This window comes from Molossus molossus, unplaced genomic scaffold (genome assembly GCF_014108415.1).
Source record: "Molossus molossus isolate mMolMol1 unplaced genomic scaffold, mMolMol1.p scaffold_m16_p_22, whole genome shotgun sequence".
Classification (NCBI taxonomy): Eukaryota; Metazoa; Chordata; class Mammalia; order Chiroptera; family Molossidae; genus Molossus; species Molossus molossus.
Window position 1 is genome coordinate 26,434,295 of NW_023425358.1, and position 60,778 is coordinate 26,495,072.

At 54.6% G+C, this 60,778-nt stretch overlaps 1 protein-coding gene across 2 annotated transcripts; it reads left to right on the forward strand.

The window, feature by feature from the left end:
• Positions 1-276: 276 nt before the first annotated feature.
• FAM222A (family with sequence similarity 222 member A) lies at positions 277-49,970 on the forward strand. 2 transcript variants are annotated; one of them, XM_036276778.1, is made up of 3 exons: positions 277-575; positions 30,309-30,436; positions 47,577-49,970. In XM_036276778.1, exons 2-3 carry the CDS (start codon positions 30,355-30,357, stop codon positions 48,851-48,853), a joined length of 1,359 nt encoding a protein of 452 aa, XP_036132671.1. In that variant the 5' UTR covers positions 277-575; positions 30,309-30,354; the 3' UTR covers positions 48,854-49,970. The 2 variants fall into 2 exon arrangements, with proteins under 2 accessions (XP_036132671.1, XP_036132672.1); XM_036276779.1 differs by lacking the exon at positions 277-575 and adding an exon at positions 31,560-31,617 and having other exon boundaries at positions 30,373-30,436.
• Positions 49,971-60,778: the final 10,808 nt, after the last annotated feature.

The window sequence follows — 60,778 nt, forward strand, 5'->3', positions numbered from 1 at the left end:
GCTCTTTGCAACCTGCGGAGGCCGGTGCATGCCCGCGGAGGCGCCCGGACCGCTGCAGGTGCGTGCAACCCCAAAGGAGAAGACCACTCCCACCCCCGGACGAATCCGGGGGCTGTAAGCCGCCGGCGGGCGGTCGAGCGAGAGGAAGCAACAAAGACAGGCTGCAGCTGGGGCCGGCGAGAGGGGCCGCGGCCGCCGGGCTCCCGGTGAGGGCCGGAGAGGGCGCCCCGGGGAGCTGCGCGGACTGAGCTGCATCCCTGAGCAGGACCCAGAGGGGAGCCGCAGCGCCGCCCGCGGGACACGGTGAGCACGAGTCCTGGCGAGGATGCGCTGCTTGAGCGTCCGTGCGGCCCGGGTCCTGGGCGGGCGCGACCCCCACTGAGCCGAGAGATCCTCCAGCCCACGACTTCGGAAGGCGTGGGCCGGCGCGTACATCGCCTCACCGACAGCATCCCTTTCCGCCTGGAGAGAGGTATCGGCCCCCAAGGGGGGCTCTATCAGGCAGCCTCTGTCACCTCTGCATGGCTGCAACCCTGCGAGCGGAGAGTCGTCGCGGTTGAGACCTGGCTGATCCGGTGAGTTCCGCGAGGCAGGGTTGCGGGTTGGAGCTGGGGACACCTCCTGGCATCAGGGCAGCCCGGATTGGAAATAAAGGGACCCTGGACTGTTGGGGATCCTGAAGCAGCGGTGCCTCTTGACCTCCCTTCTCCTTTCCACACACAACTTGTCTGGACTCCCTAGCCGGCCGGAGTGGAGGTTGGGGACCCGTTGTGGGCACTCTCCTGGGCCGGATATATGCCAGGGGTCACCCCATCCCTAAAACCAACAGACAAAAGTAGCAAGGGTAGCGGCTCTGTCTTCCGAAAATTCCCGGGAACTCTCCGTCCTTGGAGTGTCTGAGGAGTGGGGCACCCAGGATGGGACAGTTTGGGGTTCTCCCAAGTAGCCTCTAAGATCTTCAGGGGACATCAGCTCAGAATGGTATGTGGAGTCCCGGTTACATGCAGGTGGCTGCTTTCGCGGATTGTGCTCTCTTAGGCTAGACTGTAACAAGGTCCCCTTACAGCCAGTATTCCTACAAAAAACTCCCAAGTATGGCTGGTGCCCAATGCATGGCGGTGTGATGTCACTACCAGGCCTCTGACGTCACTGGGGTTGTGATAGAGACACGACTTATCTTGATCCAAGGCCAGAGGGGGCAGGAGTTCGTAACCAGGGGCCCAGCTGGATGCCTTTGGGTGGTGGAGGGGTGAAGACAGACTCCCCACCCTAACTGCAGTCCAATGACCTAAATCCCCAGTGCGCTGATAAGGTGGGGGAGGGAGGCAGCACCAGCTGTCTCTGATGATGCTCCTCCCCCCAAGGACAGGTGTTCAGCTTTGGTCATATAGCCTGGCAGTGCCTGGGGGCTTAGGACTCCCAAACAGCAACTTCCTGCTTTCAGAAAAGATGTTAGAGAGACCACCTTCCTGAACCACACACCCAGCCAGCAGGCTGAAGTTCCCTGGAGTCCCCAGAGAGCTATGGGCCCCCTGCCTTAAAAAGGGCGACTTCAGGAAAACATAGGTGCCTCACCCCCAGCAAGGGAAGGTGCAGAGGAGTTGCTGCCTGCTGCCTCTGAAGTCCGGGGAGTCCCCCTGCTGTTCTCTGCCAAGATGAGGGGCCTTGGCCAAGCCTAAACTGACTGCCCCACTCCTTTGGTCTTCAAGATGATTTTGACAAGCTCCATGTGGAGCTCATTAAGTGAATGGAGGGCAAATCAGGCCCATCAGTGCCAAGGTCTGAATAAAGCATGTTTCTGCCAAGGGGCCAGCTTTGATGGGGGTCAGGCACCAGGTCTCTCCTCCCCACCACATTCTAGAACTGGCCCTATTCCTTGTGAAGGCCCAGAGAACCCCCAGGCAGCATCCTGCTACTGCCTCTGATTCCTCTTCTAAGTTCCTTCCAGCAATTGCTGCCAGTGTCGGATGTGGGTGAAGCTGCTGTGATCACATTTCTAGGAAAAGGTTAGAGAACTGTGTCATTGCTTCAGTGGCGTGGGGTGGGGTGAGAGCAGAGGGAAGTGTATGTGAGGTCATTATGAGAAGCCAGGCCCCATTTCTATGCAGCGAACATTTATTTCTGTTCTCCTACCCGGCTCTCTAGCTAGATGAACAGGTCAATAAATATCAGTGGAGCTGCTTTTGGGGACTTTACAGAGAGATGATATTTCCAGCTGAAATGGTGTCGTTAAACACACAGGCTTCCAAGGACAGAGGAGCAATAGCAGATGTGGGGAGAAGTGGGAGAGGTGGGCAGGAGGGCTGTTTATGCTGCCTCTCGAAGCTTCCCAGTTTAGAAACAAACTCGGAGCGTGCCAGAGAGCCACAAACACAGGCAGTTGGAGGTCCTCCATGGAGTATTTACACTTCCACAGCCAAGGCGGAGGGAAAGGCTGTCAGAATTGGGCGATTCCTTCTGTTCGCTTCCCTGGGCTTGGCAGTAACACCAGGTGACGTGCAGGAGGGAGTGCCAGCTTACCCAGCATCTTCCTTTGTGCCAGGCATTTTATAGGATCTCAGTTATTCCTTAAAGTGACTCGTGTGCTGTGACCCATTATGCAGATGAGGGAACCTGAGGCTCAGACAGAGGAAGTGATGAGCTATAGTTGCCTGAGCAGCTGCAGAGGTTCGGCTCTCAACTGTGCTGGTTTCAGAGTTCCTAGGTCTTCCCACTCTCTTCCATGGGTGGACGGGAGGCATTCACACTTGTTGTACAGGGTCCCTGCAAGAGTCAGGGACTATTGGCTATAGAGGAAGTCTGGCCTCATCAAGATGTCTTGCCACCCTGAAACCCAGGTTGGGATCCTGCTTCCCCCCCCTACATACAGGACTTCTGCCCTGGCCTTTTGCCACTTCTGCCCTGGCCTTGTGGGCAGCCTGCTCCCCTCACCCCTGGCACCTCTTTCTCCAGCACTGGGGAAAAGAAGGTAGGGCATAAAACCTGCCTGCCAGGAAGGCATGAGAGAGCTGGCCCTAGGCTCCTTGTCATTTGCCCCTGTGGGCTTCCCTGGGGGTGGGGTGTGAGACTGCCCCTAGCCATCCCAGGGACCCTCAGAGGCACCCAGCTGGTGGGGAAGGCAAGAGCATCGTTGGTAGATGTGGCTTCCTGACCCAGCCTGAGGGTGGAGCAGGGCCCTATAGGAAGGGTGCCATGTGACTCTCAAAAAGAACAAATAAGGATATGCCAGGCAGAAGAATGTAAAGAGTGTTCTGGGCTGTGGGAGTGGCCATGTAGTGGGCCTATGATGTCTGCGGTGTGCTGAAAGAGGTTGAGGGGTGTCCCCGGGGTGGCTGTGTCCTGGAGGCTTAGGTGGATGGGGAGGTTTAAGCAGGGGAGAGGGTCCAGTTAGGGTTCCCTTGCTAGAGATGGGACCCTGGACATCCCTTCCAGTCAGGGTGGGGAGGGCCTTCTCAGCCCTCTGGACAGTCCTCTTTCTCAAGGTTAGCTGTCCACCCTCCACCTCCAGTAATCCTTATCACTTACCTAATTCCATATAAGCTCACCCATCCCCTCTCCCTTCTGAGCCTCACAGTTGCGCTGGACCTGGGCTGGGTTACTTAAACCCCCAACAGTAAAGAGCCAAGCTGTTGAGTGAGTCCACCCCTAGTTGGCTGTGTGACCTTGAGTGAGTAGCTTTGCCTATCTGAGCCTCAGTTTCCTCATCTGTGAGAAGGAGCTGATAATAGCCCCCACTCCCCAGGGTGTGGTAAGGGTTCAGTGAGGACATAGCACAGGTGGTGGCATACAGTAAGCAACCCATAAATGCACATTCTCGTGGCCACTGTTAGCCTCAACCTCAGAATCGGGCCTTGAAAGGCTTTCCCAGTCCCTCTTGTAGCCAAACATCAAAGACCCCCCAGGGCAGGTCCGGTACTTTCACCCCTCCAGTTGCCTCTGCTGGGTCTCCCACCCACCTACCCCGGGCACCCTACATATGTGGCTCCCCATCTGAGCTCCTGGGGTGGGCGCTGGGGCCTCGCCAGGGGGCCTCCTCCCCAACCCCCCCTCCCCCCACCCCCCTCCACCTTCGAATCCCTCACAAACCGGAGGAAGCAAGCGGAGCAGCTTATATTCATGAACCGTAATTCAATCAGGCGGCGATTCCTCTGGGCTTGGGGCGGGGGTGAGAACGAGGAGGCGCGCACAAAAGGGCCGCTTTATTACCTCCCGCGGGCCGGGAATTGCTGCTCTCCCCCAGCAGCGGCCGGAGCCGCCTTTATTGTGTTAACCCATTTGCGTGTCAAGAGCTATTGTGCGCTTTCTCTGCCTCTGCCGGGCGGGCTGCGGGAGGAGGGCTGCGCGGGCCGGTCACCTCCGCGGGCGCCGCCCACCGCCCTGATTGGTTGCTAAGTGATTTGCATCCAAGGTAATCACTTTTATCTCAGAAGGATGTCGACTATAATTATAAGCTACTGACATCTTTTGAAATCTGCCTAATGACTATTTTAGTCTGCACAGGGTGGGGAGGAGGGAATTCTGGAGGCTAGAGGGGTGGGGGTGGGGGAGAGAGGAGGCTGGAAGGTGGTTGGATTCCTTCTACCTGGACCATTGATTCGTTAGTTGAGAAATATCTGAGTGCCTACTGCGTGCCTGTGCCTTGAACAAAAGATGATGCGGAGATAGGAGTGTTGCATTCCTGTGGGCGGAGCTAGTGCCATTTCAGAGATGGGGAAATAGAGGCGCTAGGGAATGAGCCACCTGCCCAGAGTCACACATCCAATAAGTGGCTGGAAGCTGAGTATCTCTAACCGCTCAAATTCCTGTGTCAGCTACAGGACTGGGGTATAGACAGAAATAATAATGGTAATTATTCCTGAGTAGAGGTCACCTGTCTGGCACCTTCCAGAGCTTATGTCATAGCCCTAAGAAGTGCTGGTGCTACCCCATTTTACCAGGGAGGAAGTGGGGCACAGAGAAATTATGTCACTACCCAAGGTCACACAGCCAGAGAGTGGCAGAAATATGAGGTCTGTTTGTGGCCAGAAGTGGGGTTCCAGCTACCCCCTCCTCTACCCCTTGTGGTTCCATTCCGCAAACACCTGGCATCAGCCTGGGCCAGGGCACCCTGCTGGCCATCCCTGGGTGGCAAAGCTGTACGGAATCAGATGGCCCACAGCCTCCATGGGGCGTAAGATGAGTCTGCAACTAACTCAAATTCTGGACAGAGCCAGAGCAGGGCTGGAGGAGAGACCTCAAGGAGGGGGAAACTACAGCTGATCATGGAGGGCTTCCTGACAGAGGGGGCTTTTGCTCTGGACCCTGAAGACTGGGTGGGCCAGCATGGAGTGAATGGAGATGTCACTGGCAGAGGGCGGTTGAGAACCTGGGGGCATGACCAGGAAGAGCAGGGGAAGCTTATAAGAGGGTGGAGGTAAAAGGGAGATAATCGAGGATGGTGTGCCGGGGCTCGAGTGTGATTGAGGTGGAACCCCAGCTCTGTGTGTTCAGACAAATCACTTTACCTCACTGGGCCTCACTTTCCTCTTCTGTTCAAGGGAGTCATAGAAGTTTTCTCACAGGCCTGTCGATGGAACAAGCTTGAGTGTGTGGAGTGCTCGTGTGAGCTTGACTGAACCCTTCAGAGCTGGGTGGGCAGGGCTCAGGCCCCAGCCAGTCATCGGCCCCACAGCAAATCAGCATCCCAGCCACAGCAGCTGTTTGGGGCCCTGGGAGCCCCTGCCATTGTGCAGAGGGCATAGGGGACAAAGGCCTGAGAGGTCAGGGGGTAAGGCTGAGGCTGGCTGTGAACAAGCGCCTGGGGATGGGGACTTAATGACGCAAAACTTAATGACCCAGAGTCTGTGGGGAAGGGGCCTCCCTTGGAGGAGGAGAGAGGTCCAGCCACCAGCTGTCTGTTCCAAATATTTGCTGCCAAGGCAGGGTCAGCGCCCCATAGGGTCCAGGTCGAGCTTGGCACTGGGGAAGCAGAGGTGGCAGGGCCTCCAAGCCAAATTCAGCCCCCAGGCCTGAATTTGGGGCTTGTCCCCTGCCCCTAGCATCTGAGTAACCTCAGTCTCATCATCTGTCAGATGAGCCAAGGGTCCACTTTGGAGAGCAGCTGGGAGGCTTGGCAGTAACCCATAGCAAGTGGGCAGTAAACAGGAACTGCTATTTTTGCCCTTTATTCATCCAGTCATTCAGAGAGATTCAGTGTTCTGTGCCAGGTGCTGGGGACGCAAAGATGAACAAGCCTAGTTGCCTTGAAAGCTGGTGAGGCCTCCAACACATCAGTACAGTGGGTGAGTCGCCTGCATACAGGAATACAGGAATTCACAGTCTGCCGGCACTGTGCCAGGAGCTGGGGGACAGCAGTGAACAAGCCAGACATGGCCCTTTGGGGCCCCTGACTCTCAGAGTATGCTAGAAAATCAGCGGTGGAAATTATTACTTCCAGCTGAGGAAGCCAGGGAGGGCTCCCTGGAGGTGGAGGCATTTTCAGTTGCTGGCTCTGGGGTCTTCTGTCTAAACACCTTTGCCTATTATGGGAAACACAGGACACTGGTGGCATCGGCTATGTGCCAGGCTGAGCTTCTGGCTTTGGCATTTTGTTCTCTCATTTAATTCTTATATGGTTCCGGGAAGGGTGTTTTCATCCTTGTTGTATAAATGAAGAAACTGAGGCTCAGGAAGTGAAGCGACAGCTCAGGGCTATGTGGCAGGTCAACACTATTCCCTTCCTTATCCATGCAAGCTTTGCCTGTCCTTTGTCTGTGAGGACACTGGGCTGGGTGGGGCTGTCACTCAGGAATCCTTGGGCAGTGGCTGAGAGGATCCAGTTCTGGGCTAGCTGTTGCCTTTATAAGATACACAACCTTGAACAGGTCACCCCCCCCCCCCATGCCAGCCAGTTCTCAGCTGCATCCTCTGTAAAATGTCAAGGATGGCAAATCCGTGGCAGGCCTGGCTTACTTTACACTGCTGTGCCCTTGGCAGACATCGCCAATCAATTGCTGCCCTCTTCCCCTGCTGAGTTCTTCTCCTGACCTTGGGTTCTTTCCAGGGCTTTGGGCAGACAGCATGAATCAATCAGCAGGGTTCTTTCCAGGGCTCTGGCCAGGCAGCACCAATCAATGAGCTGAAGCCTGCTTGCCTGCATGGCCTTGAAGAGCTCAGGGGTCCCTCTGGTCCTTCTTCGCGTGATTTAGAGGACCAGGGTACCAGAGTGAGGGCAATTGGAGAATCTTCTCTGAGGATATGGGTTGTTCTGCAGGCACGAGAGCTGTGGAGGTGTGAGAGTCTGTGACCTTCTTCTCCCACAGGGACCTGTGTCCCCATCCATGCAGCCCAGCTCACGCTCAATGTGAGTGCTCTGGGCAGATTCCAGTTGCTTTCAGTCTGGATGATAATAGCATTCATTGAGCTCTTCCTGAGAGCTAGATCCTCCATGGGCAGCCTCTCATTCATCATTCTGCAGAATACCTGCAGCATGCCTCTCAGCCCTTCTCGGAAGAATCCTTAGCCCACTTTAGAGACGAGGAAACCGAGGCTCAGAGTGGTTGAGAAGAATAAGGTCATGTACTTGCTGAGTGGCTGAGTTGGCATTCACACTCAGGTCCACAATCTGGAGCAGGGCTGAGAATGGCAGACAGGGCAGCCTTCCTGGAGGAGGTTTCATTAAAGACTGGTTCACTTCTGACGGGCAGAGCTGGGCCTTCTAGGAGAAGTAGGGGGGACCTTCTAGGTGGAGAAAACAGCATAAGAAGCAGCTCAGAGGCAGGCAGGCAAGAGTGTTTAGGTTGAGGGACTAGTGTGTGGCTGGATTTGGCTGGAATGTGGAGAAAAAGAAAACCACAGAGGGGGCCAGGGCTGGTGGTGGCATTTGAACTTTGCCCTCCCATAGTATGGAATTCTGGCAGCTCTTTGAGTGGATGGACAAACCAATCCTGTTGCTAAGTGTATTTATTCAACATCTCCATCAACCCAGGGTGAGGTCAGCTGGTGCTTGGGGTTACCTCTGGTCTACGGGAATCTTTAGCCTAGAACAGTGTCTGGTACACAGTAGGTAGGCGTCCAAGAAATGTTTGTTGAATGAATAAATGAATGTTTGTTGGACTAAAATGCTCCTGACCTCCTCATGGGTCCAGCTGCAAGGAAGAGAGGCCAGAGTCCTTCTTTCCAGGAAAAGTTGAACATCAGAGTGGGGTTGGGGCTGGGGGAGGGAGCCAGGCAGGTACCTGGGGCAGGGACTTCCCTCTCAGCACTCCTGTTTCTGCTGCCTGTCCCCAAAACCCCTCTCACACTTTCCAAGGGATGTCCCGCCTCTCTGCCATGCTTGGCGGGCAGCCTGGACCCAGCGCTTTGGGGGATAAAAGATGAAGGTTCATGACCATTTTTTAACTCAATAAAGGGAGAGACAAGCTGCAGGCTGCAGGCCGGAGATATAATTAGTTCGCAGCAGTGGCGCTTTCTTGATTTAGCTTCTGAGAGAACAAGACAAGGATGTTATACCCAATTAGCAGTAACATCCAGGCGGAGCCTCAATAGGTGAGATAACAAGCTATTTTTATGACTTTTCTTTCCCAGCTTGGAGAGGTGGGGGGAAGGGGATATCATCAGGGCCTTATTTCTTTTCATCAGGGAATAATTATTAGCGATCTCAGGATTTCCCAAAGGCCAATGATGCATTTGTGAACCCAAACAAGCAAGCATCTTGAGTAGCAGGCTGGCTTTTCGAGTCCAGGACGAGTGGAAGGGGTGCAGGCCCCTCAGCCCCATTTTGGAAGCCTTCTGGAAACAGTCCCAATGCAGAGAGCCCATGGGTTTGGCACAGGGGAAGCCTAGGCCCTTGCGATGTTCTCATGAACAGCCTTGATCTCCCTACCTGCTTCAAGGAGGCATGAGGGCCAATTCCCCTAGGGATGAGGAAGGAGCCGATTCTGGCCCTTGGCAGCTCTTCTTGGCACCACCCTAGATCCCTTTGCCAACTGGGCCAGAGGTTCTGGTTCCTCGGCCTTGGACCTGCCATTTGCACTCTGTCTGCTGGATCCCCATTGTAGCTCACACTGCCTGACCACCCTCCCGTCTGTCCTGGGTCCCGGAACCAGTCTCTGGCAGGGACTGAGTGCTGATTAGCTCTGTGCTATCCACCCTCATTACTCCCCTCCCCATCCAGGGCACCTGGCACTGGCCAAGTCTCTGCTGGGCAGGGAAGCCCTGCCAAGCTCCACCCCAGCTGCCTGGCCACACTCCGACTCCTGGCGAGGGCTAGGGATGCCCAGAGAGGTCGCTGGCATGGCTGTCGTGACACCCCATCAGCCGCGCCCCAAGCCCAGAGCAGGTTCCTGGGCCTCTGCCCACCCTGTAGCATCTGGCCCCACCCTGCCTCGAGTTCCATCTCCCTGTCAGTGTGGAGCCCCATACTTGTGGTTCAGACAACTGACAAATCCAGCCATGCAAAGTGGGAGTTTAATTGCAAACAGTTTTTATGGATCATGGGCCCATCTGTGCCACCATATGCAAAAGGGAAAAAAAAATCCCCATTAAAAAAAATTTTCTCCCTGCCCTACCCCCAAAACTGACTCCAAAAGAAACAGTTGCCAAGGTTTTTCTGACTGTAGCCAAGCACAGAGCTGGGACCTGTCCCAAGGGCTTCCTGTTGGGTGAACCTGGCAAAGTCAGGGGGCCAGGTGGAGCAGGGGTGAGAGGCCCCATGGAGCCTGACAGCTGAGAGGAGGCAGTGGCCTCAGCAAACTGCTAGCAGTTCCTGTACCCACTGGGTTCTCTCTCGGCTGCGGGCCTTTGCACATGCCGTGCAGCTGTTCGAGTACCTGCCGTTCTTTCCTCTCCACCTTACTGATGCTGTTTGTATGGCCTCCAGCGCAGGACTTGGCATGAAGTGGGCATTACACAACAGTGATGGAAATGTGAGAATGAGTGTATAGTGGGGCCCGCAGATGAAACATTTTCTCTCCCATTTCTAGCCCAGGAAATGGACCCCGGAGAGATATTTGAGATATTCAGTGCCTGCCTTGATTTCCCGTCCTGCTTCAAAGAGGCTTAAGGAGGCTGGGCCAATTCCCCATGGGGCTGACCAGGCTCACAGAGTCCCTATTCCTAGTAGTCCCTCCTGCCATGGTGCCTGGCCCCGAAGATGAGCTCCACCCAAGGATCAGTCTTCTCAGGCCCTCAGAAAGGGCTTCCATCTGGGACCCGAGGGTTCTAAAAGGGCTCACCTCCTAGGCGGGCTTCCGGGGTTCAATTGCCACCTCGTCCCAACCACTTCAGACTGTCGTTTCTCCCTCTCTGTGCCTCAGTTTCTTCCTCTGTAAAATGGGGATACGTTGATGGGATACTGCGGGTGAAGGTCTGTCATTTCTCTTCCCCAGGGGAGGGTCTTGGCTTTGTTCACTGATGTCTTCTCAGCATCCTAATCAGGACATTTGATATTTACTGAATGAATGAATGAATGCATGCATGCGTGAGGTATTTGGAGGACTCCAGGGAGGGAATGAGACATCGGCTCTTGGCTTGCCAGAAATTCAGGGGTTTTACACCCTTTCTATTGAAGTCTAGAAACCACTGGGCAACCTGTGGGGATTATGAACGCCATTCTCCTGATGAGGAAAACTGAGGTCATGCAGCTGGAAAGTGGCCAGAGCTGGGACTGGAACCTGATCCTGTGACTCCAGCTGACGAAGTTCCTGCCCCTCACATTATAGGTGAGGAAGTTTAGGCCCAGAGTGGGGAAGGGATTTGGCCAGGGTCACACAGCAAGGAACTAGCAGCCAGCATTTGTGAGGTCCTTCCTACCCCCATTATAAGATGAGGAAACAGGCCCTCCAGTCTCAGAGACAGGCCAGCCAAGTCCACTGTTCTCCCTCCATCCCTCCCTCCCTCTTTCCCAGCTCTGTGCTTGGGATCACTGTGCCTGTGGGTTTCCCCATCAACTTTGTAAGCCAGTAGCTCAGTGTGTGCCAGCAGCCAGGCCCCATGCTGGGGGTCCCATGCCCAAGGTCCCAAGGCCTGGTACTTGGTGCAGCTCTCCCACAACAGGTAGCAGGGGAAAGTGGGACCCCTGGGACCTGGGCAAGCACAGGCTGGCCAGGCCCCTGGCAGGATCCCAGGCCAGGCACCAGGCAGCCCCATTCCCCGCCTGGCGGTGATCACCAGCTCCCGTTGTAATCATTAAAACTATTAGAAGGAAACGTTCGCTTGAAGCAAATGTCAGGCGCCGAGCTGTGCTTTGTAAACGCTCACAATTAATGCCAATCAGGCCCGGAAAAAAGCCGGCCTGGAATCCTGTCTGTTTCGTCTCGTTTGTCAGCTGGTGCCGCTTCATGTTGCACATTTTCATACAATTGCTATAAACATAAAAGGGAAACTCCACAGTGTTCCCGGGCGCCCGGATGGTGTGCGCCGACTTAATTACTTGGTATTCCGCTGTTCACTTGGCTGCCCTGAGCGGGTGGGAGGGAGAGAGGGAGACTTTGTGTGGCAGGATACGGTTCTCCTGGGGGTCAGCCAGGGAGAGGGGTCAGGCTCCAGGCCTGAGTGTCCTGCCTCGCCCACCCTGGGCCATGGAGCCCACGGAGCCAAGGATGTCTGTGAAATAAGAACTGCTAAAATGTTTGCAAAATCCTTGAGGAGAAAAGGGGATCACAGTCCATTAGACTTGGCTTCAGATTCCTAGTCCATCTCCTAGAACGATCCACCAGGCTTATTGCACACCAGGCACCATGCCACTTGCCAGCTGGGCCTCAGTTTCCCTATCTGTGAGTTGGGAATAATAGCCCAGTGGTCAGGATTTCAAGCTGGCTGGGGCTGGGCTCTGGGCTGAGGGCACCAAGCAGGCCTTTTCTCCTTTGGCTGTTGCACAGACTTCGAGGATCGACAGGGAGGTTGAGGCCTGGAGTCCCGCTGCTGCAGGTGGGAGAGCTGGGATTCGACCTGGGTTCCTGGACTCCAGAGCCCACAACCACTGTGCCACCCTGCTGTGCCCTCCCTTCCAGGTGGGGTAGCCACAGGGTTGGAAGGAGGTGAGGGAGCTAAAAGTCACAGCACACAGTAGGTATTCCATGGACAGTAGCTGCTGTCATTCTGCTGCCAGCAGACAGACCGGGGCACTGGGGGGCTCAGGCCGTGGCCTGGGGGCAGCACCAACACACATGGACTTTGCCAGATGGAATGTGGAGGGGTCTCCAAGGGGTGCCATTCCCCCTCCCTCCCCAGGGGGCTGAGCCCCCCAGGTTTCAGGGTAGGGCTAAGGAGGGGGAGGCTGAGAGCATGCCTGGCCAAACCCTCGGGCATTCCTGCCTGCCACCCCTCCCCCAGGTGCCTCTAATCTGGCTCCTAGGTGCTGGGTGCTGACTGTATGTCAAGCCTCACGTCACTTAACCCTCAACATCCCAGAAAGTTGGGCATGTTATCATTGTCTCCATTGTACAGATGAGAAAACCAAGGTCCAAACTGACCTGAGGTTGCACAGCTAGGAGGAGGGGAAGCTGAAGTCAGATTTATGGCCAGGTCATCCCCCTGAAGTCTTTCTCATGCCTTCCCAGCCCCTTCCCCATCGTGACCTGGGTGTGGCCTTGCCATACACCACGAACCCTCCCCAGGACCCTTGTGAGCTCGGGCTCTCCGGGGACTGGTCTTCTAAGGCCAGGCTGGCTCTGCAGGGACACACCAGTCTTTGTGTAGGCCTGGGCCAGGCGGGGCAGCCATCAGGGTGGGGAGAGGGCGGGGCAGCCAAGCAGCCTGGGATAAATGCTCAGAGCCTAGAATAGAGGCCCCTTTGTGTGGGGCTCAGTGGGGGAAGGGGTGCTGCCAGCTGCCACCCTGTGTGACCAGGGAGGTCTGAGCCCTCCACAGAGGTCTGCTGCCACCTCCAGGGGACTGGCCAGGAGCTTGTCATCTCCCCTGTCGCTTCCTTTCACTATTATTTGTCTTCCTCCCATTTCCTGGGGACCGCGGGCTCCTATGGAGCCATTGGCAGCCATTCTCCGGGTTTGTTGTGGGCCTACTGTGTGCTGCCACTGGGCTGGACACTCCCCAGTCCTGCAGGTAAAGGGCAGTAGTCCCATGTGACAAATGAAGACCTGAAGCTCAGAGAGGACAGGTGACTCACATACTCCCACAGCTGGGCGTGGGTCCAAGATCTGTGCCTTGCTGGTCTGGGGGTCCCAGGACCCAGGCTGCAACCTGAGATGCCCACCTCATTGCCTGGATGGCCACAAGAAGGCTGCTGGCTGTCTCTGCTCCCTGGCTGGGCCCCAGGTGTCCATTCCATCCCTCTGTCCGGGTCAGGCTCTGGGCTGGTGGCTGCAGCTTTAGTGGGGGCCAAGCACAGGACCCTGTTGTGGGCTGCCCTACCCATGAAACCTTCTCTGAACCTCGATCTTCTTGGCTTCAAAATGGGAATGAAAAAGAATCCAGCACTGGGGGACGGGCCGGGGCGCAGACGGAGCCCTGAGCTCAGTGTCTGCTATGCACGTTCAGGCTGCACAAGCATGGCCTGGGTTTCCAGCGTCCCTACTGTGTCCTGCGAGAACTAAGAGGACAAGCTGAGGCAGTAGGTGGGTGACAGGTGCGGGGGTAACTCTTAGAAGCATAGGCATGTGGCAGGGGTTGTTTCATTGGCTCCCTGCTGCAGCCCCATTTTACAGGTCAGCAGACTGAGGCTCAGGTAACTGAAGTGACTGGTCAAGGGTCTCCAGGGTCCCAAGGAGCCAGGAACAAGGAGAGGTAGCTTCCCAGAAGGCCCTACCCCTAGCCCACTGGGCAGCTGTCTACTACAGACACTGACCAAGTCCCTTTGTGAGCCCAGCTCTGTGGGAGGCCCAGAACCACCCCAGGAAGCCCCCAAAGCTGCTTGGTTCCCACAGCATTTTCCACCCACCTGGGACCAGCTCACACTCAGCAGGCCGTTCCCTCCTCTGCGCATTTGCTCGGGCTGGGGCTTTCCCCGCTGTGCCTCCGCTGTCCCCTCCCCAGGTCACCCATGCATGCACACATGCACCTTCTCTGCGGGGTGACTCCAACTTGCCTCTTCCCCAAATACCCTGAAGAGTGGAGGCTTGGAGTCCCCTCTCTTGGTCTGGGACCCTGCTCACCTCCACCAGAGCCCAAGCCTTTTCATCTCCCTCCCAGCTCTGTGTGTGGCGCATAGTAGGCCTTCCGTGAGGTCTGAAACAGACACAGGCACCTAGACCCCACCTAGCGGGAGAAGCAGGTACAAACAGATCGTTGACAAGGCTGCATGTTTAGGAATGGGGTCAAGTGCAGGACACCCGAGGAGCAGGAAGCCCCACCCTGGTCACCCTGGTCTCCCTGCTCTGCAGAAGGGAATGAACACTCAAGCCCTGCTCTGCTCCTGAAGACAGCGCGGCAAGGCGGGTGGACCGATGGGACAAGAGGCTCAGGAAGGCAGGTGCCGACTGGCTGAGGCCACACAGCTTCTGAGGGCGGAGGCTGTGCCCTTCTCCGGTGCCCCTGGGGCCAACCAGGCGGCTCAGTGAGCAGAGCGGCTGCCACAGCCTCGGCGGTTCCAGAGCTGCCACTTTTAGTTTGTTTTCCGGAGAAACCCGACAATGGGAATTTAGGATTTTGTTTTTCTGGTCGTTTTAGTATTGGCAACCATGTCGCAATTAATTATTTATTTATTTATTTTCATTTACTGCAGCAAACGGGGCAAAGAAAAGACATTTGTGGGCGGGATTTGCACCCTTCACTGATGCGGTACCGTCTGGGTGGAGGGCCCGATGGGAGTCCTGGGATGTCTCACCTTCTGCCTCCCAGGCCAGCAAGAGCCCCCAGAACCCAGAGGCAGCTCCACACACCCCTCAAGACACCCCCAGATGCCGCCTTCACCGCCAGAGGCAGGAGGCAGGGCCCGAGCCCCACGAGGGCACCACCCAAATAGCTATAATCAGCAGCCTCGCCAAGACTTCAAACTCACCCAATTATCCTGTGAGGGGAAAAAAAACACAAAATGAAAACAAATTAACATGTTTGCATAGAAGCTGCTGCAGCAACACACAGCCGTGCGCACGCACATGCTGGCACGTGCCCCGAGAGGCTCAAGATATCACTGCCACCCTCTGCAGGCCTGGCACCCACCTGCAGGACTGGGCTAGGTGTGCCAGGTTGTGCCCGCTGCCCTGAGCCCAGTGTACACTAGGCCCTCCAACTAGATTGTCCGCAAACTTGACTGGGCCTTGTCTTAGTCCACCCACTTTCAGGGTTTTTTGTTTGTTTGTTTGTTTAATTTAACAAACATAAAATTCATTATGTGCCAAAATTCAGCCTCATTAATCTGAACCCCTTTCTTTAGATGGGAAACTGAAGCACAGAGAGGTTAGTTGACCTGCTCAAGGCCGCACAGCTGACAAGTGGAAGAGCTGGGGTTTGAACCCAGATGGGCCAACTTGAGTCCTGCAACTACACTGTGTCTGTGGCTCCCTCCTGTCTAGACGATGTGCCAAGACCTCAGCCTGGCCTTCAAGGCCCCTCCCAACCCTGGCTCCTCCAGCCTGTGTCCATTCTTCTCTTGCACACCTCCACCCTGCCCTGTATGCTCTCTCGCGCTGAGGGGCTATGATAGGTGGGTGGTCATGATCACGGAGTCAAATGGATGTGTGTTCAAATGCTTGATATACCAGTCTCTCACTGGATTGCCTTGGCAAGTGGCTGCCCCTCTGTGCCTCAGTTTCCCCTCCTAGAAGATTGGGATAATAATAGTCCCTACCTCTGGGAGTTTAGAAGTCAGCGCGTGAACCACGGTGAGGCACTACCTCTGGTGGCTGTGCCTGGGGTGAGGTCCCTCCTATGGGATGCCCTCACCCTCTGCACACGCTGTTCATTGGCCCTGAAAGACCTGATCCACCAGACTCCCTGAGCCCCTGTTGGGTGCCCTTGGGTGCTATGTCAGGTGCTGCCTTTGCTCCGAGGAACATGTAGCCAAGGGGCTGATTCTACCTCCTCCAAAAAGCTGCTCCTCCTGGGAGTGACCCCTCTTCTCTGGGCTTGTCCTTGGGAGTTGAAGCATAAACTGCTAGAAGGAGTTGGGTTTTAGTCCTTGGAACTCAAGGGTCCTCAGGCCAGGGCTGCAGATGACTCCCCAGTCCCTTCCCCCTATTCTGTGTGACCAACTGACAGATCCCTTCACCTCTCTGAGCCCCTTGCTGTCATCTCTGGCCCATGATGGTGGCTGAGGGTGGCCATTGCTGACACAGTGGGCATCCAGTGGGCAGTGGATTTTAAGGAGCTAAGAGGGCAACAATGAGAGTAGCCACTGCCACCGAGTGACTGTACTCAATGTGAACATCCTCCGGCATAGTCCTCACCATGGCTGGGGAAGGTGTGGTTTCTAGTCCTGTTTTTCAGATGGAGAAACTGAGGCCCCAAAGGACTCAGTGACTTACTTAAGAGAGTCTTGCGGTTAAGTGGCAGAGCCAGGGTTGGAACACAGCAGTTCTGGGTGCTTAGCCATGGTGCTGTTTGGCCCTTTCTGGATGCTGCAGGTCAAAGGCTGAGGCAGGCAGTGTCGAGGACCTGGAGAGTAAGGACCAGTAGCAGGATGCCATCCTGATGGTGGTGGTAGAGGGCTAACTTCATTGGCCTCAGGTCATCCCCTTTGGCATCCGCCTCTTGGTCTATGATCTGACTACTCAGGGCCAGGGTGGTCCCAATGCCCACCCCAGGAGTGGCCAGTCCTGTAGGATATTAGGTGCCCACTTGGCATCCCAGCCTTCCCTTGGCTTGGCCCTGCCCCAGGCTTGAGAGGCCCACAGACCTGGCTCCACATCCAGACCCCAGCATGTGGCCTTGGACAAACCCTTGTCCTCTCTCAGCCTCTGGCCCCCTGCAGAACGGAAGCAGAGGAAAAACCCACACCTCTCAGGATGAGATCAAGGCTGAGATGTGGCGCCCCGCATGTGGTCGCTGCTAGATGGAGCAGCCTCCTGCGCAGACCTCCTAAGGGACCCTCCCTCCTCCAGAAGCTTCCCAGCCCTTGAGCTTCCAGGGCTCGGGGTGGGCTTGCCTTGCCTCTCAGACCCTACCCCACTGGCATGTGAGCCTAAGAGGAGGCTTTTTCCTACTTACTGCCAGCCCTGTCCTTCTGCCCCCTCACTACTGTGTTGACGAACAGTCGATTGGTTCTCTGGGGCCCAGATGTTCCAGATGTGTGGAGAGGGTGTTCAGGTTGAGGTGGTAAACTGCAGTGAAAGGAGGGGAAGAGACCCCAAGGCTGATGACCAGTGAGCCCCGGGCCGTGCAAGGAGCGGGTAAGAAAGAAAGGCCCCAGTGCACCCCTCTGTTCAGTGGGGTTTACGGAACATATGCTCTGTGCCTGGCCTTGGAGTAGAAAGAGACTAGAGATGGGTCTGTGAGAACCCAGCTGGGCCACCTTACTGCTGTGCCCCCCTCGGCAAGCTGCACAGCCTCTCTGGACCTAATCTCCCCAAACAGGGCTGTGGAGAGGGTCACAGTAAGATGACATTCAGTAGTAGTTGGTTGAGGGCCTGGGAATTGCACTCAGAGGTTCAAACCCCGCCCCACACCCCACTCTTAGGGGTAAGGTAGGAACCAGTTCCAGTGACTGTCTTGGAGCTGTGAATGGCAGGGGGCATGGCTCCCTCCTGCCCACCATTCTGAGGCTCAGAGAGCAAAAGGTAGGGGCTGGTGGTATGCAAGAAGGAGGGAGACGTTTCCTTTTCCTCCCCCATTACAAAAGTAATATTCATCTTTTAGTATTTAGAAATGACAAGACTGACGCAGAAAAATTCAACCGTCACCCAACTACCCAGAGCTGAGTCCTTGTTCTCATGATGGGGGCATTCTTCCCAGGTGTCGGGCATTCAGGGAGTGTCTGATTTTGCCTTGCATAAATGACCACCCTGGTCAAGCAGGGCTCACGCGAGTGAATGGCTGCATGGACATGGCCGAGCCCAGGGCCTGCCCCCGAGGAAGGGCCTGCTCTATGCTAAGCCTTTTCCTCAGTCCCGCGCCCATCGGCATGTCCGGGCTGGAGCTTCTGGGAGCCACCTGCCTGCCCGCCTGCCCAGCAGCCCATTGTCTGGCATGTGGGGCTCCGAGCAGCCCTTGTTCTGCACACATCTGATTCCGTCTTTTCCACATCAGATCATTTGTAACCGTCACCAGGCCATCGGGCCCGTCGCTGATTCAATCTCGGCTTTGTGCTGTCACAGCCGTTTTTCTGCACCGGGCTGATTTTGAAAAGAGGCCCATCTTCTGGGCTCACTTTTTATAACCAGGGGAGGGGTGGGGATCATTATGTATGTGCATGTGTCTGTGTGTGTGTACGTCCCCCACACACGTGCATACACAGACACATTGGTCTCTGCCTCTCGTCACCATGAGGTAGGGGGAAAAGGGCCCTGGGCTGCCACCTCTGTTCCCATCCTCTACCACCTGCCTACCCTGAGCACCTACCGTGTTCAAACACAGAGTGTGTGCAGCAGAGGAGATAGATGCTAACCACTCATCAGTAAGATAATTTCACCGTGGTAATGACCATGAAGGAACTATAGTGGTGATGGGATAGTGGCCAGGGCAGAGGGTTGCTGACTTAGATGGGGTGATCAAGGAGGGCCTCTTGGAGGAGATGATGTTTAAGTTGAGGCATAAATCAGGAGGCAGAGCTGGCACAGAGTGTGTTAGTGCTACCCAGTCTGAACTGAGATGTCCTATAAGTGTAAAATCTCCCCCAGATTTCAATTTCAAGACTTAGAATGAAAAAAAAAAAAAAGATTGTAAAAAATATCGTATTAGTACTTTTTTAATATTGATTACATGTTGAAGTGATACTGTTTTGGATATACCGGGTTAAATAAAATAAATTATTAAACATAATTTCTCACCCTGGCCAGTTTGGCTCAGCAGTCGGCCCCTGGACCAGAGTCTCGGGTTCGATTCCAGTCAAGGGCACATAACTCGGTTGCAGTTCGTCCCCGGCCCTGGTCAGGTCATGCAGGAGGCAATCAGTTGATGTGTCTCTCTCACATTGATGTCCGTGTGTCCCCCCCCCCCCCCCCGGCTTCTTCCCACTCTATCTGATGATAAATGGAAAAATATCCTCAGATGAGGATTAAAAAATAATTTCTCTTATGGGTACTAGAAAATGTATTATATTTTTATTGGAGAGCATTGTTGTAGAATACAGTGATACCTCGGTTCTCGAACGCCTCGGATTTCGACCAAATCGGTATTCGACCAGGAGATTCGAGAAACTTTTGTCTTGGAATCCGAACAAATATTTGGAACTCGAACTTCCGAGATGAGCCGAGTTGAGCCGAATGGCATTCATTCGGCCCAGCGCGCCTTGCTCGCGTCATCAGTGTGAGTGCAGAGAGAGAGTCACGCTTTGTGGAGAGAGTCACGCTTTACATGAATTTAACCCTTAGACATACTGTACACTTTTATTTCTTGTTGAGACTTATGTTTTCTACATATTATATACAAATTAGGCCAGTAAATAGGCATTTTCTGGGGCTTGGAACGAATTAATCCAGTTTCCATTATTTCCTATTGGGTTTCATTGCTTCGGTTCTCGAACAATTTGGTTCTCGACCGTCCTCCTGGAACGAATTATGTTCGAGAACCGAGGTATCACTGTATTTGGGTAGAGATAAAACTGCAGATGCAAAGGTCCTGGGGTATGACCAAAGTTGGCCTGTTAGAGGACCAGAAGAAAAGTCGTGCAGCCGAGCAGGGTGATCAGAGAGGGATGGCGCGGGGAGGGAGTGGGGTAGAGGCTCCTGCAGAGGATATTGTTAGAAGTGCCATGGAAGTCAGTGGGAGAGTTTTGAGTGGACAAACCTCCCAGTTCACATGGGAAAGCTCAGCCTGGCCACTGCGGCGTGGGGAATGGTGTGTGGGTGTGGAAGCTGGGAGGTGATAAGGCATATGGTTGGAGCAGGGGTCTGTTGTAGAAAAGTTGCTGACAAGACCTACTGAAGGGCTGGCGAGACAGGCTCTGCCCCCACCCCCTCAAAGCTCCCTGCTGCCCTTAGCTCCTGGATTTCAAAGGCTCTGGGCCTTCCTGCCCTCCTGTCGACCTCCCCACCCATCTCCATCTTCACTGGCTGCAACTGCTCCAGGAGCAGCTGCTCCCTGTCATGTCTGTGAATTTACAACACACCCCAGCGTCTTCCTCTCCAGATGGTCAGTGGCTAAATCCCTTTTAAAAAGTTATTTAAGCCCGGCTCAGTGGATAGAGCATCATCTCATGGACTGAGAGGTCCCGGTTTGATTCCTGGGCAGGGCACATGCCTGGGTTACCGGCTCTATCCCCAACCCCCATCCCCACCCAGTAGGGGGTGCAGGAGGCAGAGGATTGATGTTTCTCTGTCACATCCGATGATTCTAAACTCTCTTCCTCTTTCTCTAAAAAATCAATAAAAACATTGAAATAAATAAATAAAAGTTGTTTAAGTGATGCATGTTCACCATAGAGAAATTAGAAATACAGAGAAGCACAAAGAAGAAAAATCAAACATCTCACAGATAAAGTCACACAGTCGAGCTTTGGCAGACCTGGGGTTGGAACCCAGGTAGTCTGGTCCCCATACCTCAGGGTGCCTTGTGTCCAGATGGCAGGAGGGAGCTCCTCCGTCAGAAAAGGGGTTAGAGACAGTGCACCCCTGAGCCTAGCACTCAGCAAAGAGCAGAAGCTGGAGACTTGGCCCACATATAAGTGGTTTTGGCTCTGGGGTTCATATATTTTTGGTGCTGTTGCTGGGCTGGGGTGCCCTATTCTGTTTTCCCACCCCTACCCCAAGGCTCCACTGGTTTCTGCCCCAGCCTGACTCCCTTCCTTACCCTCCAAACATCTGTTGAACCTTGGCCTCAGGCTAGAAGTCCAGACCTGCATTCACCAGCCACTTTTATTCCCTCCCACCCCCACCTCAGCACCCCTGGCCATTCCTACCGTGGCACAGTCTCCTTCCCCTCCTCTCCTCTTGTGGTCTATTCCTTAGGCCCACCTCTTATACTGGGCTCTCCTGTCTCTTCCACCAAGCTGGCCTGTGGCCCTTCCCCCTCAGGCCTCTGTTTCCTCATGGGTACAGCAACCATAGTAATTGTCTCTCTCTCCTGGGTGTGGGGTGGGTTAAGTCAGGTGATGTCTATAAAGTGCTGAGCCCATGGGGAGCACTAAAAATAAAAACTAGCTCTTATTATTGCTCTGATTATTGGATTTTCTCCTTATCCATTGCTGACTTAACCCTGAACTGTAGGTACAGGAACCTGGAGTAGGGAGGGAGGGGGAATAGGAGAGAGGATGGCTAGGAGCACCCAGCCCCTCCCAGCTTCATGGGGGGTCTTACCTTTGCCCTTTATCCTGTTATCAGGATTACCTAGTAACTCCCACTGTCTTTTTAGCCTCCAGTTATATGTTGTTCCTCCAGGAAGGTTCTATGCCCTCCTCCAAAAATACTGGGCCGAGGCCTTTCTGCTGCGCTTCCCCAGCCCGTTGTAGCATCTAGCACTGATGACATTTGGCACTGACTCCCAGCTTCACACAAGCCCCTTTGCTGGAAGGTGAGCTGGAGACTCGATCGCACTTGTGATTAAAGAACCAAGGCCTGACCTAGGAGAGGTGAGGCCTTGAATGACTTGTACAATTGGCCCCGCCCCAACCTTTCCACCTTGGAGGTGGAAGCTGGGGTGGAGTATGAGATTTGGTGGCTTTGGTCCCCTAGCTAGAGCTTCCTAAAGACTCATTTGCATGAGAATGAGCCCCCCCATTCACTCCCTAGGTGCTGACCCTCAGGGGGTCTGTTGCCAGTGGCAACAATTGCCCCCTCACCCTATCACTGGAGGGGGCAACTTTTGAGTCTCATTTGAGCCCCCACCCCACCCACCCATCCACCTAGCACCTTCTCTTAGCCCCTCCCTGCCCTGAACCAGCACTTGTCCACGGGAAGTGGCTTGCCTCACCTTGAGGTTGGGGGTCCTTGCCCCTGTCCTCTCTGTTCTGGTGACTGCCTGGTCTGGCACAGATGGGGTGTTGTCAGTTACTCACCAAGAATGTACCCTCTCCAGCAGCTTGGGGCTGCTTCCAGTTCCCACACATACCAGTTTCTTTCACGCCTCCATACACTTGCCTGTTCTTGGGACTCCCTTCCCCTGCCTTCTTCTCTTGGCTATTTCTACCTACCTACCTGTAGATAATGATAAACCTTAATAATGGCTACCACTTAGGCAGTTACTACTATGAACCTGGCACATTATTTGTACTAATTCATGGTAAGGAATTAACTCCTTTTAGACAAGGACACTGAGGCTCAGAGAGATGGAGGAATTTGTCCAAGGTTACAGAATTAAGGGACAAAGCTGGGGTTTAGTTAAGAGAAAAAGTTCAGGAATCTGGCTCCAAAGGCAGCAGGGCTGTTCTTTTGTCTTGACACCCCTAGGATAGGTAGAGTGGCTCCATTATGGCCTGTTACCCTGCCTTTTAATTGCCCCTCTCCCCGTCAGGATCTGTCACTGCCTCAGCTTCTATCACAGGCCCCAGTGTACGGTAGCTGCTTAATTTGTCATGTCCTCTCCAGAGGTTGGAGGGCTGCCCAGGGCGGATATATCACGGTTAGTTCCCATGGCGACTGACGTCACTACGCCCCAGGCTCGGCCCCGCCCCTTTCTCTAGGGCACGTTCGCTGAGAGCTGGCCGTGGTGCTGAAGGGCCTGACCAACAGCCCACCTCCAGATGGCAGCCCTGTGTTCTGGGCCAGCCTCTTGCCCATCCTTCCTTCAGCAGCCGGTTTCCTGACGGCCTGCTGCTATACCCGGGCACTGGTCATAGCACCGTGAACCCATGGAGGAGGGATCAGGGAGAACCTCACGGGGAACCCCATTCATTCGATCAATCATCAGACGTTATCTAGCACCTTGTATGTCTCTGAAAAGACCTTGAGGAGCCTGGGTTTCAGCTGAAAGAGTGAAATTTCAAGGGGTAGGAACGTGGAAAAGACCTGCAAGCAGAAGGGATTGTGTGGGCAAAGGCCGGCAGTGTGGCAGTTGAGAGGTGTGTCCTGAGGGATGCCCTCCTTGGGACTCCAATACCTGCTGTCCAGAATTCATGCTTATGGGTTCAATTTTTGGTCTTCCCTGTTGCCCAGAACTACCAGCATCTGTAGCTCCAGTGCTCCACTCAGAGCCCGGCCCTAATGAGGTATTAGGAACAGTGAGGAGAGGGGCATCCCCTGGGCCAGAGGCTGGCGTTTATATCCTGGGACCAAAGGGAGCCAGGTACGCTTTGTGGCCAGATCTGCATTTTAGAGAGACCTCTGGCTGTGGGGGTGAATGCAAAGTAATCTTGGCAATAGATGAGGCTTCCAGCTGAAGAGAGCAATGTCCTTCATCCCCACCTTAAAAAAGAGAGAGTGAAAATCCCCTTCTGGTGCTGTGGCCCAAATGGCAGTGGGAAGTAATCTCTTTTCACAGGCCCCTTATCCACAGCCAAGCCCTGCGCCAGCTGAATCAGCAGTGCCAGTGCAACGCAAAGGTTCCGGGCTTGAGAGACCAGGAGAGGGGTTAAAGAAAATTACCCTCGCCTCCTCCATGCTAATGTAATCTCTAACCAGATCTGCCTAGCTGCAGCTCAAATTGCTTTTTAGATTAACATTTAATTATTAACAGGGTCCCCTGGAAGGCCTCGGGCTTGGAACAGGGATGGGGGAGGGCTTCTCCTCTGGCTGCCTTTCAGAGAGACAGAGTAGGGAGGGAGAAGGAAGGGGTAGGGGAGAGTGGGGTCAGGAAGGGAGCAAGAAAGGCTACAGCCGGAAAGGAGACGAAGGACAGGGAGGCAGATGGAGGAAGAGACAGCAGAGGAAGAGAGTGCCTCTTCCTGTTGTGGGGGAGGAACTAACTGTTCACCCACATTCCCTATGGCCTCCTGGACAAGGGTCCCTCCACTCTTCTGTTCTGGCCAAGGGCAGGCATTCCTGCTTCTCGATGCTTTTTGAGGCTACATGCTGGCCAGGCTCACGGTAGTAGGGAACAACACAGAAAAACAACCCACTCAGGGTCACATAGCCAGTATCTGACCCCAACTGTCCCAGGCTCCCAATCTAGTGCTTATTCACTGCCTTGGACCCTGGGCCTCCTGCCACCACTTCAAATTCTCCTCTGCATGTGGGGGCAGGCTCTGAGGCCAGGTCAGGGTGAAGGATAATGAGGCTTAAGGTACAGCAGAAAGGGTCCTGGAGGTGAGAACTATGGGAGGACACCTGCCCCCCTTTCCATGAAGGTTGTGAGGCCCTGGGAATAGCAGGCGTCTCCTTTGCAGAGTCCTAACAGTCTACTCATCGCTTTACATGAACTCCTGGGTTTTTCCAGCTTCCTGTCTCATCCCCACTCAAGATTCTAAATCCCTCAGACTGCATCTAGAACCCCCTTTGTGTGCTGATGGGCCAAATCCTGTGTCCTACATGAAGCTAGTGTACTGGATTGTATGTGAAAACCAAATTGTGACAACTCCTCATCCAAGCTGGAGGGCCCTCCTACCATCGGTTCGCCCACTCCCCATTAAGAATTCAGTGAGGGAAACAGATTCGGAGAGGTGCCGTGATGGAGAGGTCCTCGAGGTCACTCAGCCATTCAGAACCTGCCTGGCAGGTGCCACCCTGAGGCCTCTAGGGCCAGCCTTCCTCTCTGAACATCTAGTCTCATTGGATGGTGGGAAGGGCCTGACGTGACCTTCCCCTCCAAGCCACAGCCAGTGTTTGCCTTGAGTGGAGTCACAGAGTCCATAGTGGGCAGCACCTGGGCCGGGGGACTGCAAGTAGAATGGTCCTTGACCTTCCTGGGATCACAGACTCACCCTGCTGAGGAGCCCATGTACTCACACACTGTGCTGCTCCAGGGCCAGCCCAGCCTGGCGAGGGGCAGGCTGCAGATCTAGAGCATACACCAAGGAAAGTTCTGCCTGCCGCTTCAGGGGAATATTGAGGCCAAAGGGAGAGGCCAGGAAAGTCCTTTTTTTTTTTTTTTATCCTCATCCGAGGACATTTTTCCATCTTTTGTACAGACAGAGTGGGAGGGAGAGAGAGGAAGAGAGAGAGAGGGAAACATCGTCGTGAAAGGGTCACATCGAGTGGCTGCCACCCGCACGACCAACCAGGGCCGGGAACAAACTGCAACCGAGGTACATGCCCTTAGCGGGAACCGAACCCAGGTCTCTCCGGACCGCAGGCGGACGCTCTAACCGCTGAGCCAAACCGGCCAGGGCGGAAAGTCCATTTTTAATGGGCTAGATTTAGTAGTGGGAAGCCAGTCCGGGTTGGATGTTCCCTTTTGGCAGGACTCATTGATTTTCCTTCTCTCAGCTTCCTTTCTCATCCCCATTCAAGATTCTAAATCCCTCAGGGACGGATTACATCTAGAACCCCCTTTGTATGCATGGCACAGGGCTGGCCCCCTAAAAGATGCTCAGAGAGTATTTGCTGCCTGCCCGAATGAATGAATGAATGAATGAATGAGTAAGTGACAGCCACTTCAAAGAGGCAGGGCCTAGGTTTTCTTCACCTCAGTATTGTTCTGCCCAGTGCAAGTCCCACACGTTGTCCTCTGTTTGTTTATGGGGTAAGGGGCCTCCTGGGCACTGCTCATCCTCCTCTCCCTCCTCGCCCCTTCTCTCTCTCTGTGATTACAGCCCCTCCTAGGGTAGAATCAAAGTAGATCTGGGCACTGGGGAGAAGCAGGCCTTTGCTTCTGTTCCTGCTTGGGGGTGGGGGCTGTACAGAGTGAGGCTGAGGATGCAAGCTCTGGTGGGGATTGACACCCTCGTCTCTGCCACCTAAAAGCTGTGTGACCTTGTGCAGGTTACCTCCCCTCCTTGTGACCATTTCTTAGTCTGTAAAATGGGGCTAAAAAACGGACCCCACCACAGAGGCTGCTAGGAAGATGTGGTGAGGTGTCACAGACAGGACGCACAGGGGCGTGGCACCGGGAGCATTCAGTAACTGCACTGCTATTCTTAGTGCTCAGACAGGCATTGTTATTTTCAAGTTCTCCCCTCCCACGGGCCTGGGGGGGTTCCTAAAGCCCCCTGCAGCCAGACAGGCAGGGAGAGATGACAAAAGGCAGGCAGGGCCAAAGGCCTCAATTCTCCCGTTCTTTTAATAAAAATAAAGACAGCCTTTAGACATCCTCCTCCTATGCATTGTTCTGCCAAGGCAGCAGCACAGACTTAATTCCTCCTTGGACCTGGAAAGTTCCTTCCTTTCTTTCCCCTCCCCTGTCACATTTCCTTTATCTAAATCCTTAGCTATGAAAGAGCATATCGACAACTGGGGGTGTTATCTGGTGGAGGGGACCTTTTCCTAGGGGTGCCTCTGAGATAAGGCGTCTTATCAGCCCCCATGTCAGGGACAGTGCCAAAGCATTCTAATCATTGAGGCTTGCGACATTTTCCTCTCCTTACCCCCCCCCCCCTTTTATTATTAAAGTCACAAAGGACCTTGGGCTTATAAACAGCCCGATTTGCAGATAGGGTTTCAAAGTGAGCAGCACTCCCAGGATGGTCCCTGGCGGGGGGAGTTTGGGTGGGGGCTGTGTTTCTGCAGATGGGATGTTGCTAACCAGAGAGGGGCAGGGTGGTGTCATGGGAAGGTCATGAGTGTTTTAGGTGCCTGCCCCAGTCCTGTCCCCAGCTTGCTGTGTGACCCTGTGCAGGGTGCTTAGCTTCTCTGGGCCTCAGGCCTTCATCTGACTATAACCAATTCATTGATTTAGCCATTCATTCAACGCTGGTTTATTAAATGGTTACTCTTTGCCAGGCACTGGGTAGAAAGAAACAAATAAGACATGGTCCTTGCCCTTAAGATAGAGTCCAGTGGAGACAGACAGACGTGAAAATTGGCAGTTACAACTCGGCGAGATTAGGGCTGTGAGGAGGGGATGCCCAGAGAAGGGGGGCCAGAGTCTGAGTTAAGACAGGGTGGCAGTGCTGTGGGCAGAGGGACCAGCACTGGCAAAGGTTTGGAGGAGTGAGGCAGCCAGGCTAGAGGGAGGGCTAGGAGGACGGTAGGAGGGAGAGGTGACAGACAGGTCACAGGGGCCCTGAGGGCCAGACAGTGAGGGTTGGGCTCCATTCTGAAGCCAGAGAGAAATGCCAGGGCCCAGGAGAAGGATCTTCGTCTTAATGTAGACAATGGGGATGATTCAGAAGCTGGAGGTGGTGGTCCACTCATGCATGGCTGGGCCCTGCCCCAGCCACAGGGCACAGGGTTCCTGGGAGAATGGGCAGTGAGTTAGGGTAACAGGGGAAGGGTGCAGCGAGAAATCCCTCTTCTCCAAGAGAAGACCGCCTGCCTGCTGGGCCTCCAGAAGCTGGGGATGAATCCAGGCTGCTGCCCTAGAAAAGGTGAGCTGAGGCCTTCAGGGAAAATCTGTGGCCCTAGCTGGGGTAGGTGACCTCTCGGGTCCCAGAAGGGCCTGGGCACCCACCATCAGAGCACTCTGAACACCAGAGCCCCACTGGGAGGGCAGGTGAAATGTACAGAGAGGCCCCAGAATAGGCAGCCTGCCCCTCACCTGCTAACAACTGTAGCCCCCCGTCTGCCCTTTCAACTGCAAAGCATGCTGGGATGTGTGGCCCCTGGGGACTTGTGGGGTGGGGGCTGGAAAGGGGCTAAGCTTCTGGGCCCCGGGCACCCGGTGAAAGGCCAGAGGTAGAGCTCCAGAGATGGGGTGGGGCACGGGCAGGACCCTGGGTGGGTTCATGGAGCCAGTTCTGTGAGAGGGGCAGTAGCTTCCCTGGGCTCACACAGTGGGTACTGGCTGGGGGAGGTTGCTGGCCTCCCTCCTCCCTGGCCCAGCGCTGCCCTGGGCTGTGGGCAGCAGTGCAGCCCAGTGGTGAGAGGGCAGGCTTACCCCAGCCACTGCTTGCTGGGTGGCCCTGGGCAGGGTGCTACTTTTTTCAGGCTTGAGTTTCCCCATCTATGGAGGGAGAGGCTTGGGCCCTACAGCCAGCTGGCCCTCTCTAGGTTCCCCCTTTGTCCCCTCATCCCTGCATCAGGGCAGCCAGAGGTGGACACTGCACTGGGTGTGGGGAGCCACAGGCCTCTCACCTTCCAGGTGTGCACATGATTGTGCGTGTCCGTGGACTGCATGCATGTGTGTGAGGGTGCCGGAGCGCACGGAGGGGTGTGTCGCATGGTATGGGTGAGGGAGGGACAGCAGTGTGCCCATCTGCAGGAAAGCATACGCAGTGAGTGAGTACAGGCACGTGTGGGCACCCAGCACCCCGGCTGCATGTCCGAATGTCCCCGGGTGTCCGAGCCAGCCCGAGCGTGCCAGTGTGTGCAGGTGTGTCTTAAAGGGCCGCTTCTAGGCCTGCTCATGTCCCAAGTCCCCAAGAAGCCGCACTTCGTTCCCGCAGTCAAGGGCTTTCATCTCTGCAATAAACCCACTTCATTCCCTTTTTAAACTGTATAATTTCTGCCTGATTGTAATGGCATATTTTACAATTACCAGAAATCAAAGCTGGGAAGTGGATACTGTAGCTTTTATTGCGTCGCTGCGTTAAGGCTGTCGATTGTGGGGGAGGGGGAGGATGAGAACCACCTACCCTCCCCATCCATCCCTTCTCCCCCTCTCTCTCCCTCTCTCTCTCCCCAGTAATAGGAGAAAATTGGTTTTGAAACTGAATAAAAGTCCCTTTCAGTGTAAATCATTTCTTTCAGGGTACCTTTGCTGAAAGTAAAATAGAGCATAATGAAAGGTGGTTACGTGATTGTCTTTCATTTACCGAGAGGCCAGGACAGACAGGAGGCTGCAACCGTCTCGGGGAAATACAAGATTGGAATAATTGCGCGGTAACAAGGAGCTTGTTGTGAAATTAGTATCTTAAGAAAGTAGTGGAAAAAGGCTTTTCCTCATGAATACTTCATTATTAGAAGAAAGCGGCAGAATTTAGGGCTCCAGACACCTGTTTAGTATTAAATAACTTCCTTTTCTTCCCCCCACACACACATTCACTCTCTCTTTCTCTCTCTCTCTTCCTCTCCTCTTTTCTTTTTATTTTTTAAAACAATTTTTTATTGATTTTAGAGAGGAAGAGAGAGAGAGATAGAAACATCGATGAGAGAATCGATTGGCTGCCCCCTGCATTCCCCCCACTGGGCATCTGGCCCACACCCTGGCATGTGCCCTGACTGGGAATCAAACTGGCGACCTCTTGGTGCATGGGTTAATGCTCAACCACTGAGCCACACAGGCCAGGCTTCTCTTTCTTTTTTAAAACCAGCATGAGGATTGAGTTGGCGCTGCTTGGGACTCAGGTGGTGGGGTGGGTGCCAGGGCTGGGTGGACATCGGGGTGTCCAGGGTTCAGCTCGTACCTGAGTCTGCCGTTTCCTTACTGGGAAGAGAGGAAAGGAGGGACCCGGCAGAGGAACTCCCACCCTGTCCCCCTGGCCTCCAGGGCAGGGCCTGCCCGTGTCACCCAGCTCCTCAGGGACCAGTTCTTGGGAAGGTGGATTTTGTGAAGAAAAGATGTGTGTTTCCATGTGAACACTGGGCATCTGACTGGGTGAGCCAGCAGATGTCCCGTCTGGAGCCACATCTGAGCTGCTGCCTGTGGAGACCTCTGCCGGGCCTGGCAGGGCTGCCCTGGGAGGCCCTGCCCTGTCCAGTTGGCGTAGGGAGCTGGGTCAGGAAGCCATGGTCGCCCTTGGGGCCTGGGCTCAGGGCTCCGTCTAAGGTCAGGGCCAGGCTCAGCATGGGTCAGGGCTGCAGCCGCCCTGGTTCTCGCAGGGACACGTCCCGGACGGCTCCCCTCCAGGGGTGCTGGGAGAATGCCACAGGCAAGGGGCAGACCAGCTGCCATCAGCTGGGGCACCCAGGTACTCACTGCCAGTTCCTGGGCACCCCTCCCTGCAGGTTCCAAAGATGACCAGATGGGGTCTTCGCCCTTGATGAGCTCCAGGCTGGAGGGGGGTGTGTACAGGCCCGTTTGCTGGCGGTCGTGCGGGAGCTGGGAGGAGAGCCTGCGGAGGAAACACAGCGGGCTGAGAACATGAGACTCCCAGGGGCCTGAGGGCATGGGGTAGCCCCTGGAGGAGGGGACCCGCACTCTGAGCAGTCAGTTCTGGCCTCATCATGGTAGAAGTCCACCACTCAGGAGACTCGGATCTTTTCCTTCCTGTAAGGCCACGGGTGAGCCTCTTGGTGCCCCAGCCTCAGTTTCTCATCTGTCTGATAAGGGAGAAAGGGAGTCTGCTTTGAAAGTCTCTGGTCTTCTGGGTGGCGGGAGGCGGGCATGGAGCAGCGCATGTGACAAGTACCTCGCCTCCACCCTCACAGGGACCCTGCCACAGAGAGTGCCACGCCGCGGGCCCCCAGCTCAGCCATGCTGGCCTGTCTGCAGAGGACCCAGAACCCGCCTGGCCAACACCTGGCCTGCCCGAGCAAGAGCCTGGAGCTGCGCAAGTGTGAGTGGGCACCCTCCCCCCCCTCTCCTGCCCATTCTCAGTCCACAGGGCTTGCTTTCTATTTCGGACATACCAAGCTTTTCCCATCTCAGGCCTTTGCAGGGCATTTCCTGGGCAGGAAATGCCATCCACACTCCATGATGTCCACCCACCCTGACCCTGTCTTGAACTCTCCATGTCTAGGCCTTTACCCAGGCTGTGCTGCCTCCCTAGAGTCCCTCCCCAATAGTGACACCCACTCCCTTTGTCTGGCCAACTCCCACTGGGTATGACCTCCTTCCTAGCAGCCTTCTCTGACCACTACCAGCACTATGGCTCCAGCCCCAGCCCCTCCTGTGACCGTACCATGGGCCATGTTTGTCTTACTCACCAGCATACTCCTGCGTTAGCAGAGAGTAGGATAATGTGGAATAAAAGTCCCGAGTGTGATCCCAGCTCAGGGCCTGATTTGCTGTGTGACCTCAGGCATTTCCTTTCCCTCTCTGGGCCTCGCTTTTTCCTTGTGTTAAACTAGGGAGCTGAACTTGGTACCCCTAAGCATCTGTCCTCCTTGACCACCTAGGACGGGGTTAGGGGGAGGGATCCCAAATCCTCTGATCTGATTTTTTGTAGCCACCCTAGGGTTGGGTATTTTTTTTCTTGTTTGTTTTTAATTTTGAAGTATTTGGAAACATTTAAAAACATGGAATTTAAATCGAAACATGGATTTCTAGTCTCTCTTGAAAAAAAGAAAAAAACATCAGAGGATCTGGTAATAGAGGCTGTGTTCCTGTTACAGAGCTGTTGGTTAGAACTGAACTGTTGCCTCTTAAAGGGGACACATCTCCAGAATTTTGCAACTGTCACCGCCGTCAGTTTTAGCATTTTATCACTTCAAGAAGAAACCACTTCTTAACCATTAGCAGTCACCCCCTTATCCTCCCGCCCCCTTGCTCTTCTCTGTAGAGTCCCCTATTCTGGGCTTTCATAAGAAGGGAATCATATAATAGGTGGCCTTTTGTGACCGGCTTCTTTCACTTAGTATAATGTTTTCAAGGTTCACCCATCTTGTAGCACGTGTATAACACATTGTAACATTTACTGATGCGTGTTGTTCCTTATTATTAATCCTCCCGCCACGCAGAATTTCCTTGGCTGGTCTCTTTATTCTTCTGTCTGAACTATGGAATCAATTTATCTAGGTAAGAACAAAAATCCTGTTTGTGTTTTTACTGGGACTGCATTCCATTTATAAATTAATGTAGGAAGAAATGGCATTTTTATGATGATGTCTTTCCTTCCGAGAACATGATATAAACCTTTCTGTGTGTTCTGACTTCCTTATGCGTCCCTTGGGAATGTTTTAGTATTTGCTTCATTTAGATCTTACACATTTTTTTAGTTTACTTTTGGATAGTTAACCTTTCTTGGCAAGTTTTTTCTTTCATAAATGGAGGTTATTTATATAAAGGCTATTAACTCCCACCACCTTACAGAAATCTTTTGTTTGTAATGGTTTTTTAATTGAGTCTCTTAGGTTTTCCAGTTATACTATCATATCTTTTGCAAATGATAATTTTACTTCCTACTTTGGAATTTCTATACGTAAATATCTTTGTCTTGTTTAATAGTGTTGGCTACTATCCCTGGAACAATGAAAAATAATAATGGTGCTAACAGACATTCTTGCTTTGTCCCTGACTTTTAACGAGAAGCTTTTAAGATTTTCCCATTAGCAAAATGCTGGATTGTGGCAGCTATTTTGTCAGGTTAAATACATGTCCATCTATTCTTGTTTTATTAAGAAATTTAAAAATCAAGAATGGAAGTTGAAGTTTACCAAATGACTTTTCAGTGTCTCTGAAGATAATCATACGGGTTTTTCCTTTGCTCTATTGATATGAATAATGATACAACTTTCTTAATATCAACCCATCCTTGCATTCCTAGTTGAATCCCATTTGGTTATGGTGAATCTTTCTTTATAATATACTACTGAGGAATTGGATTTGCTCTTTTACTTAGGAGTTTTGCCTCAATTTCATCAATGAGAGTAGTCTTCAGTTTTGTTGGTTTTTTTTAGAACCATTTTTGTTGGGTTTTGCTATCAGTGTTATGCTCACTTCATAAAGAGAATGAGGTTTGCTTCAGATTACCTGTTCTTTAAAGATTGGTTGACCCTCTATTAAACCGTCTGGTCGAGTGCATTTATTTGGGGCTGGTGGATAGCTCTTTGATAATGTTCTGGTTCTTCTGTAATAATTTATCTGTTTTCATCGTTCTGCTTCTTGCATGAGTCTGATAAATTATATTCCTCTAGAAAAGTATTCATTTTATCCAGGTTTTCAAATGTATTTGCATGAGGCTGAACAAAATGATTTACAATTCCTTTATTAATTCACCCTTATTCTTATATTGTATATTTTGTGGGAGGGGGTTCCCCCTGATTAGGTTAGTTAGCTGATGACGTTATCCCACCCCCTTGTCCCAAAGATCCATATTTAGGATGTATTAGTAATTACCCTTTCTGGTCTCCAATTCATTAATTTATGCTAATATCTTTATTAAAATCTTCCTACTTTCCTTGTTTTTTGTTTTTGTTTTTTTTCCCTCACCCGAGGATATTTTTCCATTTTTTGTACAGATAGAGTGGGAGGGAGAGAGAGGAAGGGAGAGAGAGAGAGAAATATCGATGTGAAGAGACACATCGAGTGGCTGCCACCCGCACGACCAACCAGGGCCGGGGACAAACTGCAACCGAAGTACGTGCCCTTAGCGGGAACCGAACCCGGGTCTCTCCAGACCGCAGGCCGACGCTCTAACCGCTGAGCCAAACTGGCCAGGGCCTTGTTTTTGTTTTTTAATTGAGTTAGAGGCTTAAATCTTTATACTGATAAACAAGAAAAATGAATATTAAGGCTATGAATTCTCTGAACACTGTTTTAGCTATCTCTATAGGTTCTAATGTGTAGTCTTTTTATTATCATTTTTCCTAGATATTTTATAATTTTGGCTTTGATTTCTTCTTTGACCTAAGGCTCCTTTGAGTTCCATTTTTCCACCCACACAGTAGGTGCTTTAGTGTTTTGTTTTTCTAGTTTTATTGCATTTTGATCAAAATGTTGTCTATGATTTCTACTCTTTTGGATTTTGTTAATAATCTATGGTCATTTTTTGCGAGTTTTGAGACTTTTAATGGGGATTTGAAAAGATGGTGTGGTTTTCAGGATGCAGAGTTTGATGTATACCAATTCTATCAACCTCATTACTTATGTTAGTTAGGTCTTCTGTATCCTCCCCTGTCATGGAGAGAGACAGAAATGAGATGCCCACTGCTAATGTGTTCTAGTCTATTTCTTCTTGTAGCACTTACAGTTTCGGCCTTACGAATGGTGATGCAATGTTATTCCACATGAAGATATTAATATGTTCAATCTTCAGAGTGAATTGAATCTTTATGATATTTAATACTTTGGGGGCAGATTTGATTTTATCTGTTCAGATAGTAACCTCTTCTCTTTTAATTCACATTTTTTCTTGAAACCTTGGCCAGTCCTTTTATTTCAACCTTTCTGAATCACTTTGCTGAGATGTGACTCATATACTGTAGAGTTGGATTAAGCTTTGTGATTCCATCTGAATGCCTCTTTAAAATTTCTGAGAGCTTAGCCCATTTACATTTATTGATATGACAGATGTCCCATCTTAGTTCTTTTTGTGCTGTGCTGTAATTGCTTTTAAAAGTCTTTCCCTGTGTGACCCGTGTTCTCTGCTTTGTTTTGCGCACCTACTAATCATGAGGGAGGTTGGTGCCTTTGTTCTAGTGGGGGAACTTTAAATAATACCCTCATTTTCTGTTTCTGTGGAACAGTATCCATTACTTTCCCTCAGATGAACAAAATGATGCAATTAGTGTACAGTTGACACTTGAACAACACAGGTCTACTTACATGTGGATTTTTAAAAATACGTATAGTACTGTAAGTGTATTTTCTCTTCCTTATGATGTTCTCAGTGACACTTTCTTTTCTCCAGCTTGCTTTGTTGTAAGAATACATACAACGTACAAAATATGTTAATCAACTGTTTATATTATCAGTAAGACTTCGAGTCAACAGCAGGCCATCGGTAATTAAGTTTTTGGGGAGTCAAAGTTTTATGTGGATTCTTTTTTTTTAGAGAGAGACACACACATCAGTTGGTTGCCTCCCATACGACCCCAACTGGGACCAGGGATTGAACCTGCAACCCAGGTACATGCCCTTGACCGGGAATCGAACCTGTGACTCTCCGGTCTGCAAGCCAGTGCTCCAACCGCTGAGCCACACCTGCCAGGGCTTATGTGGATTTTTGACTCTTATGTGTGCGGCGGGAAAGGGGGGTGGCAGCACCCTTAACCCCCTTGTTGTTCAAGACGCAACTGTATTTACTTTTTCTTTTTACAACATTTCCTTGGAGTTCACGTCATACCCTTGAACCCCCATTACCTGACATCAGCTTTACATGGTGTCCTTTGATCCCAGCTGTTAAAGGTGAGGACACCTGTGTACTTATACTCCTGTCCCCTTTCCACCCCCTTCTGTGGTTAGAGGGTACCGTTGCTCTGTGCCTGGGGCTTGTACTGTTGGCATCTGGTCACATCGCCACAATCGGTCAGTCTGGTCTCCCGGATAAATAGGGTCAGCACTCACCACCAGTTCTTTTGCCTTAGTTTCCCGTCATCTGAAAGTCGGCCCTCGAGCCTGGGGCCTCGGGGAGCGGCGCTCCTGGAGTTCCCGCACGTGCCCGATGGCCTGTCTGTCGCCTTTCTACTTGACTGAGTTAAAAAACCATCCCTGGGTCACTTTGTTTCCTTGAGGCCTTCTGCAGACCTTGTTCTGTTCTCGTGTGGAATGTTGCCATGGAGAGGCTGGAGTCTGATGTTCCCTTCTTTATTTTGATCTTTCATGTCATTACTTTACCAGCATGTGTCCGGGGACTGACAGTTCAAGTCTGTTTTTCCTGGAACACAGTACTGCGCCCTTTCAACAGACAGATCCAAGGCTTGTATTATTTCATTTTCCTTCTTTGGGGGACCCCAGTTAGGCCTAGATTGGCTGCCTTTTGCCCATCTTCCCTCTGTACCCTCTTCTGATTAAGCCTTTCTGACTTGTTCTTTTTCCCCCTTGCACTCATTCCATCTTCTCCTTTTGCTCTTACCGTAAGATCTTTCTTCTATTCTGGTATGTCTGCTTTGTGTTTTTGCTTCACAGAAACAATTACTACATTTTTCCCCCTTCACAATGAAATATTTAGCCATAATCCTCCTCTCTCCTGTGGCCACATTTTCCGATGCGAAGTGGTTTTTGGGTTTTTTTTGCCAACCATTACTTTACTTGTATGTTGCCTTGCCTCGCTGTTTGTCTAGATTTTGATTAGGTCCTGTGCTGGTTCGATTTTGATTATTTGTCTCTGGAGGAGGTGAGTTTTCCCAGCCCAGCTGTTCGCCTCGAGCTGCCCCAGAGGCAGACAGGCGCCCACAGATTTGCCACGTTTGTGTGATTTCTTCTTCTGCTCCCCCTCCTTGCCCAGCGGACCCACGTGGGGCAGCCACGCCCCAGCTGACGCACCTCTGGTTTCACTCCTGCAGAGAGGGGGTCTGGTGTGTCCCTCACCTGGGGAAAGTGGGCCCTGCTGGTCTGGGACCTCCGGCCGCTTCCTCCCTCAGCCCCACCTGATCGGAGGCTTGGGCAGCCTGTCCTCGGGTTTTGTTTGTTCAGGGTGTTGGCTGTCTCCTGGTTTGGCCAAAAATGGAATTGGTGTGTTTATTCCTTGTTGCTTTCAGGGTGTCTCCAGGAAGAGAAGGGGGCATCCTCTGATGGTAATTTTTCAGGGATAGGGGTTTAGAGAAATGTCTGCCTGAAGACCAAAGGGTCACAGGTTGGACCCCTCAGTCGGTTGGGGTCATGTCGGAGGTGACTGATCAATGTGTCTCTTTCTCTCTAAAAACAAAAATAACAGTGACATAATTTGGGAGGGTCTTTGGTTTCAAGAAAAAAAGTTTTTCATGCACAGCCCCCTTCGTTCATTTATGTGACCTCCAGGGAGAACATCTCATTGTCTTTTATAAAATTCAGTAGGTCACTGCCCATGTGATTTTCCATGGCACCCCACTCAGAGAGCATAGGAATTTTCAGTAAAAAATAACTCTCCGTCCCAGCGGAAGCCAGTGTGAGCAGTTTCTTAAATTCCTTCCTGAATGCCCGGCTGGTGTGGCTCAGTGGTTGAGCATCGACCCACGCACCAAGAGGTCGCCGGTTCGATTCCCGGTCAGGGCACCTGCCCAGGTTGTGGGCCTGATCCTCAGGGGGGGCATGCAGGAGGCGGCCAGTTGATGTTCTCTCTCATCAATGTTTCTACCTCTCTCTCCCTTCCTCTCTCTAAAATCAATAAAGAAAAAAATAGTACTCTCCAGAAAAAATGTGCCTGTTGAGGGGCAGTAAGTACCTTTCCCGTGAACACTCACACCCCTCTGCTCTTCCCAGCTCCTTGCCTTCTTCCTAACCCCAGTACAGCTTAGAGATGATCCCCACCCCCCGACAGAAAGCGCACTCATTCTTTCTGACAACTTGCACTGTGTCCACGGTGCAGTTAAAGAACAATAACCTTTCTAACCATCCTCCTGCTGATGGACAGGTAGGTTGTTTCTAGTCTCTTCTCCAGAACAGTGTTGTAATGAACGCGTGTGTATTCCAGAATGGACTTGCTGGCTCAAAGGATCTGTGCGTTTCAACCTTTGATTCTGCCGTCCAGCTGCCAGGGTTTCCTGCCTTGCCCTCCGCTGCCCCTGGCTGGTTCGAGGCCGGAACGCGGGAGCGTGGAGGGCCACCAAGGACGCCCTGCACACTCAGACCCTTTGACATCTTTGCACTTATTAGAAAAGACACTGCCTGTAATTGAAGAGCGTGGGAAAGAGGGGGGCAGGAAGGGAGATGAGCAAATTGAATTGGGGGCCCTGCCTTTTCCTCCTGGGCATTACTCTTGAATAGTCAGGCCATAGGTCCCAAGTTTCACCACTAGACCTTGAGCCATGCTTCCCACCAAGGGAGAAAGGTCTCAACTGGGCCATGTGCAGTGTGACCTTGGCCAAATTGGTCAGCCTTTTAGGGCCTGTGTTCCTCCTCCTATAAAACCAAGGGTCAGAGCAGAGGAACCTAGGAAGCAGTACAGCTCTGACCATCTGTGATAAGTCAAAAGCCCAGTAAGGGGAAGAAGTGGTCCACACAAGGACTGGCCACCACATATGCCCTGAACATGACCAGAAATGGCTGCTACTCACCTGCTAGGATCTGAGGTCAGGCAGGTCGAGGATGGCTGGCAGTTGTAGCCTGTTCCATCCAGGAGACCAGAGACCGTGACCTAGAAAAGGAGAAATGATGTCGGGGGAGGGGCAGTCCATTCTTCCCCTCCCTTGCCTCAGGCCTAAGATTGTGGACTACTCCCAACTGGCCAGCGTCCCTGGTTCCATATAGGACCTGCCCATAAATATTTGACTTTCTCATCATGGTATTGATACGTAAACTTGGAGTCACATCACATGCTGCTGAAAGTATAGGCTATGTAGAGAGGCACTGTGGGGGCTGGGGGGCAGGTGGTGCTCAGGGACCTGCCATCCAAGGAGGGCAGAGCTGAGGCAGCTACCTCAGCCGCCCCGCCCCCACCATGTATTCCCAGGGCACAGGCTTTGAGATGAAGATGGTATTGGGCAATTGAGTAACTGGGCCTCTCTGGGCCTCAGTTTCCTCTGCCGTGATGTGGGGATAAGAACAGAAGGAGCTAATCCCCAGGGCCTGGTAGCAGACTCATCTGCCCCCACACCCACAAGGGGACAAGAGGTTCCCAACCCATCTCTCCGAGAAGGTGCAAGGTCTTGCCGACCCGGGCGGGCGGCTCTTCTCCCCAGCTCCCAGCCCTGAGCGGCCGGAGCAGCTGCTTCCCCTGCTGCAATACGGAAGAGGCAAAGCGATTTAAAATTCCAATAGAATTAAAACGAACCTCTGGCCGCACAGCAGATCCCATGACGAGGCTGAGTGCAGCCTGGAGGATGGAAGGAAGGTCCAGTGCTGCCCCTGTGTGGGAGCCACGCCAAGTGGCCAGAGGCTGTGGGGTGAAGGGAGAGGGCCACACCGCGTCAGCCCTCTTTTATGATTTAACAAATACAAATAAATTCTTAGCAAACTGGAAGTCAGGCAACTTCCTTTGTCTATTACAGAATATCCAACCATAATCCACGACAGCCCAGCCTGAGGAGTGATAAAATCAGAGGGTGACAGAGGTCCTGGCCAGCTCAGTAAGACAGGGAACATAAAGAACAAGGTATAAGGATTAGGGAGAAGTAAAATTATCCGCATAGAGACTCCAAGAGAATAAGAATTCAGCAAGATCGCAAATATAAGATCAACACAGGAGCACACTCGTCTTCCTCTACCACAGAAGTTGGCAAACTTTCTGTGAAGAGCCAATATTTTTGGCAGTGCGCCAATAAAACTTGACCATAGCAGGCCAGAGTCTTACGCTCCTGCTCTATGCCTGTAACAAAAAAATTGAGCCCGGCTGTGGCTCAGTGGTTGAGCATTGACCCGTGCACCAAGAGGTCGCCGGTTCAGTTCCCAGTTAGGACACATGCCCAGGCTGTGGGCCCGATCCCCAGTAGGGGGCATGTGGGAGGTGGCCAATCGATGTTTCTCTCTCTCTCTTCCTTTCTGTAAAAATCAGTAAGAGAAAATAAATATTACAACTTTTTGGAAACAACTTTGCGTGTATGGTAACACACATACCATCCAAATCACTCAAAGTGTGCTAGTGAATACTTTTTAGTATAAATTCACAGAGCGTGCGAGTGTCACCACTATCAAATTCCTAAACATGTTCTCGTCACCCCCAAAAGCACCCCCATACCCATTAGCAGGCACACTCCATTCTCCCCCTCAGAGCCCGGCAACCACTAAGCTACTTTTTACGTCTCTAGATTTGTGGCTTTTTTCCCTTATGTCCAAGGTTCATCCGTGTTGAATGTACGTATGTATGTTCACGCATGAATCAGCTCTTGTGATTGCCAGGTAATATTCCATCGTGTGGATATGCCATGTTCTGTTAGCCACGTAGCAGCTGAGGCTATTTAGGTGGTCCCCGCGTTGGGCTGTGATGAATAACGCTGCTGGGAACATGCAGGTGCAGGTTTCCGAGTGGGTGTGTGTTTCATTTCTCTGGCGAATGCGCCTGGGAGGGGGATTGCTGGGTCGCGTGGGGACTGCGCAGGTTTTCCGAGGCCCCACCAGGCTGGTTTGCAGAGCAGTGGACGAGGGCTCCTTTCTCCCCGTCTTCCCCACACTTGATCTGTCTTTTATTCCAGCCACCTAGTGGGGTCATTTATAAATTAGGCACGTACGAGATTAACAGCAATAACTAGTAATAAAATAGAACAGTTATAACAATATACTGTCATAAAAGTTATATAAATATGGTCTCTCTCCGACACCAATACAGCCACTAAGTGATTAACGGGCAGGGGGCATCTGTCTGCAGCTCGCAGACGCGGGACAAAGGGACAGTTCATGTCCTGGGCGGGACAGAGCGAAGACCGCACAAGATTTCACCACGCTCCTCAGATCCGTGTGCAATTTAAAACTTAGGAAATGGAAAATTCCAGAAAGAATTCTTATTTTCAGACCATGGTTGACTGTAGGTAACTAAAACCACGGACGAGGAGGGACTAGGACCGTGGAAAGCTGAACCATGGCATTCTTGGAAGAAAATGGCAAGAATATCATCCTCAGGATGGGAAGTATTTGCAAACTGAGAGGGAGGAAAAGACAAGCTGGACCGGATTAAAACTGCGGCTCAGCAGAATCTACCATCGAAAAGGTGATGAGCCGCCCTGGCCAGTTTTGCTCAGCGGTTAGAGTGTCAGCCTGTGGTCCAGAGAGACCCGGGTTCGGTTTCCGCTAAGGGCACGTACCTCGGTTGCAGTTTGTCCCTGGCCCTGGTTGGGTCATGTGGGTGGCAGCCACTCGATGTGTCCCTTTCACGTCGATGTTTCTCTCGCTCTCTCTCTCCCCCTCCCTCCCGTTCTAGCTGAACAAAATATTGAAAAAATGTCCTCGGGGGAGGATCAAAAAAAAAAAGGTGATGCCAATTGAGAAAGGATGTCTGCAGCCCTTGTAACGGGAGGTGTCCAGAATCTAGAGCCAAGGTGTGGCTGCAGGAAGACGTAGTGGGGAGGGACAGGCTGGGACCCAGGGTGAGAGAGCTGGATGGCTCTGTAGTGGGGAGGGAAGGGCCAGCTGAGTGGGGCCAGGGTGAGCACGGTGCAGACGGACTGCGGGTATGAAGGGGGTCAGATGCAGCAGTGCAGCTGGTTGAGCTGGAACACGGACAGCCCAGGGACCTGGGCACGGGGAGAGGAGGAGGAGTGGGTTCCCAAAGTCAGATCCCAGTCAGGGAGCAGGAAAGAGAAACCGAGGCGCAGGTGAGGGCCAGGAAAATCGGCCGGGGAGGGAGTGAAGCACCCCCAGTCCTGCCTGCAGGGACACCTGGTTACTCAGAGCTCCAGCTGGGACTTGGGTGTGGAAGGTGTGTGAGGGTACGTGAGTGCCTGTGAACACCTCCTGGTGTTTGTGTGCACAAGAAGTCCCTGAGCACATGTGTGAGCTTCCATGTAGATGTGCACACACCCTGAGAATAAGAGAGGGGTCCTTCGGGCTATGCCCAGTGATAACCACTACCCAGCACTGCCTCGTCGGGCCCAGACAGCCAGCCTTTCCTGTGCACCCACATGGACCAAGCCTCCCCACACGGCATCCTCTCGTTTAATCTTCACTCTGTCCCCTTAGGGGCAACGGAGGCCAGGGAGCTGTGGTCACTTCCCTCAGTTCCCCAGCTGGTAACTGGGGTACCTGGATTCACACCACGTGGCTGAACTGGGGGCAGATCAGGGTGGGTGGCAACCACCCTGCCCCTCGCCACAGCCCTCCCCACGGAGGCCAGACATCAGCTGCACTGGCCTGGCCCAGCACCTTGCCCTGCCCCCTCCTGGGCGGCCTCATTGGGGATTCTGCCTGTGCCACCAGCTAATTAGTGTCATGTTAATTGAGCATTCAGGAGGCTGCCACCTCCAAGGGCAGAGTGTCAGCTGCCAAGGGGAATGCAGATGTGGGCAGCTCCTCCCTGTGGACTGGCGCCAGACCCTGTGCCCGGGGCCCTCTGTCCTGGGCGCAGCCCCCTACCCCTGACTCCATCTCAACACAGGTCACACCCACGGTGACTTCCTGAGCCTTAGGGGAGGAGGCACTAAGTAAAACCTACAACATGTAAAGAAATGGCATTTGTGCCCTGGCTGGTTTGGCTCAACGGTTAGAGCATCAGCCCAGGGACCAGTGAGTCGCAGGTTCAATTCTAGTCAAGGGCACGCACCTTGGTTGCGTTTTGGTCCCCGGCCCTGGTAAGGCTTGTGCGGGAGGCAACCAGTCAGTGTGTCCCTCTCACATTGATGTTTCTCCCCCCTCCCCTCTGTCTGAAGATAAATGGAAAAATACCCTTGAGTGAGGATTTAAGAAAGAAAAGGCATTTGCTAAACACCTACTGTGTACCCAGCACACTTTCAATTCTCCCACCGCTCCTGTGGGAAGCTACAGTTAGCGCCGCTGACAGCCCAAAACCCGAGGTCCGCTGGGGGAGCAGCCCTCCAGGGTACGCCCAGTGGACCAGTGAGCAGATGCCTGGGGTGCCAACCGAGAATTCGGGGCTGGTGTTGCACCCATGCCTCCCACCCCCATGAACAAGTACCACATGCCTCACAGAGGCGCACAGACCAGCCACAGTCATGTGCCCGCCCCACTCCCCCTACAGATGAGAGGCTGAGGGTCACGTTAAGTGGCTGCCCAAGGTCACCCACAGGAAGGGGTGATTTTGGGGTCAAACCACAGAGCCCTGCTCCAGCCTGAGTCCCAGCTTCTCACCTCCATGGTCTCCACAGCACGGCCCTCCACGCCCCCTCCCCTGCTCCCGGAGGGCAGGCTGCCTGGTCCTGCTGTCCTGTCTCCCTGAGCAACATTCAGTCTCACTCAAAGGGCTGCTTGTAATTGGCTTAATATACTCGTTAATAACATCTACTCGACACACCTGTGAGAGGCTCCTGAGTTAACGCAGTGAAGACGTTCGCACCTCCAGCTGGCCTTTTCCATCCCCGGCAAGGTCTGGTCTTTGCCCGCGGGCAGAGGCCAGGCAGGGGTGGCCCAGTTCACAGGGTGGGCACCTTCATTTCTGCCCCGTTCCTTGAATGGCCCGCCTCCCAAGGATGCCACAGGGACCGCAGGCGGGCAGGGCCCTGAGTGTGGGCACAGGGACGCCGTCCAGGGCCTGTGGGGAGGGAGGGCAGGCTGCAGGGGGAGGTCTGAGCAGCTCCGAGTTCACACAGAGGTCTCCTTGGAGAGGCAGCTGGGAGCCTGGAGGTGCGGGGTATACCTCCTTCTGCCAGAGGGCCAGCCCCATGAGGCCGGGGATTTTTATTTGCTTTGATTGCTGCTGCCTCGCCAAGGCCCTGGACAGTGCTGCACCCAGGAGGGGCTCAGGAAACATCTGGTGGATGCGGGGCTGGAGGGAGGCTTCCGGAAGGCAGCTCCCAGGGGGCTGCCTCTCCAGCTTTGCTCCTCCCAGGACTGATGCTTCCTCGTGTCATGACTGGCCGTGAACGGGGCTCCCAGGCTGCATGGGTTTGACTGGCCACAGCCTCATCGGCCATTCAGCACAACATTCCTGAGCACCCACTACATGTCAGTGGGGCACGGCAGCCAACAGGGAGCCCACGTCTGGTGGAGGAGGAGGACAAGCCCACGGCAGTCAGGATCGGGGCACATGGTGAAGCCCGGCGCTGATGGAGCCCCTGGTAGTGTCCCTTCGCCCAGCCCCCGCTGGGGAAGGCATGGAGGGAGCAGCAGCTAAGCTGGGCCCCCTCCCCTGCCCCCCAGTCTCCCTGTGAGCACTGCCCCCCACCCTCTGCTTAGAAGCCCACCGCAGAGCTGGCTCAGCTGGCTCCTCCATGTAGGCCTTTTTCGGTCACTGCATTTGCCAAAACAAGGCTGCACAGTGGCCCTGACCACGGGGGCTGGCCCACCGCCAGGGAAAGGTGTGGGGCCTCAGCCTAGCTGGGGTCCGGGACCCAGGCTGGCCGGAGTGGCCAAGGACCTAAGCCATGGCCACGAAACTCTGCTGGGAAAAGGCTGTTTGAGGTGCCCGGGGCGCTTCAGGAACAAGGTGTGAGGAGGGGCCACCGCGGCCCGGCTGGGTTTGAGACAGGTGACTCCAGTGACCTGCGGTCCACAGAAGTCTCTCACAGTCAAGTCACCAAAGAGCACTGAGCAGGCCCAACCAAACAGGTGTGCAGGAGAGACCCGCTCAGGGCCGCCAGCTGCCTGCCCGTGTGGCTTCTGATGGCCACCTCCTGCCTCCCTGAGCCTCAAGTCTAGCTTTATGGTTCCCCTCAAGATCCTCCTGCTCCTCTTTCTGTGGAAGAGGGAGAGTTTCATGTCTCCTGGCACCGGCCTTGGAGGTGGGAGATGGGAGGAGACGACTTGGATAGCAGACCGGGTCCAGATCCCAGCTCTGCCCCATGCCTGCTGTGGGTCCTGGGAAACTCTGAGCTTCCATGTCCTCGTCTGTAAAATGGGGGCCCGTACCCATCGCCGTGTAACAGGATGCTCCAAAAATAGTGGCTTAAAGCATGTAACCGCGATGTAGCGCTCATGGTGTCTGTGCATCAAGAACTCAGGGTGCTTAGCTCGGCAGTTTGCTCCGGGTCTCCCGAGGCTGCAAGGCAGATGCGGGCCGGGCGCGCAGCCATCCGAAGCTTGACCAGGGCTGGGGGACCTGCTTCCGAGAAGGCGCGCATGCTTCTGCAGGAGGCCCCAGTTCATCCCCAGGTGGGCTTCCCCACGGGCTGCTCCAGTCCTCACCTGGCAGCTGCTTCTCCCTGAGCAAGTGATCCGAGAGACAGGGAGCGAGGCGGAAACGGCAGGGCCTTGGGCGGCCTCGCCCTGGAGGTCACACCCCTTCCCTTGCACAGTATCTCATAGGTTGTACAGGTCGGCCCCATCTGGAGTGGGAGGGGACCACGAAGGACAAGGGGATGCGTGGAAGGTCCCAGAGGCCACCTCCAAACGTCGTAACTGTCTGCTTCCTCGCCTGTAAAATGGGACCACCTCCCCCCCCCCCCCCCGCCAGCTGTCAGGTGCTCCAAAAGGAGAGCCCACCCGTGCGTGGCCCTCACCCAAGGGCAGCCTCTGTGTTATGCCACCCCACTGGCTCCAACCAAAGCCCTGCTCACCTGTCGGGCGGATGGGCCCCTTCCTTCAGCGAGTGGGAACTAGTAACAGGCGTTGCTTTCTTACCCCTTCTCCTTAAGGTTTTAAACACCTAATTTATTCCATCCATTAGATAGATTTTGTAGATTTAATCATTTTCACAGTTGGTGGCTCATTGGATACTCAAGATAAACTCCAAATGAAAGTATAATGGTGAGGACAAATGAGTTTTCACACCACAATGGCAGAAACTTGCTTGGGAAGAGAGTTTAAAAGGCACAAAAATACATACAGATATAATTTTTTTTCCCCCGGCAGCTGCTTTTGCTGACTATAGTAGGTTACCACAGTTAATTTCACCAGTTTTGTTCATCTGTAAAATTGCATAAAAGTGACATTTTTGTGCTCATTATAGCAACTGCTGATTTATGGCTGGTAAATGAAGAGCTGGTCCCTTTTTTGCGGGACTCTCCGAGCGGTGCTAAGTGCCCATGAAATTGCTTGTATAATGTAGTTTAAATCCAATCTCAGAGAAAGATTCCCCCGTTGGCCAAAGTGACATTTCCATTCTCCACACTGAGTTTATTTTAGGCCACTTAGGTGGGGGCTGCCCCAGGCAGGGTCAGGATGGGGGCCCCTGGCCGGCTCCACCTGCCCAGCGCAGGGTGGGGACAGGCACCGCTCCAGCTGCCTACCTCGCTCCTCGCTGCTGCCCTGCCCAGGTCAGACCACATCCCTGCACCCCGGGCAGAGCAGAATGACCTTTCTAACACCCATGCCCGCCCCACCCTCCCTTGACTCCCTTCCTGGCCCTGATGCCCTGGGGGCTGGGCCTGGTCCCCGGCACTGCTGACCCTGGACCCCGACAGTTCTGTGTCCGGAGCTGTGCTGTGCACTGTAGGACGTTTAGCAGCCTCTCTGGCCCCTGCCCACTACATGCCAGTAGCACCTCCTCCTCAAGTTGTGGCAGCCAGATGCATCTCTGGACATCACCAGTGTGCCCCCCGAGAACCACTGTCCTGCCGTGAAGAGGACCCCCTCTGCTCTGTGAATTATCACAGTTCCCACCCGGACACGCGTCCTCGCCTGTAGACCATCCCGTGCCGTTCCTTCTGCCCGAAATACGTTTCTCTCCTCCATCCTCACCCCTTCCACCATCGCCTTAACTGGGGTGCTCTTTCTTCCCAAAAGGCAGCTCCGAAGCCCGGCTGGGTTGGATCCGCAGGGTCCCACACGGCCTGCCCTTCCCATCAAGGTGTGCATTTCGCCCAGACTGGCTGCGAGCCCATGAGGGGGTCATGGGTGAGGCTCCGGGAGGGTGGGACGTGGTGTCTGCACTCTGCCCAGCCACATGCCAGGCCCACCTGTGCACAGGCCCCCGCCCTCCCTCTCCCAGAAGGCCCTCGCCCGGGCACCGGGGAAGGTATGAACACGTACTTGGCGAGGACCCGCCGCTGCTCACACACTCCACGGGGAACAACTTGATAAACCTCACAGCCACCCTGGGAGGTAGCAGCATCCCCATTGTACAGATGTGGAAACAGGGTCAGTGGTGAAGCCCCTCCTGAGGTCCCCTGGACGCACCGTGGGTCTGGGGACACCCACTGTGTGCCTCACCTGCTGCTGGGCCCCTTGGAACAATCGAGGTCACCCTGCAGACCTGGCATGATCATTACCCTCCTTCCACTGGTGGGGACACAGGCTCAGCTGGACAAGCAGCCACACAACCAGGCCAGCCGGCCCGAAGCCCAGGCGGGGCCTTTCCTCCGCCCCAGAGGGGGTCCCGGGCAGCACTGAAGAGCATCTCAGGGCCAGGGAGGGCTGTGGCGGGGAGAAGGGGTCAGCCCACCGGCGACCCGCCTCCCCGTGGCAGGAGCCGGTTGTGCCCACGGACACACAGCACAGCTCACGGATGAGGCAGTGGCTCCGCCGGTGACAGGCAGACTCCAGAGGGCTGGGCAGCGGGCGCGGAACCCGGGAGTGCCAGGAGACAGCCCCCAGTACAGCCCTGGCCTCCACCTCCCCGCCAGGCCCCTGCTGGGCTCTGTCCACAGAGCGAGGCCGAACCACCCAGCCGGCGAGGAAAGGGAGGCACCGAGCGGTAAAGGGGTAGACAGGCGGACACCCTCCAGGGCACTGTTCCAATGAGGGGCGACAGCCAGCGCTGTAGAGGGTGGAGCCCCAGGCCCCCATGCTGTGCTGGCGGGCAGGTGACCTGGCACCATCTCTGGCATTTTCTCCTAAAGCTCAGCATTCACCTCCCAGTGTCCCAGAGGTTCTGCTCACAGCATGTACCCAACAGAGTTGAATTCATGCACTGGGACCAGAGGACATTTGTATCAGCCCCAAACTGGAAGTGACGCAAACGCCGTCACCAGGAGGCTGAGTGACTGTGACGTAGTCACACGTGGACAGCACACACAGCCACCGGTCAGGCCTCCAAACAGCCCTAAGTGACAGGCTGACACCAGTGCGTGTGCATGGACGTTCCGTCTCACCACGGACACGCACCGGGCACCAGCAGCCGTGCAGTGACCAGACAGGAGAGCCGCTGGCCTGGGCGGGCGTGCAGGGGGTCTCGGGACACTGGCCGTGACCCGTCCCTTGACCCACGTATTGTTACATGAGTGCGTCCCATTTGTGAAGGTTCAGATGTGTGCTAGTTCCTTTATTTACTCTTCGATCCCACCTTTGACAGCTGAGAAGTGATGGAGGACAGAGCGAGGGGCGGGGAGCCCGGGGGCTCTGGGAGTCCTGGGGAGCGGCGTGGGGGTGGCACCTGGTCAGTGCTCACCTGTGCTTTCCTCTCCTCGCTGTCCCCGCAGGCGAGACGGTGGCCAGCTCCATGAATTCCTCCCGCTACCCGAGCCCGGCCGAGCTGGACGCCTACGCTGAGAAGGTGGCCAACAGCCCGCTTTCCATCAAGATCTTCCCCACCACCATCCGGGTGCCCCAGCACAAGCACCTCAGCCGCACCGTCAACGGCTACGACACGTGCGGCCAGCGCTACAGCCCCTACCCTCAGCACGCTGCGGGCTACCAGGGCCTGCTGGCCGTCGTCAGGGCCGCCGTCTCCTCCTCCAGCGTGGCCGCGCCCCCGGGGCCCGCCAAAGGGGTGCTCAAGAGCGCCGAGGGCAAGCGGACCAAGCTGTCGCCGGCCACCGTGCAGGTGGGCATCGCGCCCTACCCGGCGCCCAGCGCTCTGGGGCCCTTGGCCTACCCCAAGCCGCCTGAGGCGCCCGCCCCACCACCGGGCCTGCCCACGGCTGCTGCCACTGCGGCCTCCGTCATCCCCCTGCCGGGCCGCGGCCTGGCCCTGCCACCTTCCAACCTGCCCTCCATCCACAGCATCCTCTACCAGCTCAACCAGCAGTGCCAGGCCCCAGGCGCTGCGCCCACTGCCTGCCAGGGTGTGGCGGTGCCCCGCCCCAGCCCAGCCAAGCACGGGCCCGTGCCCAGCTTCCCCAGCATGGCCTACTCAGCCGCCGCCGGCCTGCCCGACTGCCGCAAAGGCGCCGAGCTGGGCCAGGGGAGCACAGCGGCCTTGACGTTGGCTGGAGCCGCCAAGCCTGCCGGCTACGTGGACGGCAGCCTGGATTACCTGCTGTGGCCCCAGAAACCACCCCCGCCGCCGCCCCAGCCGCTGCGGGCCTATAGCGGTGGCACGGTGGCCAGCAAGTCTCCGGAGGCCTGTGGGGGGCGGGCGTACGAGCGGGCCAGTGGGTCACCCCTCAACTGCAGCGTGGGGCTGCCCGCCAGCTTCACTGTGGGTCAGTACTTTGCTGCCCCCTGGAACAGTGTGCTGGTGACCCCCACCAGTGACTGCTACAACCCGGCGGCGGTGGCGGCCACCGAGCTGGGGCCCGGGGTGGCCCGGGAGCTGACGGGGCACCCGGTGGAGGCCCTCTCGGGCCTGCCCAGCAAGAGCATGTGCAACACGGCGGTGCTGAGCAGTAGCCTGCAGTCGCTGGAATATCTCATCAATGACATCCGGCCGCCCTGCATCAAGGAGCAGATGCTGGGCAAGGGCTACGAGACGGTGGCAGTGCCCCGGCTGCTTGACCACCAGCACGCCCACATCCGCCTTCCCGTCTACAGATAAGGCCTGCTTTGTGGATGCACGGACAGAGGGACAGGGCGCCGAGGGGAGGCAGGCCGAAGGACGGGGGTCAGCGCGCAGGGGCCCACTGGTGCCCACAGGGAAGCTGGCTGCTGCCATGTCTGTCGAGGTTTGCAGGTGACCCTGCTCACCAAGGCCCCTTCCTGTGTCACACAGGGAGGCCCCGAGCTACTGCTGACCTCCAGGCCTTCCTCCGTCCACACTGGCAGAGGGAGGGAGAGAGACCACTTAGAAACAGGAGTGGGTCTCTCTGCTCTCCCGGGAGAGGAGCTCAGGCCAGGGTGGGAGGCAGGAAGAAATGAGATGGTTTAGAATCAGGGTGGGGTCAGAGAGCTTCTCCCCCCACAGGCTCCCCAGTCGCCTGGAGAAGGAGCAGAGGAATTCTCTGTTCCCTCGTGTCCCCCACTGGCCAATCCGGTGAACACCACTCTGACAGAAGCTCCAGGGACCCCGCGTGGGGGGCTGCTGCCCCTCCTCTAGACTCCCCCCCATTCCTCCCCAACACAGAAAAATCACACCCCATTCCCGTTCCCCCTGGACTGCCACCTCCCCCTTCCCGTCACACAGCTTACAGGGCTGCTGGGCACAGCTCCAGGCTGTGCCCTGCACACGGGCACCTCGTCCAAGCAGACCCCACTCGCATCCTAGACTTGTATATTTATTGCGGCAACTTTCCGAATCTCGAGGAAGGGGTGCCATTTCCCTGTTCGCACAAAGGTACCCTTGGGGTGAACCGCGGGCCTGTTGTCTCAGACCCCACCGAGGAACCCTACCTCGCCTTCTTCGGGGGCTCTTTCTTTGGAACCAGCGAGAGGGTAACCTGGTTTTAACTGGGAGGCCCAGTGCAACCCCTCTCCTGCCAACTGCCCTCCAGGGCCTGCCCCGCACCACCGAGGGCCCCGCGAAGCCCCCAGGCCCGAACCCCCGTGCTGGCCCTCTGGCGCCGGAAGCGGTACTGTATCTCTCTCCAAGGCCTGTTCAAGCACTAAGTGCATTTACAAATCTCTGAGAATGTTTTTTTTTTTATACTAAAATTGACCATTATATTCTACTGTGAGAAGTGCAGTCTGCACTATATTGTTTTAAAAACTAAGAGAAAGAAAAAAAGGAAACACAGATGGTGTCTCGGCTGTGGGACTGGTTTGTAGCTTGTCTTGTGCTTTCTTCCTCCCCTTCGGAGTGGGACGCGCTGTCTCCTCACAGACCAGGCGGAGCCCTGGGGAAGCGGGCGGCACCTCCTGGCACCCGCAGTGCTGGGCCGCTGGGCATGCAGCGTTCCATTCGCTCTCCCAGCTCTTTCGAGGTGGACACGCCGTTTGCCTTGTTCGCGCGTCAGCCACTTGGTCAGGCCAGAGATCTGTCCGTAGAGCAGCTGAGACAGAACCAGCCCAGAGCCCCCGGCTCCTTCCCTGAATGGTGTGGAGGCGGCCTGGGGGGACATCCCCCTGCATCTCTAAGTTCCTTCCCAGCCCTTCTGTGCCTCGCGTGTTCTAGGCTCCCATGGAGGCAGGTGTGGCTGGGGCAGGCCCATGTAGCTGGGCTGTGGCCATGTCCCTGGCCAGCCCTGCATACACCCGCCCCAGGCCCCGGTGCCCAGGAATTTGCAGGCAACCACACTCACCCCAAAGAGCTGGGTGTTTTCATACACTGTATTTTGTTAGGGCCTTACCACCCCTGGCAAGGTAATGAATTCTAGAGGAAGAAACCGAGGCTCAGAAATTGAGCGAAAGTTGGGGTTTGAACCCCACAGCGCGGACTCGTCCTCCCATCTCCAGCAGCCGGCCAGCCGACATCTGGGCAGAGGGGCCTGGGTGTCTCCCCAGGTGCGGGCCTCCTCTCCCACACGTGCAGCTCTGCCTGGATGCCCGCGTGCTGAGGTCCTGGCAGAGTGGGGAGAGGCGGTGCCCTGGATGCAACCCCGCAGGGAGGGCAGCCACCTCCTGAGTCCGGCCCCCAGCCTGGAAGCACATGGAGGAGGAAACGGAGGCTCCGAGCAGAAGGGGCCATGTCCGAGGGACCCAGTCCCTTCTGAGCCGGGTCAGGGAACCAAGCATGTCACCTGGTGCCCGGGGCAACGGCCCTGCAGAGTGACAAGCTAGGAAAGGCAGTGCCGGTGGAAGGCAGGCGGCTGGGAGTGACCAGTGGTATGGGAACAGCAGCTGACAAGTGCTTTTCTGACCTCACGTAATTTAGTCTCGCAACTCCCCTCCCAGTATGTAATAAAGTCCTCCCCATTTTACAGACGAGGAAGGGGGCGGAGAAGGCGAACACAGCCACAGGGATGGGAAGAGGGAGCGGGCTCTGGCATCAACCCCACGCCCTGCATTAGGCTGTCTCCACCTTCAGACACAGCTGAAGGCCCCCTGGGGGCAGACAGCCAGCTTCTAGAGTGAGTGAGGTGTGGGTTCGAATCCTTCGCTGCTACTGGTGTCCCTGAACCATTCCATCCCCAAACAGACCAGACCTGGAATTCAGGCAAAGCACCACGTGGGTACCTGGGAGGGGGCAGGGCACAGGGTCTACAGCCAGGTTTAGGGCTGAGCGTTGGCCTGTGGCTCAGCTGGTCCCAGGGACCACCACTGGGGCCACCTCAACACCAACAATGTCAGGGTAGCCCAAGTCCCCGTGTCCTGGCCCCACCGCCAGGCCCACCCACACTGGGGCATCTGGAGAGGGAAGGAGGGGAGACCAGGCCAGGTCCCTCACATTTGCAAGTGAGGGCTGAGGAAACCTATCTGGGAGACCTCCCCCTCTGCCAGGGCGGGGGGGCGGCAAGCAGGGCAGGTGGGGGCACATGGCACAGCCAGTCCTGCCCGGGCCCCGGCCCAGCAGGGGTTCTAGCCCTGTCCTGGCACAGGCTCCCTGGGTCCTTGTCGGGGTTCCTTCTCCCTGGGTGCCGAGCGAGCTGATCCCAAATGGCCCCCCAGCACCACGCCACTCCTGCCTTTATGCAGTCAATCACCTTTGATGACAACCTGGAGGAGCATCGCAGGTGACAATGCGAATGTTACTATCACTGCTACAATTACCGACGGCCCACAGTTACTGCAGGCAGATTGGTCACAGGTGCGGCGCTAAACAGTACAGTAAGTCCTCACTTAACGTCCATAGAGTCTGTGGCTTTATGCAAAACGACATATGACGAAACCAATTTTACCACAGGCTAATCGACACACGAGTTAAGTTCCTACAGCATCTCATCAGCGTTAAAACAAAACGTCGTTGCACAAAACGCCCTTCCTTGAGGGCCAGCTGCGTTTAGCTCTCACACCTTCGCAGGTGCACGCGATGAAGCTGAGGCTCGAGCGGCCCAGAGAAGGGCAGTCACTGGCTCAACGCCACACAGCTGAGGCTGGAGCGCGGCACAGCAGCTGGGAACGAGCACGGGCCTCCTGGCTCAGATTCTGAGCTCTTACTGGCCGTGCTGTGACCAGATCATAAAACCACCCCCAAGCATGGCCCATTGGGCCCCACACCCCTGGCTGTGGGGACTTCGTGCTTGATGAAGGAGCATAGGGGAGAACCTGCCATCCGGCCCAGACCCCCACCCCAGCTGCAGTCGCTCCCCTAAGTCTCTCCTGGGGCACTAGACCCTCCCCTTTCCATTTAGCTGTCCTGGGCTCACCCCTCAGATCTGTCCCATAGGGTAGCCACTGTGGCTGGCACATGACCTTGACTATTATCACCGCTTACCGTCACAACAACCAGAAGAAGACCGCCACATCTTTCAGAGACATCGGAGCTGCCCCAGAGGGGCATGAGGGCTTCGGCGAATATACCGGAGGGACCGACACGGGGACACTCACCATCCAGGGTGGCTCCGTGTTTTCTTGACTCATGTCCCAGCCTGTAGAGCACGCCCCAGTTTCTGGGAAGGGAGAGCTGAGACCACTTCCACCCCTGACTTGCCTTCAGTGACTTCAAACTCCACTGCTGGCTTCCAGCCGCAGCCAGGATTCCACGCCCACGCCCACGCCCACGCCCACGCCTCACGCGGTTTGCTTGGGCACCTAGGTTCCACTGCGCCTGCGCGTCGGGACGTTCTTAAGGGGCCCAGGCGGTCCCTCCCCCCCTGTCGGGGCTGCTGGTAGGTAGGACCGGACCAGTGCAGTGGACGAACCCGGCGCACGAAAGGTTTTCTGTTTAAATCACCATCACCACCAGCTCGCTGGAGAGTGGCAGGAGGAGAGGAGGAAACAAACGAAAAACAAAAAAAACCTAGCCTCAGTATCCCAGACTCTATGTGTGACCTGGGACCATCTGCGTGGCCTCACTGAGCCTCAATTCTTGATTTGCCCAAAGGGGGTGGTGACACCTGGAAGGGGAATGGCACCAGGTGATATGTGACCAGGATGACAGGGCAAATTAGTCCTGTGAGTGGCCACCTCCCTGGGGGACAGTGGGGCCTAGTGGTTCCAGTCCTGATACTGCTGGTCACCAGTCTGTGGCCTTTGGCAAGTGATCGCCCTCTTTGAGCTGCCTGCCTCTCAACTGTGAAATGAGGTTGAGCGTAGCAGTGAGAGATCAACCCCCCCACACACACACACAGCACAGAGCCTGCTCTGTAAGAGGCCCCAAAAGTCGGGTGTATTATTTCTGTCATCCTGTGGCCCAGCTGATTTTTACCTCGGATAATGGGTTTCCAAGTCAAATGAGTTTGAGAAACAGATTCAGATCTTACCTCCCTCACTCTTGGAGTGACACAAATTACCTTAGTAAAGGCTCTGAAAAGTCCTGCAGGCAACATATCCTTCCAATTCAACCAGCTTTCCCTAACTTTTTGATTACGTTTTTGTTTCTATTAACTTTCCAAGGAACAAACCAGACTTCAGGAAATACCGAGTCCTACCTCTTGAGTAAGTCCCTTCTCCTCTCTGGGTCTCAGTTTCCCCAATTGCAACACAAAGACTCCTAGTGAGTTTGCAGCAGAACGAAAACTGGAATCCAACCCTGACCTGGAGCTGGGCCTCGGTTCTGGGCCCACCACATCTTGAATGGTCTTTATACACCTGTCAAACTAGGCCCAAATGAAGGAAAAGACACCCCCCCCCCCCAGGGGGAGAAAGGGAGCCCTCAATTGAGAAGCAGGGACGAGTACCCTCTATTGGAAAAAAAAAAGTTCAGAGAGGGGAGGTAACTTGCCTAAAGGCACACAGCAACTAGGGTCCTAGATGCTCCAGAGGCAGATCGAGGCTGCCTTCTCTCCTTGTTGAAGGGGATGGGGTGGGGGTGGGCATATCCTGAGTCTTACAGCGTTGGGCACACATAACTGGGAGGTCTCTTCCCCACTGTGTTCCCTGGTTCCAAGTTTCCCTCAGGCCTCCTCCGATTCGGCCCTGGGTGTGACTACGTCGACCCCTAGTGGCCAGCCTCCAGGATCAGCTGCCCCACCCTGCTCAGGCCAAAGGGGAATCTTTGGGATCCAGCAGGTGCATCCCAAAGGTGGGTGGCTAAGAGCAAGGGGGACTCTCTGATGTCACTGAGTACCTTGAGGTGCTGAGAAGATTCTGAGCTGTGATCTGGGGAGCTGAGTTCAAGCTCCACCCAACCTCTCCTGTCCTCACGTGTTAGAAGCCATTACAGCCTGTCGCTGGGTAGAAATGGACTGTGTGCGTGCTGTGCAGAGGCCAAAGACACTCTGTTTTCAAAAATCCTGCCACCGTCCAGAAAGTTTCTCCTCCTAAGACAAAGTGTACAAATCCTGGCTCCACCATGTCCAGGCCAGGTGTCCTTAGGTAAGTGTGTGTACTTCATTAGGTCTCATCTGTAAAGTGGGGATAAAAATGTGTTCTTGAATCTGCGTGAGTTGGGCAGAGTAATAGGAAACCCTGACCTTTAAACAAGAAAAGAAAATTATCTCAAACAATCATAAGAAGACCAGAGCTGGTTAATTCGGCTGCTCGATGGTGTATCATCCAGGATCCATGTCCGTTTCATCTTTCTGTTCCACCAAGTCCTTTCCTGGTCACAAAATGGCTGCCGCAGTCCCAGACATCACATCCAGGCCCGACAGTGTCCAACAAAGGAGAGGACGGTACCTTCCCATAATTCTCTTATTTTCCCAGACTTTCCCTCTTGTCTCATGGGTCAAAACTGGTTCACAAGGTTATTCCTCTGCCAATACTTAGTAAAGGAAGTAGAATCACTTGCCTGAGCCAGTGAGAACTCTAAACAACAGGAGAAGCTGTGAATAAGGAGAAGGGGCCATGACCTCTGGGGAGGAAGCAGCGGCCATGGGCTCCGCACATGGTTCCTGAGAGATGAACGCCTGATACTCAGTAGGTGCCTTACCCATGTTCACTTCCTCCTTTCTGTGATTCCTCCAAAAACAAGACTCCCAGCCTGGCCTCTCCTGACCAGCTGCCTTCCCTCTCTCCCAGGGGCTTGGGTCTCCACTGCCCAGAGCTCTGTCTCCTGTCCTCTGGTTCCATCACCACCACCTTCTGTTTCTGTCTCTATGCTCGGGACGAACAAAGATCTCCCCAGGTCCCCAAAGACTCTGGAACCCTAAAACGTAAACGGTAGGGAGTGCTTGATTCTCATGCAAATGTTTTCGCCAGGGAGTCAAAGATTAATAACTATGAAGAGAGGTCTGGAATATTTAACTGCCCTGTCCAAACAACGAAAGTGATCAGAATACAGGAATCGCGGGGGGTGGAGACCCACTGCCCACGACGACATTCGGGACTGTCAGAGGCACGCGTTTGAGGAGATGAACAATGTGGCTGAAAACAGCTTTTGGTTTTAAAAAATTCCCAGCGTTCATCTAAAACAATAATAACAGCTAACAATAACAGGGCATCTAATAATGAACCGTTCGTAGGCATAAGAGGTAATTGTTCAATTAAGATCCGAGAGTTTCCGAGACTGTCTTTCTGATGGGGCCCCATTGTTTTTGACTCCAGTAGCGCTAATTATTTCCCAGTAGTGCTTTAAACTTGGGATGAAAAAAGCCCTCCTGTCAAATATGACACAGAAGTGCTTTATCATTATGAAATACACATACACGCACCTGAAAAGGAATCCTTGTCAGAATCAAGTTAGGGGCAGGTTCAGAGGAAGAGGGTTGGAAATGAGAGCTGACAGTCTCAGGGGCTCGGCATAAGTGGCAGGCGACACCCGGGTCTTGATCACACAAGTGACCTGTCCTGGACGCCTCTCACCCCTCGGGGCTCAGTATTTTCTTTCCAGGATGGACTCTGAGGACAGAGTGCCTGGGTTCAAATCCTACCACTTTCCAGACAGGTGTCCTGGGTGGAAATTTTCACTTCACTGAGCCTTAGTCTCCTAGGCTGTAACACGGGGTACAGGAGACATTCAGTGTTTGGCCTACCCGGGTTCTAGTTACTGTTTCTCCTAGTCTGTTTCCATTATTGCCACAAAATCGATACGTGCACTTAAAAACAAACAAAACTCAGTGGCATAGAAAACCAGTCCTTTCTCATGCATCTGGGGGGTTCTTCTGATCTCAGCGAGGCTCACCTGGGAGCCATAGCTGGGCTCCAAGTATCTCCCATCCTCCATGGGGGGTGGGGCTAGGCATGTCTGCTGACATCCCATTGGTTAAAAACAAGTCACATGGTCAAGCCCAGGGGTGTGACATTACACTTTGCCCACAGTGGGAAGACACCACCAAGTTTTAGGGCAAAGGCACGGATAATGGGGAGAGTCGGGAACTGGGGCCCCTGGCCCAGGCATCAACTTCCCAGCTTTTCTCGGGAACTGCCCTCCCCATTCTGTCCCTGGGAAGGCACTCAAAACACAGAACCATCCGACTGAGACCTTGCCATGATCAGGAGGGACAGAGAACTAAAAAGGGGGTATGTCTTCCTCTAAGTGCTTCTGTAGTCAATGTGTCCCCTGGAAATATTGTGACATACCACCAGTGTGTGTCCCATCCTGTGAAGGACACTGGGAAAGGTCCTCTTTAAAATCTTACTGGAACAAACCGAAAATCTCGACGACTTGAAAACACTTTAAATCACTCCAAATCAGCTTTTGAGTTACAAAGAATCAATACCCAAACGATCAACTATTTAGAAAATCACAATTGAAAAAGTTAACTATGTGTTGAAAAGTTTTTATTGATTGGTTTTAGAGAGAGAGGAAAGGAGAGAGAGAAACATTGATTTGCTGTTTCGTGTATTTATGCATTCATTGGGTGACTTTTTTGTGTGTGTGTGTGGTACGTGCCCCTAGCGGGAACCGAACCCGGGACTCTGGTCTGCAGGCCGACAGTCAACCACTGAGCCAAACTGGCCAGGGCCATTGGTTGACTCTTATATGTGCCCTGACCAGGGATCGAACCTGCACCCTCAGCATAGTGGGACGATGCTCCAACCAACTGAGCTAGCTAGCCAGGGAAAAAAAGGTTATTATGTATTTAGATAAAAATGTACTCAGAGGAAAATTCATATACTCCTACAATTATTTATCGTTGTTGTTTTAATGAATGAATTTAGTGAACACCTTAGTCAGTTGTGGCGTGCCTTTGAGTTGAGAGGGTGTTTTGATTTTGTGGGCAGGCCCATCCCATATCCCCCAGGGAAGTGAGCGACCTCTTCACAGAATGACCCACAGCCATTCTCGGTGACCATTTTGTCCACTCCCCCTGGAAAGTCGACGTGGAGGGTGGAAGGTAATATTGATTCCTCCATTCTCCTTTCCCACAGACCCCCAGACCCCCAGACCTGGCTGGGGGAACCGCCTTCCTCTGCCTCTTCAGCCCCCTGCTGCCCCCGGCCTGCTGGTTGGCTGGAGCTTGGGGCATGGGACACCAACCTGACTAATGACACAAGACGGGGGTAAGCTGGGGGACTCGGGGAACAGTTTCCTCCCTCATAAAGAGACATAGACCTGCCCGGCCGGTGTGACTCAGTGGTTGAGCGTCGACCCCTGCACCAAGAGGTCGCCGGTTCAATTCCTGGTCAGGGCACATGCCCAGGGTGTGGGTCCGATCCCCAGTTGGGGGCATGCAGGAGGCGGCCAGTCGATGTTCTCTATCTCTCTCTCCCTCTCCTTTGTCTCTCTCTCTCAAATCAATAAAGAAAAAAGAAGACATAGACCCATCTGTCCTTCTTCCTCTGGAAGTGGCTGCATCTGGGTCTGATGCCTGGAACAGTGGTGACAACTTGTGTCCCTGAGGAAAGCCGGCACACCTGGTGGGCGGTGCCTAGCACAGTGCCCGACAATGGAATAAATGAATGGCAGGACCCTTAACGAATCACGGAGACCGAATTCGCCCTTCCTGAGACTTCCCACTGAGGGAATGAATAGTCTTTTCCCTTTAAACCAGTGTACATTTCCCCGAACACGACTGTAGGACAGACACCGCACCACGATCCCCTCCTCTTTGGAAAGCCCGGGGAAGCACTTGATCTTCACAAGGGCTGTGATCTATTTTACAGGTGAGGAAACAGGCTGAGTTTATGACCTCCCCACAGTTACCCAGAAGCTTGGCTCAGCCAGGAAGGGCCCCCATGCCCTGGCCATGGGGTTGGCTCAGACAGGACATGTGACCCTAGCAAACCGGAATAGCTCTTGGGACAACTCGCCCTGCCCCTTGAGAACACGGGATGCAGACCCTGTGTGCCGGGTTAGTGAGGAAGCAGCCCTGGGACAGGCTGGGCATCGTGGACCAGGAGAAGGCAACAGAGGAGACAGAACGGGTCCTTGGGAGGGACGGAGTCACCCAGCACCTTGATAATAGTTAGTGCCCCTTTCTTCTCAAAGAGCTGAAGAGACTCACATCCTTCATGTCACTGATTCTCATCCTTCCAATGATGGGGACACAGAGGCTCAAAGGGGTCAGGTGACCCACGCCCTGGGCTTTTCCCACGGCTTCTGCCCCTGGCCAGGTCCTGAGACCCCTGGTCTTCTCAGCTGAAGCTTCAGAGAGGACCAAGGCCCCAGCCCGAGCCAGGCCTGGGGAACGGGGAGGTCACAGGAAGACTGCAGGTCCCGGCTCCAGGGTGGAGCAGCAAGATGGGGTGTTTGCGGGGAGCCTCTCATGCCAGGAGGTTGGCACTGCCCAGGCTGGGGCTCCATCAGCAGTGGTGAGGGACCCCGCAGTGAGGGGCTGCCCGCGGAAGGGAAGTGGGTCAGCCATCAGCTCCAACTCACGTTCCCAGCCCTGGTGGCAGGGGGGCCCCTGGGGAGAGAAGCAGGGTCCCATCCCCCCCAGAACCCCCAGCACTCCCCACTCCAGGAGCCACCGTGTCCTCACCAAGGCCACCGCATCCTCTCCCGCCTCTGACACTCGGGGGGCTCACCCATCTCCATGGCTGTCACCTCCACCCTGCTGCACCCCTACCCAGCAGCTCTCCTCCCCCACCAGCAGGGCAGACCCCTGGCCAGCGTCACTGTCCTCTGGGATCATCACCCTCCCCCACCAGCGTCACTGTCCTCTGGGATCATCACCCTCCCCCACCAGCGTCACTGTCCTCTGGGAGCATCACCCTCCCACCACCAGCATCACAATCTGCTCCGGGCACTTGGCTCCCCTGACCAGATGTATTGTCTCCCCACCAGCATCTTCCCTCAGCTGGCTCTACCTGCCTCTACCTACTGTTCCCCCAGCACTGCTCATCCTCATCCTCACCCCAGCACTGCTCATCCTCATCATTCCCCCGGGTACTCCCCCCAGCACTGCTCATCCTCATCACTCCCCTGGTACTCCCCCAGCACTGCTCATCCTCATCACTCCCCCCAGCACTGCTCATCCTCATCACTCCCCCCAGCACTGCTCATCCTCATCACTCCCCCCAGCACTGCTCATCCTCATCACTCCCCCCAGCACTGCTCATCCTCATCACTCCCCGGGTACTCCCCCCAGCACTGCTCATCCTCATCCTCCCCCCAGCACTGCTCATCCTCATCACTCCCCTGGTACTCCCCCAGCACTGCTCATCCTCATCACTCCCCTGGTACTCCCCCAGCACTGCTCATCCTCATCACTCCCCCCAGCACTGCTCATCCTCATCACTCCCCTGGTACTCCCCCAGCACTGCTCATCCTCATCACTCCCCCCAGCACTGCTCATCCTCATCACTCCCCTGGTACTCCCCCAGCACTGCTCATCCTCATCACTCCCCCCAGCACTGCTGATCCTCATCACTCCCCGGGTACTCCCCCCAGCACTGCTCATCCTCATCCTCCCCCCAGCACTGCTCATCCTCATCACTCCCCGGGTACTCCCCCAGCACTGCTCATCCTCATCACTCCCCGGGTACTCCCCCCAGCACTGCTCATCCTCATCACTCCCTGGGTACTCCCCCAGCACTGCTCATCCTCATCACCCCCCGGGTACTCCCCCAGCACTGCTCATCCTCATCACTCCCCCCAGCACTGCTCATCCTCATCACTCCCCCCAGCACTGCTCATCCTCATCACTCCCCCCAGCACTGCTCATCCTCATCACTCCCCCCAGCACTGCTCATCCTCATCACTCCCCGGGTACTCCCCCAGCACTGCTCATCCTCATCACTCCCCTGGTACTCCCCCAGCACTGCTCATCCTCATCACTCCCCCCAGCACTGCTCATCCTCATCACTCCCCCCAGCACTGCTCATCCTCATCCTCCCCCCAGCACTGCTCATCCTCATCACTCCCCTGGTACTCCCCCAGCACTGCTCATCCTCATCACTCCCCGGGTACTCCCCCAGCACTGCTCATCCTCATCACTCCCCGGGTAGTCCCCCAGCACTGCTCATCCTCATCACTCCCCGGGTACTCCCCCAGCACTGCTCATCCTCATCACTCCCCTGGTACTCCCCCAGCACTGCTCATCCTCATCACTCCCCGGGTACTCCCCCAGCACTGCTCATCCTCATCACCCCCCGGGTACTCCCCCAGCACTGCTCATCCTCATCACTTCCCCGCAGCATCACTGCCCATCACATAGCTCTG

Excerpts from the sequence above, each read along its gene's own strand:
- FAM222A (XM_036276778.1), top strand. The coding sequence starts at position 30,355 with ATGCTGGCCTGTCTGCAGAGGACCCAGAACCCGCCTGGCCAACACCTG. Across the intron at positions 30,437-47,576 it reads GAGCCTGGAGCTGCGCAAGT|GCGAGACGGTGGCCAGCTCC; the intron begins GTGAGTGGGCAC and ends CTGTCCCCGCAG.